This window comes from Cebidichthys violaceus, unplaced genomic scaffold (assembly GCF_023349555.1).
Source record: "Cebidichthys violaceus isolate CVI_PGR_0920_01 unplaced genomic scaffold, fCebVio1.0.p SCAF_28, whole genome shotgun sequence".
Taxonomy (NCBI): Eukaryota; Metazoa; Chordata; class Actinopteri; order Perciformes; family Stichaeidae; genus Cebidichthys; species Cebidichthys violaceus.
In genome coordinates this window covers 387,998-460,086 of record NW_027176461.1, presented here as the reverse complement: position 1 = coordinate 460,086, position 72,089 = coordinate 387,998, and the positions used below count along the sequence as shown (strand labels likewise).

At 42.1% G+C, this 72,089-nt stretch overlaps 2 protein-coding genes across 3 annotated transcripts; both read right to left on the bottom strand.

Moving 5' to 3' along the window:
- Window positions 1-12,965: 12,965 nt before the first annotated feature.
- tmem229b (transmembrane protein 229B) lies at window positions 12,966-24,580 on the bottom strand. The gene is made up of 2 exons (XM_068721713.1): window positions 24,493-24,580; window positions 12,966-15,963 (listed from the first exon to the last, which is right to left on the bottom strand). The coding sequence occupies exon 2, from the start codon at window positions 15,908-15,910 to the stop codon at window positions 15,353-15,355; it is 558 nt and encodes a 185-aa protein (XP_068577814.1). The 5' UTR covers window positions 15,911-15,963; window positions 24,493-24,580; the 3' UTR covers window positions 12,966-15,352.
- A 4,024-nt stretch (window positions 24,581-28,604) lies between these two features.
- On the bottom strand, window positions 28,605-66,151 carry mta1 (metastasis associated 1). Of its 2 annotated transcripts, none has more exons than XM_068721513.1 (18): window positions 66,016-66,151; window positions 56,667-56,734; window positions 54,256-54,349; window positions 43,147-43,273; window positions 41,473-41,536; window positions 40,975-41,092; window positions 39,595-39,697; window positions 38,053-38,152; window positions 37,431-37,619; window positions 36,211-36,285; window positions 35,661-35,719; window positions 35,082-35,350; window positions 34,056-34,207; window positions 33,136-33,325; window positions 32,949-33,038; window positions 31,665-31,820; window positions 29,396-29,545; window positions 28,605-29,239 (listed from the first exon to the last, which is right to left on the bottom strand). In XM_068721513.1, the coding sequence occupies exons 1-17, from the start codon at window positions 66,041-66,043 to the stop codon at window positions 29,436-29,438; spliced, it is 1,992 nt and encodes a 663-aa protein (XP_068577614.1). In that variant the 5' UTR covers window positions 66,044-66,151; the 3' UTR covers window positions 28,605-29,239; window positions 29,396-29,435. The 2 variants fall into 2 exon arrangements, with proteins under 2 accessions (XP_068577614.1, XP_068577615.1); XM_068721514.1 differs by having other exon boundaries at window positions 28,605-29,236.
- Window positions 66,152-72,089: the final 5,938 nt, after the last annotated feature.

The window sequence follows — 72,089 nt, the reverse complement described above, 5'->3', positions numbered from 1 at the left end:
TCTACGTGTTTAACAGCTCTTAACATTTCACATCTGCTCCGACAAACTCCCATAAATGCTATCAAATGCGTTCCATATCAAAGACAATCACCCGCCGTTAGTCTGAATAAACAACAGAGCAAGAAGACTTTGGTCTGAATGAGTAACGGTGAACTGAGGTTAAAGTACTCGAAACTAAGTCCCAGGAAAAATCCAGGGAAAGTACCTTTAACCTGCTGAAACTAATCTATCAACAACATATTCTTCTGTTGTGTGCCAAATATGAATCATGGGGGAAAAAATCTTTGATCTTATCGTAGTGAGCATGTATCTTGAGTTGCATGAATTCCTTGTCATACTAGACAAATGTAAATCAATCTCCGAAGCATTTATCGACTTCATAGTGAGCACATGTGAATTTATTTAGACGTTATTGAGACTTTGGAATTAGCTTACAGAGGCTCTCGAACTGTCCCCAATGACGGGGCCACACACCCAAAACGCATAGACTGCAATCATCGCAGGGTTTCCCAGGTTAGGAGGGGTCCAGATGGGCTGGGGGACGCTCAGATGGGCCGCATTCTTGAGAAAACCTAAACCTGGCGGAACATTTTTTCAGATATGGGTGGTCTGCCAGTGTATTGTGGGACCGGCGAGGATGTAGAAAGGCACCAACTGTCGGCGGGCAGCGATGAGCAGACATCAAAAGGTGTCAGGCGTGTGGTGGAAAGTGACCCGTGGTCCGGTCTGGCTCAGTCTGTCACCCTCAGTACCCCCCCGGCCTGCCGAGATCACAGCCGCGCTGTCACAGATCCGCCTCGCGTTGTCCCGGAGGACCAGTGCTCGTATACATTCACATTCCCAGCATCCCCAGTCAAGGCCACATTGTGGCACCTGCTGGATGGGACTGGGAGGGAGGGTGAGGAGTGTGTGTGAACCCCTGACCCCCTGACCCTTGTAGTTCCAGTCTGGCCCTGTCCCTCCACAGTTACAGGAGGGGGGGGGGGCAAGCAATGGAGACAGAGCACAATTCAGGGCCTACAAGCTGCTGTGTGGTGGGATGGTGAAGCTCCGGTCAGTCCTGCACTGAGATTATTAACTTCTCTATATATTTACCGTCGACCGATACGGAAAACAGAAACAATATCTACAAACTGTAATTGGTCGTTCCTCATCACATGACATGCAGCGTGCCACAGTTATCATTGTAAACTGCTTACTATATGTGCCACCAAATTACATTTTTGAAAAAATTTTTAGAAATGCAACTCCAAAAATCACCAAACACAAGTTAGTCACAAAAGTTCCAGCTTTCTCCTACTTTTTATTAAATCAATTAAATTGGAAATGTTTAAACATATTTCATTTCATTACATTTTAAGTTGTATCATGAAAACCACGGTAGATCTTACTTAACCTGCTGTGGACTTGCAGTGGAAGTTTGTATTCCACTACAGCTCCACTGATTTCCTTTAATTCTTTACAATAGAATAGAATAAACACTTTATGTAAATCAAAATTAGAGGCTGACACGAGAACAGGATTCTGTCCAATCAGCATTTCCACTCGGCCCTGCTGGTTTCACAGTCATTGTCTAGACCTGGTAATCTTGGTTCCATGTGAGCCATGTGACCAAGTTGTTTTTCAGGGAAATTAAAGAATGAGCTCACTGATGAACTCGCAGACAATGACACAAGCCTCCTTACTCATCGTCATCCAACCCTCGGACGGCCTTTCACACAACTCACTGCCGCTTTTGTTGAAAACCTGCAATTCCAGTTTGCTCAACCTCTTTTCCAACTCTGTCACTTGTCAAAGTCTATGCGCGTGTGTGTGTGTGTGTGTGTGTGTGTGTGTGTGTGTGTGTGTGTGTGTTTGTGTGTGTGTGTTGCTTGCGTGATTGGCATGTCAGAACAGCCAGAGCAAACTTTAAAGGAGACTTGAGAGCGCTAATGAAAGGTTTGAAGGGTGTGTGTTTGTGTGTGTGTGTGTGTGTGTGTGTGTGTGTGTGTGTGTGTGTGTGTGTGTGTGTGTGTGTGTGTGTGTGTGTGTGTGTGTGTGTGTACAGAAGAAATCAATCACTAAACGTAAAGCATGCTGACTAAGAGAGGTCAAAAGCAGCTCAGGAGAGACAAAAGGGAAGCCCTCAGGTAGCGTTTCCACTGTTACATCACAATGGCTGTGAACTCTGTGTGCTGTCTGGCCACTGGCTCTCAGCCAATCGGTGAGCAGGAGGGAAGGAAGGGCCTGCCAAGATGATGGATGAGCATTAAAGACTATTAGGAACTGGCACTGATTCAGAGAAAGAAAAAAAAAAAAAAACACACCACACACGCTCACCTAACAGGTTAGATCATGCCTTTGCTACTTCTGTCTCCTGTGAGCTTTGAGATTTCACGGCATTTTCCAGTCGTACTGCGCATCATGAGAGAATGTGACACAGATAAAATACAGGAATGAGTCATAAAGTTGTGAGTTTAAGTGTTGCCTTGCCTCGGTATCCCCGGTTCTGGACCACTAAATATATCAAACTTAAGTTTTCGAGTATTACGTTTGGAGCTACATTCAGGGTACAAAAGTTCAGGGAATTTTAACAGGATCTGTGGGTATCAAGTTAAAGCTATATCAAGCTATAGGCTTCATAAAGCTGATAATTCATATCAATCAATGAGTGTTTTACTGTTATGCTATTGGGATATTTGTGTTGATGCTATGGATGTATCATTTTTACACAAAATAATCAAGTCATGTGTATCTCGTATCATGACATTAGCAGAAATAAGAAACGACCAGGAGACAATACCATAATTATTATCATATTATCATTAAATCAGGGTACTAAAATACATCTATCCATTATCCAAACTGCAGCAGGGAGTCTTGACGAACTCTGCAAGCTTGATACTAACAAGCGCCGACACTGTGGGAATGGATATGAACAAATCTATTATCAGGGCTCAGCATAAAGGATTGCCCGATTATTTGGGGAAAGTAGAACGCCACGTCAGGATAGTTAATCTAGCACCTAATGAAGAAAACAACAAAAAATAATTGATTTTGTACGCCCCTTTTCGGGGCTTTTTTCAAGCACAGCTGATCTATGACACCGGCCGTTTGTCATAATTACACATGACGATGGAAACTTTTCCTGTCAAACTCAAAACTATCCAGCAACTCGTGCTGCAGTCACCTGCGAGCGATCACTCATTTCCCTTCCCCTGTTCCATGAAACACACACCTTTACGCACACTTCTGAACACACCGTAGCAAACTCCCCGTCCACAGAGGGGCCATTCTATCGCCAGACGCTGGCGTGCAAAGCTGCAGCAGAGCACTATTTTCATAATGACTAGAGAGATTTGTAGAAAGGGGGGAGGTTGTTGTGGGGAGCAGACATGATGTAAAATAACTTAACTGCTTCATAAAGTGCAACGGGGGAGGAGGGAGGCAGGCGAGGAAGGGGGTAAGAGGAAGGAGAAGCTCCCATGAGGACCACAGTCGGACTACACAAACCACGCTGAGCTCGGCGCCAAAAGCAACATGACACAACCGAGCAGATGTTGTTTGTGTTGCTGCCAAATTAAGTTTTTTTGTTTTGCTACTTGACCCTTTTTGTAAACGGGCAACCGTGTCCAACCATTTTTACCCTGAAATTGATGCTAATAGTAATACGTTAAACCCCCTATTTAGCATTTATAAGCAGTATAAAAATATTGAATAAATAGCTTGCTCAAGGAAACCTCGACAATCAGACTGGACGACCCCAATGAAGCCAGGAAGTATTGCTTAATTAATTATCAAGGCTGTCATCGATCAAAGAAATTCTTAGTCGGCTAACACTCATATGATTTTGTTAACTAATCGATCAGTTGATTTAATCGACGGATCTGTAAAAAAAAAAGAATCACAGAAGATCACCATTTTAAATCTTTTTTCTTGAAGTCATTCAGCATGAAAAAAGCATTAAAAAAAGCCTAATTGACTCAGAGGGGACATCCCTATTAATTATCGTATGAACAGTTAATAAATGACTAATGAAAGAATAACATGTCTGTAATCATATTTGATGATAATGATGACAAAGGTAATGAATATGATTTAAAAAAAATTAAAAGCTTGAGGAAAGATCCACTTTCTAGATTTCTGTGCAGCGAGAGGACAAACTACCAGGAACCTCTGTGTCCGTCAGCGTCTGTCTGAGGTAAACTGTTGTATAGCCTGTCAGCTATTTCATTGAGTTTCCTTTTAGCAATTGAATTTGAGTTCCTTCTGGTAAACAGTTACTTAAGAGTACATGTCTAGGGCTCTTATTGTGAAAGGTAAGAACTTGGTTGAAAGTAACAAAGTTTGCAGTCTTGGTTTGGACTACGAAGCCTCCGTGTACATTTGTACAACCTCAGTGTACATTTCAAATAGGTTTCTCACAACGTCATTGGTTGATGCATTTACTTTGTGGAAATTCCAGGAAAAAAAAAAATCACGCCGGATTTCTTCCACGTAATATTTGCATTCTGTGTGAACCTTCTCATGACAAAAGCAAAAGAAAAAATTAATTCACATGCGAATTTATGAGAAAACGCCCCCGGTGTGTAAAGGCCTTAACGGCTCACCACAGGCTGTATGAAAGGGGTTACACAAAGCATTATACCCCACAGCGTTACATGTCAAACAAAGACGTCTCCCTCTATGACGAACATGAAGAGTGACAGCTCAGTACTGGCCTGGTGCCAGCTACAGTACAAGCTGAGAGAGCAGGAATAACCAGGCAGAGCTCACAGGTGGCTCACTGCAGAGTTCAGAGGTGGCCCACAGCTTAATGTTGTAAATATCAGCTGTCAGTCCACACATCAAAGTAGCCTCTCTATAAATAAACGCTGAGTGTGCCCCTTATGCTTTCTGCTTCACCAGCTTGAGAGGCTGAGGGAGGCGGAGTGGTCAGGGGGGCTAAACCACAGCCGGAAATCACACTGTTTTTCTTGACTCTCAAATGGGGGCATTTTTTTTTTTAACACACCAAATGGTTGGAAAAACAAAGGCTACGAAGGTCCAGCATATTTCATAATAAGACGTCATACTGCAGCCCACCTGCACAAACAGCAGCCGCACTGTAGCCTCCTGTACAGCGGCCCGCCATGCACACGGCAACGAGCCCCTCGGCGGTTCGTGCAGCGGGCCGCACCGTGTTTGGGCTAACGCACGGTTCGCATATAAAACTGAAGTTTAAACACTGAAAACTAAAAGAAGCAGTTGGCCCGGCTACGAGGTGCAACGCTCACCCACCGAGTTAAAGGTATGGGCTGAAAAGGCTGGAGTGGTGTGGTTGAGATGTTGATGTAAAGTCTCAGACATAAGACTACACGTGTGCTCAGTGGTGAAAAACACATTCAGACCGGTTGCTTAAGTCAAAAGTACCAATACCACAAGACTACTTAGGGCAATGAATTTTACTTTTGATACTTTAAAGCTATAACCAATATTTTTTTCTGTCCAGCCCAAAACTTGAATGTTTTGGTTCACTCTTATAGTATCGTTTTGGGCTACAGCAGGCAGCTGACTTCAGAAAAAATTATATAAAAAAACCAACTGTACGCCACCTGCTGAGTGCCAAACAGCAGACAGAAACAATTGTAGACTAGCTGGTGAACAAAGTGAAGCATTTAGCCGCTAAAGAGACAGATATATCCCACAGGAGGTGGTGGAGACCAAAAACAGAGCTAAAAGAGAGTGCATATTGGACATCAATTTATCAGGTGACTAGAAACTGGACAATATATCAAATATCGTATCAATATTGTGATATGAGACTAGATATCGTCTTAGATTTTGGATATGTAATATCATAACATGGTATTAAGTGTTGTCTTTTCCTGGTTTTAAAGGCGGTATTACAGTACTGTGATGTCATTTTCCAAATTACTACATTATTTTAGTCATTATTAGTTCCATTATTTGCCTTTACCCACAATATCCACATTCTGATGACAAAAATGTCATTGTGTTAATATTTTGTAAAAGCACCAATTGTCAACCCGACAATATTTTCACAACATCGATAACGAGGTATTTGGTCGTAAATATTGTGATATTTGATTTTCTCCATATCGCCCAGCTCTAATAGAAACGCGACTCCAAATGAATGAGAATGTTGCTCTGTGTCTGCTTGATGAGTACAGTAACAAGTTTGCCATATAAACTTAAAGGGTGGTATCATGTCTTTGTTGTCACTGCCCCCAAGTAGTCAATAAAATCACTAAGAGCAGGTTTTAAATACCTTACTCGAGGAAATGTACTTAGGTACCCTCCACCACTGTGCCCATATTGTATCCACAGCTGAAGTAACAGAGCTGTAAGTCTATTTCTATATCAAAAGTGCCATCAGGTGTTGCTACACCTGGGTAACATAAAATTGGTAGGTACAGAGGCAATGAGCCAAGAAGAGCAAACAGAGACTCAGAGACTCAAACACACACACACACACACACACACACACACACACACACACACACACACACACACACACACACACACACACACACAGGGCCAGTCACTCAACCTAATAGCATCCTGAAGTTCCTCAGAAGGCCTGTGTCAGACTCGGTCACCGCCACCACCGCCGGCCACTTGGAAGCTTCACATGGAAAACACAAACACTTCCCTCTACAGGCGAGTCATTCTCCCACAGTCGGGAAAACATGACGAGCAGATGATGACTGGGGTTGGCTTATGCAACAAGAAATCCCTGTAGTTCGGCCCAAGGGGGTGAGTAGTGCTGTTAGATTCTTATCTGGGCTTGTTTGAATTCTGAAATACTGTGTGTGCATACATGCACGTGAGCGTTTGCACACCTGCAGCTGTCATCAGTGTAAACAGAGAGACAATGTGACAGTAATACCGTTAACTACAGTTAGGCAATAACTTAAAGATGACAGTTTGCTTGTAGCTGAAGCTTATTTGTTCCCAGTGCTCCTGACAGACCTTAGTTACACACAGAGGCAGGAATGAGCGGGGAAAAAAACGCCCATTCTGGCTGCTATCAGTTGAACTCCATTCAGTCTAAAACATTGTTTACACATAACCGTGACAAACAGTCCACATCTACAACATGTGATTGATCACTTTACATTTCTTTTGTTCTTCATTTTCCAAAAGTAAAGGTTCTCTCACAGAGATAAACAAGTGTTTTCTTAATGTGGGCAGATTAAATAAGGCAACACATCCAATAGTTATCAAAAAGTGCCAACCTCATGGTGGTAAAAAATGAAATTGTATAATCACAAAAGTCAGTAGTTTTTTTTCATCTGGGAATAATTAATGTGGGCACCAAATTCTGTGCTAGATGTTAACTTAAAACTAACTTTTAAAACGTGCTGACATGAAATCACACACATACAACGTGGAGTTTGAGTTTGAGTTACATACTGTTAAATGTTCACATCACACCTCAGCCAGCAGATAATTAAATAGGACTAATTGCTGTTAATGCGAATAGACATAAAGACACATTGGTAGCATCACAAGCCAGTCACTGCAGCGTAGGTGGTCAAATGAACGTCCACGGTCATGTTTACTGGGGAGAAACAGCAGGAATAAAATGTGTAGTTCAGAAGGAGCCAGTTTAACAGAGGCAGCTTCGGCATTTGGATCCCATCAAAACCGAACTATGATGACGTTAGAATGTGTTGAGAGCAAGGATTCCGACTTCAAAGTAGGGAACGGGGCTCCAGTACAGCGTGGCGTCTGTTTGAAGCCTAGCGGACCATGTTAAGACACAACGCAGACTGGGGCCCTTGGGCCTGATGGACTGAGGGGAAGCTGGCATCAGCTACGCTGGATAAATAAGACACTCTGATCATTGCCCAAAAACTTGCATCTGAAAAGGCCAAATGGAAAGGAGGCTGGACTTGAGATTAAGTAGGGATGACACATGTGCACACACACACACACACACACACACACACACACACACACACACACTCACATACACACTGAAGCCCTCTGAAGGAGAGGAAGGAAAGAGGTTGAATGGGCCCAGGGCACAGAAAACCCAGTTCAAGCCCCTCCTGCATCCGTACCCCTGGACCGCAAGACGAGAAGCAGCACATTCATTTTAATAACTGCTCTTATTTTCTCCCCTGCCAGCAGCCATTACTGTAATTCACGCTCTACCGCGTACCTGGAGAGCAGAGCGGCTGTTAATAGTCCTGGACACCTCAGGCAGGAAACGACACAAGGAAGGGGACAGGAAGGATAATCAGTGGTGGAAAAAGTACCAGGATCCTTTACCTTTAAAGTATCATTACAATACATTACATTACATGTAAAAAAAAAAATACTCGGTTACTGGTAGAAGTCCCCCATTGTGTGCATGTAACGCCAATTTAAAAGTCCAGAAGAATTATCAACAAAATGTACAAAAAGTACCAGTTTTAACTACTTTATAATCAGTTTGGTAGCATGGGTGAGGTCCAGATTTTATTTTTTATTTTAATGGGTAATATTAAGTGGGGGGACAGGGGATCCTCCCTTTATGCACCAATGTATGGTGGAAATGTCTTTATTTATGTAAAAAATAAATCTGCAAAAGAAAAATTCAAACTAATTTGTTTTTCCATCCACTTTGGTGTCGTTGGGTGAGTTGATAAACAGCTGGCGACGCCAATTAAATACAAACGCAAAGCACCAGAAATATTTGCCTATTATCTGATAGGCTGAAATATACAGGATGTTATAACTTAATTATTTACAGTGCAAACAAAGAATATGGAAAACAGGGAGCACATAAATGGGCAGGGCGCTGGAACGTTTGTTTTCCTTGGCAGGTTCTACATTTTTACCTCAGGCCGCGATCTGTTGTGCTTGAATGCCGCATGATTAGGAAAACACTTTTTTACCAGAGCTCTCAACTGATATTGTAAAAAAAAAAGGGGGCTTTGAAGCTGTAATGTTGTTTGTGTTGCAGATCCCTGCACTATCCCTCCTAAGTCCTCTGAATCAGACTGAGACTTAATATTCAATAATACCTCAATCGAGGGATTGGTAACTCTTTATCTTAACTGATGCGTTAGAGGCAGCTGTGACAGCTCCTGCGTCAACACACTTCTATTTCAAACAATTACTCCTGAAACAAAATACACGTAGAGTAGCGTGGGAACGTGTCGCTCCTTCTCGTTATGCAAAGCCTCGCAGGAGATAAGCCGTGACCGTTTTCTGGAGCACCACAGCTGGCCACAGGTTCAAACTGTCAACATGAAAATGGGCACAAACCTGCTGCCTGTTGTTGTGTTGCTTTACATAAGAGCCCTGCCTGATAAGATGTGTAATTTTACTAACTGGCGGGTTGAAAGCCAGACTGAGAGGTATCCAAAATATGGACCTGGCCAGAAGAAAAGGTTGCTTTCTGAGTTTGTAAAAAAAGTCAGTTCTAATTTGTCGTAACACAAGCAATGCAGAGAGCCGTATACAATTATTTATGTAATAGATTTATTTTTATTTTCTCAAAAGACTTGAGTTTGTTTCTTTTGCTTGCTTTTACTTTGGTCATTTTCTACTTGTTTATTGTTTTTTTAATGAGCATTGTTGGAGAGACCTGACATCCAAGATTATCATTGTCAACGACTGCTTCTCTGTAATTGTTGTGCATTTGATAATAAAGAACTTGGAACTTGACTTTAGTCCTGTGTGTGTTTTTCCTGTTGAGTATCTTCAGGTACTGGCATGTATACTGTATAAATTATGTCAAGATACAATTAATGAGCGTCACATGAAAGGACTTACCAACAAATAAAAAGTGAAGCTCATCATGGGGCACCCTGCTGGGACGGGGAAGCTATCCCTCAAATGTCTTCCTGTGATTTCTGTTATTTCTCTAGGAGAACACAAGAGAAACTTTCCCTCTTCTGCAGTTAAATGTGGAAACCTTAGTGTCAAACTCTGCACATATACAATATTCTGCACAGTCAAACATCACAGTCACTAAAACAAAAATGCATTTTTGAGTGGAAGGAGATTTTAATTCAGCCCATGTAGAAACAAATTGTTTATATTATATCATTCTAACGCTGGCTACTTTGATGGGTAGGCCTGGTATGAATTTACGAAAAATAAGTGAGCTAACTCCATTCTGGAAAAATAGGTTGCCAAAAGGGGATTTAGGTGAGTTTAACTTTGTTCGTCATCCCTGGTACAAAGGGGGTATCAAACAACCTATTTGGCGCTTATTTGGCTATTTCAGAAGTTTTGTTGGGCCTCACCGGAGCCGTGTAAACACAAACAGTACAGTACGGTTAGGAGGAAGAACAGCGCGTGATCAACGAGCCACTCTCCCTCCGCTGCTGGTTCAAACCCTGACTGCCAAGCAGCCTACATGGGGGGAAAAAGTGACTAGAAAAAAGGCCCGTGTTTTCCAGCAAAAGACCCAGACTCTGTCCAAAGCTGAGAACGCATGAATGTGTTTCGGCAAAGGGCCTGACGCATTCGCTCATTCACACGTCAAGCAAGTTTCCCCTCAATGGAGGGCTCTCTCCTCGCTGGCTCCGATTCAGTGGAAATGCAAATGTTAAGGTCTTGCATTGATTTGATGGAACAACTCATTTTGTCAGCCCCCCCCCCCCCACCCACCCCGCACACACCTCACCAGCGCTCAACAAATGCACCATGACGCTGTCACTCGCCCCACCACTCTCCAATGCCAACCTGATATTCATCTGTCCGACAGACTTAAAAAAACACATACATCGTTCCCTTACACCTGCACACTCAGACTTCAGTATCACAATACAAACATCAAATTTTACTAGAGTTTAACGACATAATATTACGTCTTTCATTCTGTATGCCAGTGCCACACATGTGCAGGCGTCGTTCGGGTGGTGTACAACTCCTCCTTCCTGCAGTGGTTCAATATGCAACCTTTGCTGCCATTGTTTTTTTATCTTTTAACCCACGGACGGCTATACATTAGTACTTCCTGTTAAGGATACTGTAAACCTGACACTGAAAACAATGGGGTCAAACAAGAAAGGCCTGGTGAAACTTAAGCTTAACACACATTTCCCCCACACCCAGAAGATAGCTTAACACACACGACACTTGCAGAACAGGCCCTAAAATTGGCCTCGGGGAGGACATTTGTCGTCTCCACGGCCCAGATTACTGGTTGCGAGTCTCCATACAAGTGACTTGATTGGAGGAGGCGCGACGGAGACACCATGCCAAATGAGGCAGGGCCACAGCAGGTCCATGTCATTAGTGCAGCTGAGTGTGTTGAGTGGCCACACCCTTACACAGGTAGGTAGGCAACGCTTCTGAGAATCGTCCCGGGGCTGCAGGGAACTCACAGCCAATTAAAAGATTTGCAGAGACACGTAAATGACCGAGATTCTCCCTACCTGACGAAAGGTGCAGCAGCAAGACAGGGAGGTGGTGGAAAGTTTTGCTTGAGGCCTCTGCTGAAAACAAATGGAAATCTGTCGTCAAAGCATATTCAAAATAAATGTGTTGCTTTTTTTTATTATGCTTAGGCTGTATAATGCTGTCATAATTGCATGACAAAACTTTAAATATTGACTAAAATGAGAGGGCATGTTGGTTCACATAAAACCATACAACTGGCCAGCATAACGTTATACTTATGTCCAATCTTTGTCCCACCTTAGAAAGCCTAGTCATAAAAACAGCTTACTTAACAAATAAATCTGTAAATGTAGACTGATGACTCAGGATCAACTCGTGTCCTCGTGTTGTATAAACACAGCTGGTTTGTCTTTTCTGGTGAAAAGGAGCCATCATGTGGCCAAATTAAAGTCCTGCAGCTTGAGATATTACTGCCCATGTGTTTGTCTGCAGGAGCAGTATATAATTATGAATTAATTATGCATGAATGCTAGCCAAACGCTATCGAAATATGTTTGCTCAGAATAACAAGTGCGAGGGCACACCAGCAGTATAGTAGTTAGTTTTCAGTGTGCATTTGTAATTTTCATCAACTTAGCGAGTAATGTCTAACACCTGAGGGAACCATCTGTTTCTCTAAAAGATAAAAATAGAAGGTTGTTTAAAACACTTACCTCTGTTCTGACTGTATCTTCAGAATCATTGAAGACTTTTCGAACCATTTGGATGAAAATATTTATATTTTTTTTACCAGTTTCCAAATTGCAACTCTGTTTCTAAGCAAGTTAGCCGACGGGCCGCCATCTTTGTTTTGATGAGGAAATAAAGGTACACTTGGGAAACTCATTAAAACCAAAAAAAACAACACGTATTTTTAGAATTAAATGTCTTCTAGAAAAACTGCTGGTTACCCCTGAAACTAAAAATGTTTGCTATTACCGAAGATAATTCATAATTTATTAATAATAATTTCTTTATAAAATAAGATAGACATAATAGGTGTAAGTATAAAGCCATCAATTCAGTGATGTTAATTTGTCTGAGGTAACATATACATATATATACAGTATATATACACATATGTTTACATGTACATATATATACATATATATATATATATATATATATATACATATGTATATGTATACAGTTTATATATAGGTTTACAGTGAAAAGTTGTAAAGGTGTAGTGAAAAACGTTCTAAAAGCTGTGTAAAATGTTAATAACTAATAAACATTAACGGTCACGGCCAATCAAATTAATGCAAAAACCATGAATGTCGCGCAGCATTTAGGTAGTATTTTGTCATTATATAGACTGACCAGTGATCAGCACCCTGCTTAGTAATGCAAGTGGCTCTGTAGTTTTCATAGGACACTAATAAATGGGGAGAAACTGGCTGAAATGTGTCTGTAAAACACACTATACACACTCACCTAAAACTCCTCATTGACCCGAACACTTACCAAACTTATTTTGCATGTTCGTTGTTTGATTTGTCTCATCAGAGTAGTAGGATGAATTAAAGACATCGGCTGCATACCAGTTCTCATAATATAGTTTATTAGATTTTTAAAGAGAAAAGTTAACGGCCTTGAGCTTGATAATCATTGCTGGGTCAGAAGCCTCTATTGCTTTTAAGCCTGTTGATTCATGTGTGAAATCAAAACACAATAATTATAAAAAATACAAACACATCCTGCTGATTTTGATCCTGAAAAGGATTCTTGACCTTTGTGCATCTTGTTTGTTGTCCAAGCTCAATAAAACCTGTTTTCTAGCTGCAGTTTTCAATGTATCCACTGGGTGGCAGCAATTCATCTGTCATATGAAACAGCTTTCTGCCATCCACCCTCTGGACCTGCAGGGGAGGCAGTGAGGTGGAAACACTGCATGCCATCGCAGCAACAATGATGAAGATCACACCTTTATGTAGTCCAGTAGTATTGTTGAAACATGGATTAGGATGTGTCTGTTTTTTGGGGGGGTTTTGTTGCATAATTTCACTAAAAAATGGGGGAAAAGCTGAACAATTGTCAGCACAAAAAGTTGTGATCGAGTCAACAACATAAACGGTCATCCTGAGGAATCAGTCCATGTTTCCATTGCATGTATTAAGTCAATCCTCTGGTACCTTGGAATCACTGCAAAGAGGGATGTCTCCGGCCTGTTTTATGCTTGATCCAGTAGCACCAGCGATATATCTGAAAACATTAATCAGACCCTGTATGCATGAAGGTGAGCGAACAGTCCATGATCGTTCTACTCACGCAGCAAAGGAAGTCTCAGGATCAACATTAAGGAAATGAGCATTATTTGCATTACAACATGTTTTCACCTGCTTGGAGTACCAGATGTCTGAAGTTAAGACAATTCAAAAATACAGTTACAGTTTATCCAATACTACCTGAACTGTTACACTTGTGGATTGTGTCAGATGTCAGTCAAATATCACGGAGGTCATTATTCACCAAGGAAACGAAAAAAAATCATCGAAGGGGGGGAAAGAAATGAGCAGCAAAGTCTGATACTTGTGTCACGACAAATGTTAGGGTTTCCTTTCATTAAATAATCACAATATGCTGCATATTTCCTTCACACACTTGCTAAACTAACTGTGATGCTAATAAAGAGAAGGGTCATGAAAATTCTGCTGAAAACCTGATGGCCAACAACACTTTCTTCACAATGTGACGTTTGTTCTTAAAATGTATTTTTAATTCAAGAAACCTCAAATCAAGAAACCTGACCATTCTGTGTCACTCAAAATTCAGTATTGCTACTTCATGAATGTAAAAACACATTTTTGATTGTGTGGCAGTCGGCATGAGGAGAAAAAAAGCCATTGTCTCACAGGAAAATTGTATGATTTGACTGATTGATGAGGCTTATAACCCCGGCAGATCTGACACGACATTACAGCACAGACGTGAAAAGCTTTTCTAAATTATTATTTTTTTAAATCTGAGATTTTTGGTGCTTCATGCTGATGCTCACCACTCATAATTATTGCCTTTGCCAACAGAGAAGTGCCCCTGCTATTATGGCAAATGGACCGCATCTATTTAGCGCCTTAAAAATCTCTCACATTAGACTACATACACACACACACACATTCATACACGGATGGTGGAGAAGCTGCCATGCAGTTTGGAGTTCGGTGTCTTGCTCAAGGACACTTCAACATGCTGTCAGGAGGAGTCGACTGGGAATCGACCGTGATAACTGGCGGACCGGCTCTGCTGCCTGAGCTACTGTCATTTGTAAAAAAATTATATTATATTGGAAGACAACTTTATTTCATGCATTTTTTTACCAGGCATTGTGGGTATTCACTAAAAACATTCTTCATAATGAAAGCTGACCCGCAAAGCCCCAGGGTGGATGGTATGTTCTTAAAGAGCTTTTAGTGGCTACATTACTACAGTACTTTGAATAATACTAAAGGACAATATGTTAATTTTTAAAAAGAACGTGTAACAGCTACTTTTTTTCTCAGGATTTCTATGCAGCAAGCATTCTGCTTTCAGATGTGCCCTTGAAAAAACAGACATATTGTTCTTGAACTTGTTCCTTCACAGGATGATAACACTAATTTTTGCAACACTATTTTTTATGTTCGGAGGTCTTTGCAGTCCTGGGGAGAGGAGATACTGAGTCTGGGTCATTCAAGACCTGGATCTCCTTAAGGTGAACCCCACATGGAAATGGGTGGGTGCGTTATGAGATCCATAATGTGCCTCTGTCGACAGCCGGGAGCACAGTGAGTGATTTGGGGGTTTGAAGCCTCCGTTAAGTTTGGTTTTCTGGCTGTTCTGATATTCAGTACACCTCTGCACACCAGCCCAGTGTACATAGCTGTCCATTTGTCTTCACCCCGTACGGTTAATGGGGAAGGACTGTTCATGAAAAGTGGCTGAGGAGGGTGTAGGTGGTGTAGCAGGGTGCCTGGGCTGGTTTCAGATTGTGTTCTTCCTTCCTTCATTCTCCTTTAAGGCAGCCGTTAGCATCATTTCTGGTCCTCCCTCCTCCCACAGTTCCTCCCGTATCCAACCGATGGTTTGACCAACCGTCCTCGGGTCCCTTGTGGAATCGAAGCCGCAGCGTTTTGCGGATGACCAATCGCTCCACGATGAAGGAGGCGCAGAACCAGGGCACGGCGTACTCGGCCGTGATCAGTCCCATGAAGTTGTAGCGGAACTCGGAGTAGTCCCAGGGGCAGGCGTTGAACTGGCGCAGCAGCAGCCCTGTGCCGAACTCCCACAGGTACGTCCATAAAGTGTATATGATGCAACGCGGCAGCACGCGACAGCGGCCACGCAGCTTCAGGTACATCTGCTCCACGATGAGGATGCAGGTGCCGTAGATGAAGAGCGCCCACACGCTGGTCACGCCGGGGAATTTCCAGTTGCAGTTAACCACGAACTCCCAGGCGGCTGTGAACATGACCTCGCAGAAGTAGCCGTGGATGGCGTAGAGGTACCAGCGGGACAGCGCTGTCAGAGGTACAGGAGCCTCTGGGGTTTCCATGGTCACCATCCTTCCTCTTACTTTCACACAGATGTTTCCGTCTCCGATTATGCGATGCAGGTCTGAGGAGAAAGGTGCAAAAGAAAGGTGTAAGAAGGTGACAAAAAGGCAACACGGTACAATATGTCAACTCCATCCAACTTCATTTTTTTAATTGTATGCATGTCTGCAAGAGACATTTAAGGTGTTTACTCTTAGTAATGTCTCGTCTCTTCAATAGTTTTTATTTTAAGTGGCGGAGTCCGCCATTTCCGCGTGAGGCAATGTTTTTGTTAGTGTAAACCATGATTGTTCATCAAAACTGCGACCATAAAAGTAATTTTATGTATTTTTGACAGCAGCTCGGTTTTGAATATTGCAATTAAAAAAAAATCGGCTGCACTGTTAACAGACATATCAGTTGCTCTTCGGTTAAAAGTAGATGTTCAACAAGTTTTTGTTTGCTGCAGTATTAAACCGCACTTGGCCAGTGACCCCCAAATCAACCAGTCCTAAAATCTTAAGGATTACAACTTGAATTGCAAATGATGCTATAGTTCAGCTTTGACCATAGTCAAAGTTCAATTAAGGACAAGGCAATAAAACACTTGATTATGAGAGAAGATGAAATTAGAGACGGCGGAGCTTCAGAGCACTTTCCTACGTCTTCCCTCACTTGATGCTATATACTGACTGACTGAGGTGGTCTCTTATGTAACGTATAGCTTTATCATCTGACTGCCTACATCATGTGCTCTTTTTCCAAAGCCGCACACAGGCTTGGGTGTCAGGTGTCAGGAGGCCCACGCAGGGTTGGATTCTTTCTCTACTCTATTTATCATTTCGCAGGTCTAATAAAAAACACTGAATGCAAATCATACCGAGGAGTTCAAAGACCACATTGGTTGAGAAGGCCGCTGAGTGTATATCTTCTACTATACAATGCCTCCAGAGGAAACCATGTCATAACAGCAACCATTATACAATGGCTCATAACCGCTCTGTAAAATACATCTCAGAGAGAGGTTAGGAGTACAAAAGCCTGTTTGAAGAACAAAACCCGATTCTTTTTGTCTTGAAAGGCTGGCTGAGGCCCAGAGTGGTTCCATGGGGGATTAGCACATTTCTCCCAAAACAAGGAACAAGGGTTTCATGTGAGGGGACTGGGCCACAGCGACGGACCAACTGACCTCCTTAAACCCCTCATACCATCTTTTCACTGCCTGCCTGAGAAACTCTCCCACTCCTCTCATCTATCAAAGAACGCCTGGGTCAAACACTTATTTGCAAAAAAATATTTTGAGCACAATGCTTTATCCTGCGAAGAGAACTGGATGCAATAAAATAGGTTTGCTTCATTAGAACATCTAAGATTAGTTGCCTGTTATAGTAAATAATGCTAAACTGACGTTTCCCTTTTAAAAGGAATAGTTCACCATTTTCAGAAATGCACTTTTGTCCTGAATTAGAAGAGAAGATTGATAGCCGTTAGATTAGCTTAGCAGAAAGACTGGAAACAGCTAGCCTAGCTCTGTCAGAAGGGGTCAAAATCCACCGAGCAGTGCCTCTAAAGCTCACTAATTAACATGCTATATGTGACATTTGTTTGGTGTTTTGTTCATTCGTCCCACATCTCCCCTGAGGATCACATGCCTTCTTTTCTCCCTTTCTTTTTTACAATTCAATTCCCCATCGGCTCTCTTTTTCCAGACACATTTGTTCAGCACTCACATCCTCGCTAAGACTTGTTGGTTAAATTGTTCTTTAAAAATGTTCAATTTCCATAACTCAGTAACTTGTGTCATCTGCTTCTGCTTCTTGTCTGTATGTCAGATCCATTCTAACGGAATATCGTGTTGACTTCTTAAGGCCTCTCAGCCTTTGCACTGCCTTTGACATTGTCAACACAACCGGTCAGATTACATTAAAAATCCCTCGCATTGTTTAGTGTGCAAAGGCAGATTTGTTTGGGTCTTGAAACAGAAAGCGAGCATGTTGTAACCGAGCAAACAGGTTCTGGTGAACACAGATGAAAAGAGTGACTGAATGGTCACTCTTTCAACACATTTATACTTTAGTGAAGCGACACCTGAAACCAGTGCTACGTGTCCCTTGATGGAGACATGAATGAGGTTTGAAATGTGATCCTAAAGCCCAGGAACAAACAATGAAATTAGCGTTTTAATAATCTCAAACCATTTACTGACGCATTCATATGTCCATCCTAAAGTGATGTAATCTAATTTGGTGTTCGGACATGATGTTTTTATTTTTTTTATTTCATTTATTTGGACAGTCCAATGTTTATCAGGGATGAGATACAACAAAAGGCCGGACTCAAACCCACGTTGCTGTTATTACACGGTCAGCGTCTTAAAACCACCTGTGCTTTCTGTGTGTGTAATCAGGCATATCGATCGACTTGCTGCCTCAGCATGACACTGTTCACACACTGGGTGCTATTTGATTCTGTTGTTGTTGTTGCTGTTGTGGGATACCGCCCACTAGCCTGCCACCCCACCAGCTCATCGGCCCAGTGTATTGATCGGCAAGGTTCCTGCCAGGAACGCACTCTATTGAAAATCCCTCTACGGGACATCCCAGTGTGTGATGGTCATCAGAATGGCGACCGTGACAGAGCCGCCTGCTTTGTAAACCACAGGGAGACGGAGCGCAGGCAGGGTGCTGTCTGAACTGAAAAGGGAGGGAAGTCGAACCGCGGAGCGCCAAGGGTTTGTCTGAGGACACAGAGGGAAGACACCAGCTGAGTGTGTGTTTTTGAACGAAACATAAAGGGAGAGAGCGACATAGAGAAAGGGTGTGTGCAACAACAGTTGAGCTGAGGTTCAAAAGAAGGCTGACAGGTCTGTCAGTTAGACACTCCTCTGACAGCAGGTACGCAAACGCGAGCAAAGGAAACACACCGATATGAGAGTCAGCCAAGGTTGAATTAAAACAACAACAACAACATAGAGGGGCTTTTACTGTGCCGACAGCACGCTGACAGCTGTGAACTGTGACTCCTTGATTAAATCGGAAACCTGACCCACTGCTGACCTCACATTACGCCATAATCCCTGTTCATGTACTGCAGCTCTCTGGCGCTGGCGCAGATCTGAGGCCTACGCAGACTTTTGGAAGGTCACTTTGGTTGGATGGGGCGTGACGTATAGAAACCAGCAGCATCCAATGCGGTTAAGTGCCAGTGACCAAGGTGACATGATGATGGAAACAGCAGCCGCCCTTGTAGTCGCTAGTCTTTGTGAAAATACTGCAGATTTGAGTGTTTTTGTACCTTGTTTTCCTGAGTTATCAAGTAAAAATGCTTAATATTTTAAGGTTCCAGCTTCCAAAATATGGAGGATTTACTGCTTTTCTCAATCTTTATAATTTGATACCTTTATTGAAAAAAAACCCAATGAATTATCAATCAATGTAGTATTAAACTAACCTGAAAGCTGATGACCCGATCCTGAGACAATTTGCTTCCTTGTGTGCGTGGTGAGCAATTGATTGAGTGATTGACGAGAAGTGCGCGTCAAGTGAGTGCAGAAGAATTCTCTGAGGCGGCACAAAATAAACTGATCCCGATAAATTGCAAAGACAGATCAATCACCCCTGAAACAGCAAGCTGGCTCTAATCCTAAACAGCATCACACGTCTGCTCTATCTAGAGCAAGTCTTTGGCAAATAAAGATGTAATACCCTTCATGGCCCAAATATCCTTGATTTGTTTTTCAATATTATAGTAGGAGGTTTGTGTTTGAACATTACTTTGTTTACATTTTTGAGGAATGTGAATAAGGTCTAATGATTAAGTTAAACTCTATCCAACCTGTTAATGATCTAACTACGTTTTCGCAATCCAATACAATTTTTCCTTTCCGAACTAAACCTGACGATTATCTCAGAGTTCATCAATAGTAAAAAAATAGCTGTCACATGTAAGTGGTGGTATGATGCCATAATAATGCCATAATAATGCCGAAAACGACAACCTCTGTGTTTAGATTGTAAAAACATATGTGTGCTAGACAAAGGATAAAGAAATTATGAAGAAGTACTTATTTTATTCCCCTGCACTTTGAATCCAGATATTCCCCCAGAGACACAGAAAGTACTTTGAGTATTACAAACAAGTACGGCTTTTGATAGAGCTGGAGAGACGCCATGAGGGCTACGACTAAAAGCCTGGGCGCAGCACAGCCAACAGAGCCTCATATAGCTTCATAACTTAAGCATCCTTTCTATATGCGCAAGGTGAAAGCCTGAACAAAACAAGCTGTGGTGGGGGAGGAGGGCTCTGTGTGCACAGAGCGGTGCTGCACTCTGAAGGCTTCAGATCCAAAAGGTTCTATTGATCCGTTACCTGAGACTTACAACTCGTTGTCCTTAACATCGTATAGCAGATGTAAAAGTTATTATACGACGTGATGACCTTTAAAAAGAGCTGTCTTGTTGCTGATTCAAGATAGCGGGTTAGCATCGGGTAGCCAACTTTATCAAATAAACCAGGTACCTGCCAGACGATGTAGTCGCTGTATAAAATAAAGAGCTGGGTTTTAAATCAATAATACAGGCAGCACTTTCGCAAAAGAATTCAACAAAAAAAGTGTAAAAGCACTGATAGCACATCATCAATTTACAATATTAATAATGTTGTGTGCTGAAATGTGTTTGTTATTAAGATGTCACAATGTTTGACAGTCCCGCCCAGTGCTAATTACCGGCTGGTTATTCATCTATAAATAGTTTCTAAATTGAATTGTATCAAGATATATACCTCTATGTGATATACACTAAAATATACCATGATAGGAGATTTTATGACTGCTGAATCTGTTTAAATTGTTTCTCTTTGGCCCAAGGTATAAACACCATAAATAAAAGAGTGTATAGGTTTGGTGGTACATGACCAACAATAATCTGTGTTTGGTTTCACATGCCCTGACTATTAGGCTGTTGGGATGAAGAGGGAAAAGTGTGTTTGTAGCAACTCTAATTCTTGTGTAAACATATACTACAAAATATACTAGAAAACAAGTATGATGTGTGGGGGGAGGAGGCTTACAAAACCACCCAACATGCAGTTCTGATGAAGCATACTGGCAGTTTGTCCTTTCTGCTGATGTTGGAACTAAAGCTAAACTCTGTTATTTCGACCTTCACATCGACTGAGCCGTCCACATGGTGCTTTATCTCTGGGGCCGGTTGAACACTGTGTTGCAATCAACTCTGACTTTTAATCTTTTCTTTCTAGTTATCGAAGCTGTTGGGGGGGGGGGGGTCTTCTGCCGTACCATTTCTTCTTTGTAACTCTCAGTTTTCCTGTCCGTCTGTCTCTTTATCACCCAATAAATACCCACAAAATTACCTTTAAACAAACTGACCTTTAAAGTTCAAATCTTTTCTGAAAGAGTCCTCTCTTTCCCTCTCTCTCCTCCCTGTTTTTTACTCCCCCACACATTCATTACAGCTCTTGATCTCCTTGCAGTTTAATGAAAGACCCTAAAACAGGGGCGCTAAGCCCTCTGTCCTGAATAGCATGTGGATCATGCCCCATAGATTAGAAATCTTGGAGCAGCTACAGAGAAAACAGGAGATTTTGGTCATCGCGTTGCAGTGGAGATCTATGCCTCTAATGGAGGATGCATGCGCATGTTAATCTGTTATCAGACAAAGAAGCTTATAATCAATCGTTGACGATGAATAATTGATGGTGGCTGCTCTGCGAAGGTTTTAGGAACAAAGACATTTCAAAAACAAAAGGGGTTTGTCACCTGCTTTTAACAAAGTGAAATATTTAGCATGCTGTTACTGTTTTGTGTGCGTCCAAAGCTTAAAAGTGCAGAGACCTCTTCTAAAGCAACGACATATATATTTTTTGATAAATAAAGAACTCCATTTGGTTATTAAAGAGCTGTGATCAATATATGTAATCAGAAGAAATATTTTTCTGTTTAAAAATAAACTTGTCAGTCCTCTCTTGAAAAAAATGTAATGTCAGTATGGTTTGAGGTTAATTTCTATGCCTTATAACTCATTTCTATACTGCAATTTCCTGCCAATTATTAGCTAATTCGCATGCCAAAAAAGTGAGCAAACTACTTTGAACTGTTCGGATCAGCACAGTGATTTGTGATTACCACATATTCTCACTCACACACAGGAGGATTTGGGTTTGGAAACTTTCCTCTGCTTCAACAATTACCTTTTATGTGCCTTTAACCTGCTGTACAAATGTGCATTCCCATCATACCCTATACGGCCTGTTATTATAAGAAGCAGGAACTGAAAAACCTGCATGAGTGCATTAATACTATAATAACTTAGACCAAGTGTCCACACAGCTGAGGTGGGTTGACTGTTGTTTTTTTTACACCAGTGCTTCTGTCATGGGGTCATTTTGGGATTCCTTGCTGTGAAGGCTGGTGCTTGAGTTATAAATAGGTCTATAATACAGTCGGTGTAAAACTGAGAGGGAATAAAGGCAGCAAGCAGCAGCAGGGATTATCTCACCACAAATGATAGTGAACTGCAGGCCTTATATGGAATAAATCAAAGAGGTACTTTGGAAACCCATAGCACAGTTTTTTTTGCATCCATAAATGTGATAAAGAAATGTAATCACAATGGAAATGCTCTGTAGATAAAACTCCATGGGCTGCAGTTACGCAAGATAGCCAAAGTCATCATATTTTGTCCCTGGAAACTACGGGCCAATGCGCAGGCTGCTGGGACTCCGCTGCAGCGTCACGCCTCCTTCCCACTGAGCAGTGCAGTACAAATCAAGGCCGGTTCTGAGCATGGGCACGAGGGCATGACACCCGGCTGCTACAGTATATATATATATATATATATATATATATATATATATATATAAAACCATACAGACCTCTACACACGTCGGACTGGTCAAGTGGAACTCAAACTCAATATTCTGCGTTTTATGAAGAAGACATCAGTTACCAGGGCTCATCATAGCCTCTATTCCAACTTTCTTTTTTAGCAAAAGTAGAGCATCATGTTTTATTCTTGAAAAGTAAAGCTTTGAGTGTGCCGAGCTCTCGTCATCACATTTAACTGTTGTTGGCACAGATGTTCCAGAGGTATATGACCAGCGATGTGACCGAGTGATAATTTAATAATCACCACAACCACTGATCTATATTCTCCTTCACTTGACTCTCTTGCATGTCGTACGCTAATATGTTCATTGTTAAATCACACAGGTCTGCTTACTGCCCACAGCAGCAGGAAGGAGTCCTAAAACTAGGAAATGAGTTGACTGCACTTCCGGTTCACTCGTATCGAAGTCAATGTTTTTTTTTAATGGTTTTGGTTAGATATCTGAAATAAGGTCTGTGGTTAACATAAGCTTAAGAGATTTTAGCGTTTTGTTCTACGATTTAAAATACGCCAGAAAATACTGGCTTCGTAAATTTGATAACTTTTACATGTTAGACTTAAAAGTGAGCCAAGCAGCTAAATGAGGCTACAAAACGTCATCTCGCTGACTAGTCCGCATTTACAACCTTGTTGTGTGTACTCCACTCGTCTGTAGCCAAACGTTAGCTTTGTATTTCTGCCAAACGCATTCACACTTCAAAAATCCCAAAAAGTAATGTTCATCTTACTGAACAAAACGTGTAAGTATCATAACGTTTGTTTGCTGCAGAGCTTATTTTCTGCAGCAAACCAAGATTTAATGGAGAATTTTTTTTGTGCGATGCTAACTTCCGGGTTTGGCCTACAAAAATACATCATCCCTGTAGCACTCTACAGAGTAGAAAAGCGAGAGGGAAGATGGCACCCAAAATTATTATTAATTAAATAGCTACTGACTGTACGGTCTAAAACATCCAAGAAGCCTAATTCTCCTTGACAATAATTCATTAAAACTCACTAAATAATAATATTGATAATAATGCAATAATTGAGATCAGTTTATATGATGGAACAGTGGCATTAGATGTAGAAAGCCACTTGATTACTGTAGTACCCCCCCCCCCCCCCCAACACACACACACACACACACACACACACACACATTCAAAAGCACTGTAGTAGACCCGGGCCTGGTAGACTCCTCGCCTCTGAAATTTGACGCAGGGGACTTGGAAACCCGTTTATCCCTTACAAAGCATCTTTGAAATATAGGAGGCACAATTACACACACACACAGGTTACTGCTAGTCACTCCTCTTTCTGAGTTTATATCACCTGTCCTATCCATATTTGAACAGGAGTAACAGCACAACTGTGCATTAAAAACATGACAAAATGAAGAGGAATGCATCCTTTATTCTAACACTAATGTGCAGCTATTTACTTTGCATTCATTCAAATTAATTTAATTTTGGACACAGTTCAAATAAAATAAAAATAAAGCACGCTCGTAAAGCTGCCAACTTGCAAGCAAACACTCATTAATGATAACCGAACGCTATTATTAATCTATGGCTGGGTAAATTAAGAGAACAAACATTTGAATCACAAAAGCTTCATAGATACGTTATCATAAAAAGCCATGCTAACATGTTGTCTTATATGTCGGCTCCAGCAGATGGACATGAATCATCCTCAGTGCAGGTTATATTTTATTTTTTTACCTTCAGATTGAGCTCTGCGGTGTCTCCCTCAGCATGCAGGCCGGCGGATCAAACGCCTCACCCGGGGAAATTGTCCTGGATGTCACGGTGGCGGTCTGCAGCTCGTCTCTTTCCTCCACCGTGTTTCTGCTGTCCGGTGGAAATTGACACATTTTACTTCACTGCCGCAGCAGCAGCAGCAGCAGCAGCTCACGCTCAGACGGACTCACGCACGTCTTGCATCTTTGGTTAACCCTTTCATCACCGACCTCCACGCGGGTAGTTCCCTGTGCTGGAAGTCCCCTCAGTCGGTCCATGTGGTCCAAAAGTAACTAAATCCCTCCAGCAGCCCCTCTAAAGCTTATTAGCACATTATCCCCTCTTTGGGGTTTCCTGTAATTAAAATATATCAATGATAATGAACAAACATCTTTGTAATTTAGTATGGTATCCCACTAAATAAGGTAGCAAAAGCCAGTAAACCATGAGGAAAACAGCCAAACCAGAAGCTATCCTAGCATCTCAGCTTTAGCCATGTAGAATTCATGATAAGCGGTTAAGCTGCTTTTAGCGAATGTGTTAAATATATAATTGTATCATATTGTAAAATTATATAAATGTTTTAATGGGAACTATTAACAAATTGTAGTTTAAAAAATAACCTATTTTGTTAGTTGATAGTGTATTTTCCCCTTATATTCTGCATTATAAACCAACCAGCATGGTGCACTCACACATAGTTAAAGTTGATGGACAACGTTTCAGCTAATGGTAATATCAGTAAACTTGATGGACAATGTTTCCCTCCTAATAGAAATTTTAAAAATGCACTAGAGGAATTTTGTTTTGAAAATCCCCTTTGAAACTTTAGAACAGGTGAGGAGATAATTACTGCCCTCATTAACATAATTTGTTAGGCGCAAGCTCCAGTCAAGCTGTATACTTACAGTGTGCCTCACTGTCAAGGACGCCGATACTGACTTGAAATTCCAGCTAAAATATGTTAAATTCACAGAAAACTCACACAATCAAATCATTTTTGACTATTGTTCTTACACTTTCAAAGACTTCCTGTTGTTTCCCCACAGTTCCAGACCTTTGAAGTAATCCTGTTTATGCTCACTGGGCTTCTTCCAGTGGGATGAATATTTTAAGAGTTTGAAGAAGAGGTGTGAACCCTCACACATATCCAGTCACACAAGAAGAGGTGACACCTGCGCCAAAAATACTGTCTCCTTCGCTTTGTATAGAAAGAGCTAGGAGTGGTGTAGCAGCCTGAAACCCATTTGTCATTATCAGTGTCATTAAAGTCAGTGACATAATGTACTCTCAAACTACTTCCGTCAACAAATCAAGGACAGGTGCTTTAGTTGTGTGGTGTGTTACAAACAAATGCTGAGGTAAGGACTCGCCCTAACTCCTTCCTGTTAATTCTTTCTTGAGTGGTGGACAGTCAGACTCCTTTCAATCCACCGCATCTCGACGCTGATGTTGTTTTCACCTTCTGAGTCTGTGTGTATGAGTCATCATGGCTAAATGTGGTTCTGTAGACACCTACTGTAGTGGAAACTATGTCAGGAGCAGGGGTTGACTTCTTTGCCAGGTGCTCATACGTTTGCCTGTGGACAGATTTTGTCACCGCAAGAGTGTCACAACCACGCAAGATGCAGTTATGATACTTTCCAGGTGTGTAGTTGAGATCAAAATGAAGGACAAGTTCAAAAATTGGTGTGGTCCGAGCAAAAGCGTCAGATTCACCCTGCTAGAGTGATCCTATCACAAGATGGTCTCTAGTTCCATTTTATAATCCGCCAAAAACATTTTCATGATTTGTGTTATAAAGGATGTCAATTATGTCCAAAAAATTTTAAGGCGTTGATGAGTTATTCAGTTAATAATCTAAGAGACAAAACTGTACTCAGATATGTAGTGTTGGTGATCTAAACATTGGTTTACATTTATTTTTAGATGATTCCTTGTAATCACTTGTACATCTATCTATACTTTAAGTACCAAAAGTAAAAGTACTCATTACGCAGAATGGCCCAGTTCATAATATTGTGTATTATATCATTGTATTATAATTATTGATGCATTAATGTGTTCATCACTTTGATGTTGCAGCTGGCAGAGGTGGAGCCAATTTGAATTACTTTATATGCCACTGAGTAGTCTAGTGCAGTCTTAACCAATAATATATCATAATGTATTAGTTGCTTATATTTTGGATTATTAATCTGAGTCTGCAGAGTAACTAAAGTTGTGAGATAAAGGTAGTGGAGTAAAAAGTACAATATTTCCATATGATATGTAGTGGAATAGAAGTATAAAGTAGCAGGAAATGGAAATACTCAAGTAAAGTAAAAGTATCTCAGAATTGTACTTAGTTACTTTCCACCACTTTACTGCAGGGATTGACTCATAGTCGCTCCATGGAGGGATTTACATTAACGGCCCATTCTGATGATGTAAGCAGTAGTCAAAAGTACATTGGATGAAAGGATTAAACCGGATGACGTATGTGATACAGGATGTAACGGAAATATCGACCCCGATGACGCTCCATTAATTCCAGTTTTAAGCGGTCTTCAAAAGGGAAATGTCCCTTTCAACAAGACATGAGTGATCGCTCAGATTATTTTCTTAAGGACACTGTAATGACATTATCTCTATACTCACTCACCACATCGGACGGTAGAGGTAGATACTAAAACAAATACCTTACAGATGCCATTTTCCACAGAGCCTCATAAAGACAGGAGGGGAGCTCCCTCACAATCACTAGCTTAGCTATCGGCATCGCCCTACGGATAAGTGGACCGAAACAGAAAATAACAGCAGAGAGCATTTATCGATGAAGGACCAATGGATACGATAAATAGAGTTTCTGCAGAGCACAAACAATCTTAAGCAGAGATGAACTAAGCCTGGACTAGAAAATATTCAGATAGAAGCAGAAGGCAGATTATTTGCATACAATGTGACAGTTTTAGACAATTAGAGAGTAACTGAGAGAATCCACCAAAAGACATGTGTGCAGGATTGGATTGATGAATTGATTTGGATTTTATATACATGAGTTTACAGGTAGTGGAGACAGGTGTTTGGGGAACTTTGTTGATCCCTTTTCACTTCCCCTTGTTATCCAGTATTTACGCACGAATAATAGCAAGTAGTAGAAATACCACAGTGTAAAAAATACATTAAAAGCCTTGCATTGGAAATGTTACTTGAGTAAAAGAACACAAGTATTAGTATGAAAATATAAAAAGTACCCAGGTCTGAATAATATATGCTATTGTACTATTACCATCATTGATGCATTGTGTAAATCACTGTAATGTTGCAGCTGTTAAACGTGGGGCTAATTTGAACTAATTAAAATACGTTTAACTGCTGGGTAGCTTGTGAATATTATTATCTTGATCTATAACATGACATCACATGTATTTGTTGATATTTTGTAACTAAAAGCAGCACACTGTCCTCTGGATTTTAATCCATTCAAAAACATATCTAAGCGGGTAAATATCTTCAATATTACTTCTTAAAAACTTCTCTTCTTAAAAATCTTTCAAGTAGTAATACGTTTTATCTGTTCCGTCTTATCTTATGGTTGATATCTTATTATACTTAATATAAAGTGCTGCATTGTTTTATCTTGATTTTCACAGGTAAAAGGACATTTTAAATAAAGTTTGACTGTTTCCCAGGTCAAGAATGAACAGTCAAACTATATCTAAATGAGTGGAGATGGATACAACAAAAATAACTGTCAGCAGATGTTTTTTTTCGATATTTGTATATTTTCTTGTATTGACCTATGACTGATGTTTATATCAAGACAAGCTACTACTGAACATAAAATAAAGATAAACACATTGACAAAATGACTGGACATGAAAGCAGAACACATTCTTGATTTTTGGTTGGGGTTTTTTTAGGGTTGCTTACAAAACATGGCTGTGTTTGTCCATTTTCAAATACTGATCTGTCTTTTTTTTTTTTTTTTTTTAAAAGGTTCAAAACATAAAGCAACGTGGGATGGGATTTTGCATAATACCCTGCATACCTGTGTGAGTAAGAAAGCACCTCTCACCTCTGTGCACAGACACCAACAGAAGAGGGGGAAATCAATTATCTTTTTTTAATTACATTATCTAAGCATTGATGCATTACTTGTGAAAAAGGTAGAAAAAACAGCAAGTCTTTCTCAATAAGTTAAACCTCTCTGGCCGAAGAGCTGGGCCGGCTCACAAAACAGAAGATTTCCCGTAAAGCATTCAAATTCATCGAAAACAAAAAGACAAGGAGTTAACTTGTGGCGCTGAAATAAAAGTCTGTCTCCTTGTTGAATTTAATTTGTTAAAAAAAACAAAAACAAAAACATAGAAGATGCAAGTGGCTTATGTTACAGTCCTTCCACCCTTCTCCACAGGGCTCTGCAAGCAGTTTTCATGAAACTTCACGAGTTCCATCGTTTGATCGACAAACAATAAGCGGAGTTATAGTTGGTAAAAAAAATTATAATAACAATAACAATAATTACAATGACAGTAATAACGAGAAATGTAAGTAATAAACACAGTCCTGTACAGTCAGGCTCATCTTCTCGTCGACCACAGCCAAAGTGATCGACTACCGGTTGGTCTTCAGCAGCGTGACAGACCCACGCTGACTCCACAAAGGTGAGCAACGCCGTCGTCTCCTCAGCTGCACTCGCCGATGGTTTGTTGGAAAGTGCCTTTCCATTTCATGTCACCCTCTGCTGCCAAAAAAAGACACAGAGGGACGCGATAATGAGCCGGCAATGTAGTCAGTTTGAGTACAGTTAAAATATGAAACTATGTCTTATGTAATTAAATGTTCTAGAGACCACGGGGCAAACGTAAGACAACTACAGAGCTGACAGAAGAAGACTCACCTCACTGGGGTTTGTAGTAGAGGTCCTTCCCACGGAGCGCTCAGTCGAGTTCATGTACCTCGTCCTGCATGGAGACTGAGGGCCGCCCGGCTTCGCTCAGACGCTTGGCCATGATGTCCCACTGTGGAGCCAGGATTTTGGATTTAGAGCCTGCAGAGGATGGAGAGAACCGGAGATGAAATGACACACAAATCCACCGACTACCGAGTTCACTACAGGATCAACTCTTCTGCCCCCTGGTGGCTCCATAGAGTACTCATTTATGTATTTATGTATTTGTGTCTGCCTTATTCTTTGAGGAGTCTAACCATATCCAATGAACAGTGAGTAAAGAGACACTTTATCAACAGCAGGAAGAGTAACTATACTCTCAGTTTCACTTGTTTTATACAGAAACAACCATATTTAACATCGACCAGTTCACAATCCATTCAGCAAATTATCTTTATAAATATTAATTTTCACGTTATTGACAATCTGACTCTGTAAACGCTATATTAAGAAAAAGAAATGAAAATGGCATTCAGCCAACAACAATCATTGAACATTAAAGCAGCATTCCTCATTATTTTACCCCATGTGCTTTGCTGCACCTGAGAGGCCTAACGGGGCTTATAATGAAATAAAATGCAGACGAAGCTCCAAAACAAAGCACAGCAGGTGAGAGCAGCTTGTTTATAGACTTATGCTTGTGTACAGATAATATACAAGAAACTAATTAGAGTTACTAGTGGGTAGATTTCTGAACAGAGAGAGGCTAGCAGTTTCCTCCTGCTTCCAGTCTTTATGCTAAGCTACACTAAGCGCCTCCTGGTGTCTAGCTCCATACTGAGGCACAAACGATGTCTCCACCCTCTGTCAGCAAGAAAGTCTGTCTGTCTGTCTGTCTGTCTCTTATCATCGTGAGCCCTCATCCTGCTACTTCACACTTAGCGGGTGTTTTGCTGTGGACCCCAGGACGTGCAGCGTCGAAGTTGGTGCAATTTGGATGCCGACCCTTTCGATATCAATAAACGAGCGCTCTGTGCAGCAACGTGGGCGGGGCTTCAGCGGGCCTTTACACACCGTGGCTCGTTGACTGCAGTACCCTTTTTGCTGCAGGAAGCTGGATAAACCTAAGTTACAACCAAACTCTTCTTCAATAAACCCGACCTAAACAGGCACCGTGCTCGTTTCCCAAAAATGTTGAACTAGTCCTTTATTTTTCAGTTAAAAAGGAGATCAATTTGCTTCGTATGGAAACAACAACGTCTGGATTAAACTAATGCGACAAACTAAATAACGCGAAACATGTTAATGTCATGTAGAGGCTTCTCCTCTACATGAAGAACGATGAATGTGATGAATTTGTGGGTAAAAACAAATAAATAAATTAAATTAAACCTAATCCCTAATACTTGATCCTGGCTGCCTTCCAACCGTAATCTCCCCCTGGTGAGCTATCCCAGCCTGGGCCTGAGGTGGGCTCACAGACCAGTGGAGATGCTCTCCCTCAGGATACACTTACCAAGCCCTCCTCCTCCTCCTCCTCTTCTCTTGTTACCATGACAACATAAGACTGTAGCCTCCAGCTGAAGCAGCAAGGCCGATCCGATCCTCCCGCAATCTCCCTCTCTCTCTGTCTGTCTGTCTGTCTCTGGCATACTCTCCCTCTCTTGATCTCTGAGTCTGTCTCTTCCCCTCTCTCATTCCACAGGGGAGAGGGAAAAGTGGGACATAACCCAAAAAAATAAGAACCCCACTCAAACTCTTTTTCACCCTCCGGCGGAGAATCTCAGCGGTGTGTTGTAGCCATTGAGTGAGCCGGTGGAGCTCAGCTTACGTTCTCTTTAAATGTTCCAATAATCCATTTAAAAGCTTTAACATGTATGTGTAATGTGATGCATTTTAGTTTGTCGTAATACCGTTAAAATAATTAAAATTAGACTGAAATGATAAAAAAGCCATCAAAAAAAATAGCATCATTCCACTTCAGTAATTTCATACATATGACCGACTGCCTAAAGTCGAGTAGAGTCAAATTCGCACATAAATCAACATAGAAAAACTTCAGCTTCAAGTCATTTCCGTCATAGAATATACATTATAGCAACCAAGAAATAGATTTAAGAAAATAAAAAAAAAATATTATTTATCAAGCTCATTTTCCACTACAGCAGAGATTTAAATCAAATGAGACATTTTAAAGTTTACAAATATTCTATAATACCTAGAACTAGAAAACAACAACAACAACAACAACAACAACGTAGTCTCTGCTCTCACTGACCATCCAGCCCGTTGTGCTGTTCGTAGCTGCGTTTGCCCAGTATGGTGGGGGAGCCGTTGTTGAGGATGGGGGAGGACTTAATGGGCGTCAGGCTGCCCGTGGAGATGGACGCTCCACGAGGCGGAGGGTCGGGTTTGGCTGGACGGGGGTGTGCTTCTGCAGGGGAGAGAGAGCGAGAGAAGAGGGGCCGTGAAGAGAGGTGAAGGAACAGGACAACACGGAGCAGCTAGCATACGTGGTTGGTATTATATTTGAGGTACCAAAAATAATTCAAAGTAAGATGTTTGCACTTTCATACATATTTACGAAGATACTTTCAGAAAATACATTACAGTTCTCACAAACACAAACAGGTACATACATGAAATTTGACCCATTCTAAGCATCTTAGGAGAAGTGGGCTGCTGCTGCTAAGCACCCAAGGACCAACTTGGAGTTCAGTGTCTCGCTAAAAACACTCGGACGTGCTGACAATGAGGCGACCGTGGCTTTAATCCTTGTAGAAGAGCAAAATGATATTCTTTTCTAAGAATGAATGTGTGTTCATCTCAGGGTTAATCACATTGTTTTTCCCTCTAGTGCCGTTTATCACTCAGGATTGTTTTGGTGCGCGTTTTGCAGAGTGCTGGAGATATCCGCCCAATATAACTGGACTACATGGCACTCAGCTCGCGGAGCTCAAAGGGCCACAAGCCAAAATATGTATTGTTGAATTTGGGGTGAACTGTCCCTTTAACAATACCAAGCAACCACCGTTTAATAATACGTAATAATACGTAATACGTAAGAGTCTACTGCCATGCTAGCAGCTCTGAGGCTGAGCTAAATGCTAACACTGGCATGCTAACATGGTCAAAATAACAATAGTATTATAGCTGAGGCAGATGGGAATGTCGTTAGTTTTGCAGGTATTTGGTCATAAACCAAAGAATTGGTCAAATCAGCATTTTGACCCGATGGCGCTAGAGGAACCGTTAAGGAATCAACAAAGTTATTCAAATTCTGCCTGAGGAGAACGTGAATGAGTGTACCAAATACACAAAGCTGTCCATCCAATAGCTGTTGAGCCATCTAACCGCAAAAGGAAAAGTCAGAGGATCACCAAAGTCAGTAGGCTTCATCCTCTGTGGACCATTACTGTCTGTATAAAATGTCATGACACTCCAGACCAATTGTTGTTGAGATATATTAGTCTATCTATTTACAACAGCGCACCTATTTAAAAACAGACTGAACACGGAAACTGAATGTCAGAGACGCAGCAGGTGAGCGGCTTCTTCTTACCTAAATACCGAACCACGGACTCCAGAGGTTTACGTTCCACAGCTTTCAGTGGCGACTGCTTTTTTGCCACATCTGGCAACCGCAGGGCACCTGCAGAAATCCATTGCAAAAAAAAATATGTGGTGACTAAAAAAAAAGAAAGAAATGGATTACACGGTCCACCTGAGAGGACGAAGAGGGCCCTTACACTCTGCCTTTATGGCGGCTGTGTTGACGGGGAGGTAGGGGTGCCTGGCTAGATACCGCGGCCTGATGATGTCGTGGCAGAGGCGACGTGCCATCTGCGTCAGGCCGGTGCTCTGCAGGAAGAAAGCCTGTCTCGTCTTCACTGCAAATTTGGGGCTGCCGCTGTGCCGCAGGGGCAGGCCGTGGGGGCTCTGTGGGTACAAACAGATCCACAACAGTGAGACGTCATTCATGTAGAGCAACGATCTAATGGACGCTGCTGGACTGGGGACAGGTCACATCATCACCCGATGGCAAAGAAAACATTTGGAGTAAATTGTCATTGGAAAGGGATTCAATCACTTGGATTTATTGACACCAGTTGGCACAGTGGAGCCGACTGGAATGCTTCCCAAAAAAAAGCAGCATCAATTCAGCGCACTGGCAACAGACCAGCTAGTGCAAAGTCACGTAGTAGCTAATCATTTACTGGAGTTCACTGCTCAACAATATGTATACCCATTCAGAGTATATGTGGTACTTCCTCTGGCTTATTGACACAGTACACACAAATGGGTACGCACACATCAACAGTATTTACACAGTAACATGTCTTCATGGTTACTTGTGAGGACTGTGATCTGAGAGTCTGTATTAACTGTTAACACTGGAAACTAATTTAAGGTTAAGCATTAAAAAAAAATGTTGAAAGTATTACAGTCGAGGGTTAATAATCCAACGTTAACCTCCAACAAATACTGTATTTATAGACCCAAAAACGACTGCATTTGGTAATGACGTTGGTGATTCCAGCTTCTTTAATGTCAGAATTATACGCTTTTCTTTGTCATGTATGATGGTAAACTGAACGTCTTTGAGTTTTGGAGGTGTCGGATAAAAAAGTGTGTGTGTGTGTGTGTGTGTGTGTGTGTGTGTGTGTACCATGCTGCTGCGGTTGGGTCCAGGCCGCTCTCCATCCAATCTTGTGGGCATCTTCAGCCCTCCGTACTTCTTCCAGTAGGTCCAGCATGAAGCGCACAGGCGACATTGCATGTTTGGAGGTCCCCATGAGTACCACTGGTAGGAGCTGCTGGCTACGCGCACACACACAAAACACACACACACACACACACACACACACACACACACACACACACACACACACACACACACACACACACACACACACACACACACACACACACAGTCACGCATAGACAGGAGAAAGTGAGTGCAAGGTGAGAGAGCAACATAAAACATGCCCACGATGGCTGATAATCCACACATAATCATGAACACGTGTTCTTTTTCATGCGGGTGAGAGCACAACCTTTAATCATTCATCATTGAATTAACTACAACCATTAAAATAACCCAAATAATACTCTGCTGCAGGGCAGATAACGCTGTTCTCTCTCTCCTCACCATTTTCTAAATCCAATATCAAATTTGTGCCACATAGAAGGCAGCACGGCGTCAGTCTGTGCTCCTGAAATTAATAATTTTAAAATGAACTTGTAAATGAATGCTATGGTTTAAGTTAGTGGTTAACAAAGAGAACATGGGCTTGGATGTTAAATTAAAAGGACAGCTTGGTGTTTCAACTTTCTCTGACATTTTAAATGTCAGAAGAACAAGTCATTGACCTGTATTTATGTTGTTTTGTCGCGTGTATTTAAAAGGACTTAGATCTTAAATAGCACCTTTGAGCAAAAAGGAAACAAGCTTGTGAATTAGTATGAAGGCATTTCAATTATATAACCTCTTAAAGGTTCCGTTTTTCACTCGATACAGACCCTTTTAAATACGATTGCAACTGTGAAAGGCCAAAGCAATTATCCGAAGTTCATCATGTACAATTTAGCAACACGTACTGGAATCAAAGAAATCTTTTTTTTTTTTTCTCAATAAGCAAAAGAAACAGCAGCTGTTGCGGTTACACAATGACAGCGGTGCTGAGCGACTTACTGTAGCAGCTTTCGCAGGCTCTTCCGAGGCCAGGGACCTGCGCCGAGCCCGGGGCACCTGGAACGCCTGGGGCTCCTGGGACACCTGGGGCACCTGGGATGCCTGGGGCTCCTGGAGGTCCTGGGACTCCTGGGACCCCTGGGACCCCTGGGACCCCCGGGGCCCCTAGGACCCCTGGCCCTGGGGCCCCCGGGACCCCTGCAACTGCCGCTCCATTCACCAGAGCTGGTTTTACATTGTTACTCAGCTGGTTGGGGTTCGGCTTGTTACTGGAGGGGCGCCACAGAAACAGGGAGAGGGGTCAGACCATCAAAAACAACACCGGTCAAAGAGAATAGATAACAATCACCAGCAGCAGTTATACTGATACTGCACGGAGAGCTGGCGTGAATACTAACAAATTGAATGAAGCGTTTGTGCTTCTCACAACAGTGGCAGATGTCCAACTGTTAAAACGCAACAGATGTTGCTGCTCAAAATTTCCCCTGATATCTCCATGTATTCAGATGACAAAAGGCGCACACATGCACTCATGATAAATATAATTATTTGAGACACACAGAAACTTGAGATACTCACTAGTTCGGGATGTAGACCTGCTTCAACTTGCTTTCTGCCTCGGCTGCTTTTAATCGTTTCTGGAGCAGAGACAGAGGGTGAGGAGGATGAAGAGAGCAGAGGAAGAATAGTAGGATCAGAGAGGTGTGCTCCAAAAACACCCCCTACGGATTGAATCGATTTTAAGACAGAGAATGGAATATTTTTGAATGAAACTGACTCATTTCTAATAACAACAGTGAGGTTATGATTATTTTTGTTGTGCGTTTTAATTTGGAGCTTCCCTGACGACAGAATACAGCCAAACTGTGAGAAAAAGGAGTATAAAAAGAAAACAAAAGGGAATTGTTCACCAGAAAAGAGGGAGAAACACTAAAATCAAATGTAAAAGAACTCACGTGGATAAACAATATTCCTTTTCCTTTTACTAGGAATGTAAATCGGATGCAAACAAAAAGGTTGTAACAGTTATAGAGCTATAGAGGAAAAAAATACAGCCTGGCATAAATGACTAAATGCCAAAGAAGAGTTTTCTTGAAACTTTGATGTGATGTGAATGAATGTGTTTTACCTGCTGTACATATCTGTCTGTGGTCTTCCACATGTAGTAATACTCAATAATACTCGTCAGGGACTTCCATGGCAGCTGGAGGAGAGAGGCCACAAAAAGAAAATCATTATTTCAGTGTAGACGCTCGTAAAATGGTGAGAGTAGACCAATAAAGAAATATGTGATCTCTTCTACGCACACCCGACTGTCGAGATGCTTTTTAGCAGTGGATTTAGCCCTCCCGCATGAATATACCAACGTCTTTATTATTAGGAGATTCTTTATCTAAATGACCTAAAACAACTTAACTGGCCACAAAAGCTGCTGAGGTTGAAGCAGCGCCGTTAAGTTGCCCCCGAGAAGTTTGAGAGTGAAAAATGAGCCGTAAAGTCGAGGCCCCACCCATAATGGTGGCGTCGTCCTGTTGTTTGAGAGGAGGCCTGGGTGGAAACCTGAGTGAGCGGCACTGACGGCAGACCGCCACCAGGTGGTGGAGTGATGCACACGGTGAGAAGCTCAGCACAGTGTGCATCAGTAACGTCCTCTCAGGCTGAAAGGCAGCCTTCTGCTCCCGCTCGCACGTCCCCAAAAGATATTCCGGTGGAATGTTTCTCTGTATAAATGTTCATTGTGCTCAGCTTTACCGTGTTCGCTCTTTAGTAAAGAGGCTGGCTGCAATGTTAGCCTGCAAGACCACTATTGTGCTTGAAAGTTGCTCCATCTAACGTCAGCTAAATAACTTAAATAAGCCCAAATGACTGCGACATAAGTTCAACTCTAATTCTGTGGTTACGGGTGCATTGAATACCTAATCCACACATCTTTAAATTAGACAATGGGCATCCCATAGACAGGCTGAGGAGCAGTGCTCAATACCACTTCCTCACATATTTCCACACTATTTAATGAAGATGAAATGCTTTTTATTTAAAAAAAAAAAAGATAATGAGAATAATTTGATGACTTGTAACCGTTTCCACAATTAACATAGTTATAAGAGAATATCCTCAAAACAAAAGGCTGATAATCATGACTTGACAGTGAATAGTCCTGATGTTTTCTTCATAAAGGAAATTCCTTAAATTGACCCCCGCTGTAGGATGTAGTATTGGAAATACACCTACCAGCATCTCTAAAGCTCTAAATCGTTATGACACGCTAACCGTCCACTGGCTACAGCTTTCCCAAAATACCACACACAATACTTTTAGTTCCTTTTATTTACTGCTTCTGCTACTCACAAAATCCTGTTGGATGTCGGTGAAGTCTTTGCCGTATTTCTCGAGCGCCTCCTCGAACAGGTTGGCCTCCGAGGCGCTCCACTCCTCCATTTCATCCCTGCAGAGGACGGGCCCACCCTGAGGTACCAGCGCTGCGATGGCTCGGGTCATGTCGTAGCCCGTGGCATGGAGGGTGTCCATAGCGTGAAACTAAAACGCGCGATAGAAAACACGTCATTTGAAGCGCTCGTGCAATGAATATTCTGCCGACTTGTTGGGCGGAGAATAACTTGTATGATCTGTTCAGTCCATGGAGCTTCTATGCAGCGCCTTGTTCAAGGCTTACGTGTGTGTGTGTGTGTGTGTGTGTGTGTGTGTGTGTGGCTAGCTAGAAGGCCTCTCATCTATGTTTTATATATGAGGATAAGATCTAGGGCAGAATAGACCCACTAGGCTTTTGGGGGCCCAGTGCTTGTTAAGGATAACCACAGACAAGTCTCAACAATCACAAACAGAACCACAAACACACATTAACACACATGTGCGCTACAAGCACAACTGCTACACTCTCCACCTACGGCGGTGCGATGCTGATTTAACCCCCGAGGCCGCTTTCATGCGTGTGGATGTGCGAGTATCTCACCAAGGTGATGTCTCTGGAGGCTGCAGCAGCACTCATGTGCAGACTGGGCTGCCGGACAGAACTACTGCAGTCCAAGGCTCTGGCGAATGTACCTACAGACCTACAGGACACAGACATGACGCAAAACATGAAGAAAATACACAAAGAGAGAGACATATATATATATTATTTCTATAGATAAATAAGCTTTCAGTTTTACTTTCACCGTCTACATTCAGTGATTGATATAGTTCCATCTGAAGGTCTTTTTCTGAACCACTTATGCACAAAAAAAAAATCCAGTGCTTCCTGATAAAATATTCAGTGTTGTAGTGTCGCAGTCAGAGCAAATTATACAACTCCAAACAATTTGCATGGAGATAAAACCCCTAGCTCTAACAAAGAGAAATGAGGAAGACCAAATGTTCAGAAGAGTTTGTGAAACTTTAATGGAATAGTCAGACCAACACGTCTACCAGTAGCTCGCTAACCAGTTTCTGAGTGGTTAAAAGAATGTGTATGGAAATCAATAAATCTGGTTTGATTTCTATCCAAACCAAATTCACAGACATCCCGCCCCCTTCTGACATAAAATGATCACTTGTCAGTTGAACTGGTTACGCCGCTGTCAAGTTTGGTTATGTTAGTTACATTAGGCAATGTTAGCAGGCTAGAAAGCGCACACCAGATTTGACAATGACTGCCAGGCCAATAAAAGGCAGAAAATATCCTATTTTCACACTTAAGTGCACGTTTGCCTCATTCGCGGTTCGAGCATCTGTTGGTGAAAAGATGTAGCGCCACTTCACCAAAGTCCACAGCAACTTTTCACTGGACTGCCTACTGTCCAGAGAACTGCACTGGTTGATAGCAGTCTATGAACAGGGGAAGCAAAAAGAGATCAAAACAACGCTTTACTAAACCGACAAAGAAGGCCAAAGCAGCAGCAGAGGCTTCCTTTTGAGAGGCGCAAATCCTAACGAAGCAGACAAAAGCCCTTCACCGATGGTGGGATGGGACAAGGACCATAAAAATAAGACATAAACTACAACTTCTTAGCCACTTTCGTTTCGTCAAATTAGCGCTCAGAGGAAAAAGGTTGGAGTTGGGGGAATGTGCTTATTTGCTTTAATGCGGCGACATCGCTCTTAAATATGAAGCCGGAGCCATGAGACGATTGGCTTAGCTTAGAATAAAGACTGGAGCTGTCCGAAGGAAACAAATCTGCCTACCAGCACCTCGAAAGCGCACCTATCGCACACGTTGTATCTCGTTGTTTTCAGCTGTTTTCAGGTTTGAAATGACTGTTTTTTAGCTAGAGAGGGAGTCACTGCCCCTGAATTATGCTGATAAAAATTCACAAGATACAACATGATAATTAATGTGCTTTAGAGCAGAGTGTTAGAGCCAGGATAGCACGTTTTCCCTTATATCCAGTCGTTCTGCTACGCTAAGCTAACCATCTCTTGGCTAAGGCTTCACACTTAGCATATAGAAATGTTGTATGTATTTTTTTTTTCTTTTTTCATCATTTGTATGCTTGAGCACTTTGTGTTGACTTACCGAGCAACTACTAAGAACTGGTCAATCTGTTTCTCGGTCAGTGAGCTGTTGGGGTCAAAGACCTTCTCCTCTAGTTTCTCCAAGTCTCTGCCATCGTCCTCGTCTACACAGACACACAGACACACACAGACACAGACACACACACACACACACACACACACACACACACACACACACACACACACACACACACACACACACACACAGTTAGTTATTTCTCCTATAGGCCTCTATGGTTCCTTATTGGCCACATGTGTACAACAAGAGTTTGTAAGTTCCACGATCAAAATCAGACTTTCTTCCTGGTTTTGCCTTTTATTTTTTTCCTTACTAGCTTGTGCAAAGCTTGAATGAATCCATTGTTAAATAGGTGGAGTCTGTCAAGCTGCCAGCCTGTAAACAAACCAGCCGACCTGCCTGAGCTTCAACACATGTAACAGAATGTCATTAACATGGCTTTAATTAGAGCGCTCTGTGTCCCTATGGTGCCTAATTGCAATTTTCAAAAATTGAGGTTTTCCCACCTGCTAAGAATAAAATTCTGGAAAATAGTCACATTAAAAAATGCTGAATATCTGCACACAGGAAAATGGAAAATACCCTTCAGACTGCTAGAATCAAAGTTGTATTGGACATGTTGAAAAGATTAAAAATTAGTGCGCAAGGTATAACAAACAGACATTAGTAGAGATTAAAATGAGGGCCACATTTGCTTTATGCATACCGGTATCAGCTTAAATGTCCGATTATCTGGGACAGTAAACAACATTTATGACACTAGTTAGCTAAACTTGTTTGGCCAGGAACTAAGAACTGTTGAGTGTTAAGTTCCAGGTGCTCCTGTGCTTTCATTCATACATACACACGTGTGTCGCATTGTAGTTAGTTGTTCAAATTACTGCCTGATGCAAGTGTACACGTTATCTTGTATTAGGAGGAAAAGGGCGCTCTTAGCAGTCGTTAAAGTAACAGTAAACACTCCAACAGTAAGCTCTCCATCCTTTCCATACCCTCAGGTGACTGTAAAATCATCACTTATACAGCAAAACAACAATAGTTTGTTATTCTTAATGCTTTGATTATGTATAATAATGCTGCCACACTGTGATTGCTATTGAAACCCAGGTTAATTGTTTTTCTTTTTTATAACTTAAATTAAATAAAATTATTTAGTGAATGGTGGCTTGGGGCAGAAAAGGCCACTTAAAGTTCATAAAATGTTCCTGTGAATTGCTAAAAAAAAAAAAAAAAAGAGAGAAGAAATCTAATAAAGAGCCCTGCAGGAAAACGTTAATGTGCTACGCTGTGAATAAGCTTCTCTCGAAAAACTGTGTCAATTAAAAAAAAAACGCCCCAGATTTAAGTTTAAGTATGATGTACCTTCTTTCAGGAGGTCGGTGATGTCGGCCTGGTACTTGTTCCCGACGCGGATCTCCCCCTTATCTGCCAGCAGAGTCTTTTGCTGAGGGTCGTATACCAGCGAGTAGAAAAAGGCATCCTGGGAAATACAGATGGCAGAAAGGCGTGAGGGTGGTATGAAAGGAACAGGAAGCGAGACGGGCAAACGGAGAGGCGAAAGAGAAGAGTGTATCCGTGTCTGTGTGTGTGTGTGTGTGTGTGTGTGTGTGTGTGTGTGTGTGTGTGTGTGTGTGTGTGTGTGTGTGTGTGTGTGTGTGTGTGTGTGTGTGTCTGCTAGTCTCTCGTCTCCTCATTACTGTATGTGAAAAGAACATTCTGGGTCAACATGTTGAATAATTCATCTGGAAACAAGAATCTCTTAACTCATAAGTCTCTCTCTCTCTCTCTCTCTAACACACCTAACCACGGTTTAGAAGGCCGCATCCTGTTATTTTAGCATGAAGAGCTGGTGGTACGCACCTCTCTCTCCAGGTAAGACTTCAGGGCTTCCGTCTCGTTCAGCAAAGTCACACAGCACTTCCCCCTGGAATCCAGAAAGGATGTAAGGGAAGGAGGTGAGGAAGGAGAGGGGGGAAAAAAGGAGAGGGTTTAGACACGGAGGAGGGAAGACAGAGTGAACAACATGTGAAACACAGAATAACAGACTTAAAGTCTCTGGGGAGAACACGTTGCATAAGTGCTACCTTGGTCTAACTGTTTAAGAGGATACTTTGATGTAGGATGAATCTCAGAAACTGCAACGATGATGTCTGAATCCAAATTATTTACCAGCCGAGTAGTCACACCTCTTCTAGCCCGAGGCAAGTGTGATTTGAGGGTGATGAACTCGAAACACCTCGTGCAACCTCGTCGCAGCAGCAAAGTTAGAAAATCAGGTTTGAAACCTCACTAAAACAAAAAAACGGCTCATCAGAGTATTTTTTTTTTATATATATATATATATATATATATATATATATATATATATATATATATATATATATATATATATATATATATATATTCCAGCAGATGTCAGTTTGCTCTTCCTGCCACTGTTCACAAATGTCAAGTAATACGGTTGTAATGATTGGGTGGGTTTGCCGGGAGGCTACTGACGAGCAAAGGCGGTTCTATATGTAGAAACAGCTTACCGTTGACATTTAGTGCTCAATGTGCACGCTTATAATAATTATTTATTTATTATTTTATGTCTGGGGTTTGTTAGACTGAAAGCTGACTGGCTCCCAAACATCTTTCAGCCGTCATAGAACCTCATGTGTGGCAGATAATGATAAGGAATCTATAAATAATCACATCATCATCATCGGTCTCCTCCAAGTGAGTCGGGGAACTGAAGTTTTTACATCCACACGCACAGAATCCAGGATTCTGTTTTATGTGTTATGACCATGAAAATAGAACAGAAAGTAGAAGGTAAAAACAAACCTGTATTAAAACTGAAATAACTCTGAAGTAGTTATTAAGTAGAAGGTTAAGTAGTCAAACTGTTTAATTCATTCTCAAGGTTCATGAAAAGAAAAAAAACGATGCACTGATCGGCCCCCATTGTAAGACATTGAATAGTCCAAGTTTTATTTTCAACATTCAGCTGAATTGGATTTCAATTTTCCATGAAAGTAAAGTTCCAAAAACGTTTGTGTGAGCTTTCAAGTGTAGTTCTCAGAAGTCTAGACTTAAAGTCTACGGGGAAAACACGTTGCATAAGTATCGGCTATCTTGGTCGAACTGTCTGAGAGGATACTTTGATGAAGGATGAATCTCAGAAAGAAAGACAAAAATAAATCTAAATGGGCAGGTCAGACTTTTGAAGAATCGTGATCGGTGTCTCTCTGATTGGAGATGAAAGTAGCTGCTAGATCACCATATGAAATAAAATTGTACATAAATAAATTAGGATTTATTTTAAAACAAGTATAAAGAATACTTGACAATCAATTCCATGGGAAGTTTTGATTTGAAAAACTGTGATTTTTGGACTCAATAGTAGCCCAAAGGAATAGCTTCATTCACAGCCTGGGATTGGTATGTGCTATCAAAACTGTGCCCTGTGGGGGAGAAAAGACAAACTGAACCTAAATTGAAACGGATACTCTGGCGGTGTAACACCAGGGTGTTGTTACAGCAGCGTACCTGATGTGTGTGGCGGGTAAAGACTCCAGTTGGCGGGACAAGAAGAGCTCTCTGTGTCTGAGCTGGTGTTTCTGTTTCTCGGGGAGGTCCGCCATCTCTGGATTCTCCATCTCCTCCTCCAGCTCCCCTGGGTGGCAAAAAGGGTCAACGGTCAAACATATACCCATCGGAGGAGGAGGAACAATGACGTCCGCAGGGAGAACAGGGGGGGGGTGTAAATGTATCGGCCACAAACAGTCTGAGATGTACAACAAGCAGATATAAAAGGATGCACACTTGATGAGCCGGAACATCGAGTCCTCAGGGAGAAGGACGCTCACGTATACATTCAGATATTTTACATAACTTCTCACTAATTATGTCGACACGAGACCTTCAATATGAAAAACGACATCTGGCCACGGCTTTCTCATCCGATCCTGCAGTTCTACCTTATTACAAATAACGTGTTTCACACTGCTCGGGATTCTCCACCATTTTAATGCCCCCCAGCTGTGTTTTCATTATACGGTTACTTGGGTAATCGCCTGTTTTTCAAGCGTTAAAAACTACTAAAAAGAACCCGAATTGAATGTTAAAAAAAAAAAACACCAATCTAGCATCCCCTCTTGCATTTAGACCAGCAAAAAGACCCACAGCACACAAATTTAAAGCTTCCATTGAGAAAAGGTCAGTATTTGTTTCTTGAAGATTGAAGAGCTGAAATGCATTTTAATTTTTTAAATAGTAATTTAAAAAGGTGCTAAATACGAGATTTGGCACACACACACACACACACACACACACACACACACACACACACACACACACACACACACACACACACACACACACACACACACACACACACACACACACACACACACACACAAAATCAGGTGGACATTGCTCCAATATATCTCAACATAGATAATAGTTGTTTTCTGCTATATTAACTATATTAATGCTCTGAATAACTGATTTAGCATCATAAAAGTCACATAGTCTCACTATCCACCTTTGAAAAAACAGCTATTTTTGATCTGGTGTGTGGACATTTTTTTATAAAAACTCTTTAGGATAGCCAATTCTAGATTTAGGCTGTAAGCAATTTTCTTCAAAAGTCTATTTCATGGTTAAGACTTAAGGGTAAAACCATTGGTTCAGCCAAATTACACCTCTCCCAAAAACAAACAAATTATCACACTCATGCAGATGGGTTCAGTTTTATAGCCCGCGGTTCGGAGATATTGGCTTCAAATATTTCTGCTGTCACCCCGAGATAATAGAACCGAGAGGATTTCCATTAGTGATTCTAAAAAGCACTTGTTTCTTTCCAGAGTCCCAGTTATTCGGGGTAATCCACAGACCTCACAGTCAAAAGGTTTTATTAGAACGAATTTCTACCTGTGGAAACAGGGACACTATTTCTGGAGATGTCCTCGCTAAATATCTGGGTTTTATTGTTGTTTTTGGTAGGCTAAGATCACAGTACAGGTTTAGGATGGGCAGTTGAAGAAGCTCCTCCAGATGGAGAAGGAACCATTATACTGTTTTCACAGGCTGAATAGGACACCACTTGACTAGTAAACAGACTTTTGTGTTGCTTGTGTTGTTGATTGAGCTAATTTCTCACAAGTCCGTCTCAGCACGTACGGCATTGTGTCTCGGAGTGCTACGACGTGGATCCTCCCAGGTTTTTCCTTTTATTCCAGGTGTAAACTTGGATTAACAGAATCGATGGAGAAAAACCAGTCCTTGATAATCGTCGGAAGAACGGATGGACAGAGCGACCGCTGAAGGGCTATCAGCCCGTTGGAGTAGGTCACGTGTCCCGAGTCGTCCTATGGGAATAGATCTAGCTGCTGCTGGTAGGCAACACCCCCCAACGCACACTCGCTTCCTCATTTGTGGATGAGGGGAGGGGAGGAAACGAAGCTGGGAGGGGAGGAGATAAGAGAAGGTGAGGCGGACAGGAAAACAGATAAAACAAAGACAAACAGAAGAGCAAAGAGCACAGAGGGAGGAAAGTGTGACTAAAGAGATGAAGACAGAGAGACGTAAAGACAATGTGGAGGAAGAGGAGCAATAGAGAAATCAGGAGGAAGAGAGCGAGCGAGAAACAGAGACGGCCAGCAAGAGAGTGAGTGCAACGGAGAGAAGGAAGAGCAGTCGGTACGTGCTCCAATTCATTTGGAGTTTCATTAAAGGAAGCGAGACAGAAAGAGGGAGACGGGGAGCAGAACAAAAGCAATCAAGGGATTTTCAGGAGAGGAGATGTGTGGCCAAAATCAATAAGTACTCCTTCACTCCCTCACTCACTCACTCTGCCCAGCAGCCGCACTATCAGTGCCCAGGCAGAGCGCACGCACGCACGCACACACACACACACACACACACACACACACACACACACACACACACACACACACACACACACACACACACACACACACACACACACACACACACACACACACACACACACACACACACCTCCATCTTCTGCCATGTAAAAGCAACAAAATATGGACTGAGATTATTAATAAAAAAGAAAACAAAACACAAGATTAAAAAGGGAAAAAGAAAGAAGTTGTAGGAAGGTGAGCGGGGAGGCAAACATCAACTGTGTGTGTGTTAGAGAGGCCTCTATGCGTGTGCGACATGGCTCAAACATTGGTGCTTTCACAAAATAATTTACAATGAGATTTTTGATAAATAATCATCAGTAATGTAGATATAATGATTAAGTGCGTAAAAGCAAATAAATAGATATATATATATATATATTTACATGTTCAGGTTGGTGTTCCAGCTCAGCGACTCATAATGAGCTCTTAACTGGTAGTGATTGTGGCATTGACATTACAAAAGAACTGCATTAGCATGAAAATACACAATACGATACACAATAATCAATTATTGGCCAAACAGGCGTCCACTGTGAAGAGAGAGTAGGTGTGAGCCTCACACAAGACTCGCTGCTGAATAAAAATGAGATGTGTATATTTTTGTCCACTTTTTTTTCCGACAGCAGATCAGTTAAAAGAAACGTTGGAGGAAATGAATGACAGCAACTCTTAAGTTATGCAGGAACTGCGTTAGAAGAATAATGGCACAGAGGCTTGTTTGTGTCATAGCGACAAAAGCAAAAAAGATGGCGACCAGGCAAACGTACAACCGTAGAGCAAACACTTTAAATTCATAAATAAGGGTTTCCTCCAGCTGCCCAGCTGACTGCAACAGACTGGGTTGTTCGTCTCCACTTCTAACTTAAAAAAAAAAAATAAAAATTAAAAATGAAATCGTCCAAACTGGGAACGTTTTGCTTCATAGTCGGCACCTCAACCACCCCTAAATACGAGGCATTTGCTGCTCGTTACACCTGAAGCTTAATAAGCCTAAAATCAGATTTTATAAAAAGGCAATAAGGTGTACATTGTTCAGGCACCGCAGGGTGCCTCCACTATAAAACACTGCGGGAGACCCAGTCACCTGTGCGACAGTCAGAGCAAGCCCAGAATATATACATGAAGGAAGCATTCATGTGTGAAATAAGACAAACTCAGACATAAGATATTATTTTCACTTAAATAAAATACTTAATTGGAGCAAGGAGGGGAGTGTACCAGCTGCTGTGATGTCTTTATTTTTTGGTTGCAACAAAAAAACATGAGGAGGAACTGTTCTTTTGTTACTTCCGTCTGTGTTTTTACAAAATCTAAAATGTGTTCGTCCTGGAAAAGGGTGTCCTCCTCCGCAGCTCTTTATGAGGTTCCTCCCTTTATTATCCTTGTAAAGGGTTTTTGTTGTTGAGTTTTTCTTAAACCAAAATGAGGCTCTACATCTGTATGCACAAACCCATGAATTTCCACCCACAGAGTATCCTATCCAGGTTATTATGCAGTGGGACATCAGCTGGATGGCCCTTCCAACTGGCCCATGGCTGAGCGTCCTTGACTAGCAACTCAACTCCCCAACCTCAGTCCTCCTCCTCCAAGCCAATCTCTTGGCAGCGCACCCACACCATACTCTCCACAAATTGCCTCTCCATCTCACCTGTCCCAGCCAATTATCAATTATTGATGAATGGGTCGCCTTACGGGGCCGAGGGACCGCGAGGGGGGGAGCAGGCCTGAGGGCGAGGAGAGCGTGAGCAGACCGTTATTACCTTAACGAACTGACTGCACCTCTGTGATGCGCTGTGTGTCCGTGTGGTAATGAAAGGTCTGCAGACAGAAGCAGACGGCTACATGCTTCTGCTCGAACATCATCCATCACAAGGAAAACCACAGATCCCAGTACAGCGGAGAGATCTATCAAGTCAGATATCGTCTTAACGTGGTCCTGAAAGGTGCATTACGGTATGTATGTACACAGTAATGTATCTATATAAAAATTAAATCCATAAAAGGTACCAATCGTTTTACTCAAAACATTGTCACATAATCGGTGTCGAGATATCGGTTTGTCGACGCTGCCCAGTCGAGGACGTGCGTTTAGTAGATACACCTTAAACAAGTTCATTTGTTTCTCCATTCACAGCACATTCCACACAAGAGTAAGAACAAGAGCAGCACAGTCAGTAGAAAACTAAAACGGGACAACAAGTGCTGATCATTTCTCATGTCCGTTGTATTTCGGTTACAATGGGAGTTCTAGTCTAGCTGACAATGTGTCCTCTCTGGGGGTACAGCTCTGTAAGGAAACGATGACAACAAGAGAGGCAGTAATTAAAACGGCTTTTATAGAGTGAACAATTTGAACTCTTAAAAAATGTTTTGGATTATGAGGTTAATGTGAGAAGCGGACTACAGTTTGAATTAATGCATCATGTTTGGACGACCTCTCCTGAACATGAAACTCTCCTTCTGGTTATTAGACGTACATATGTCAATTGGTGTGTTTACATGCACTCACAGGAGTATTGCAGATATTTCGTATTGCAGAAAAATGGTCAGACTTGATGCAGCAGAGGGCGAGGTATCCTCACTTGTTGTTGGATCCTGTACACCTCATGTTGCAAAGGAAATGTGTCTTTTCGTTTGACCCTCTTGTAAATACCATCATTCAAACTCCACATTTGTAAAAATTCCAAATTTCCAAGACCAGATAGTATTCGTTGACATCTCAAAGGATCATTTCCCCAGACAAAACAACGCTTCCTCCAGAGAACCAGAAGACATCAAACAGCTGTTTTCACAGGCTGAAGAGCTCATCTCATGAGCTGGGATTCTCCTTAAAGTAACCACAGTCAAATATTCTTAAACGTCATGTAAACAAGAAACAAAACGTCTGTAATTGCGGTGAAGTGGTAGGCAGTGTATGTATGTAAACAAAGTTTAACAGTAATCAGATTGTTGTAAACCTGTTCTCCTATTTCCTAAGCGAACCTCATTTCCATCAGTAACCTGTAAGCTGGTAAATCATTAAAACAGCCAAAATCTATATAGTTGCAAACAATAAAGGCAGCACATTGAGGTGTCACTTAGCATAATTCCCCCTTTTCTTCCCTGACAAACGGAACAAGTAATTACATTTTTACAAAATTCAAACAAAAAAAGACCAATAAACTGAAACAACAACATGAAACATCCGTTTGTATGATAACAAGGCACAACTGTGTCGACAGGAGGCGAGGATGTTGCCTTCACTTTGTAATCATTACAGCTGATCGGGACAGTTCATAAAGCTCAGCGGCCAGGGATGCAAATGAGAAACTCATCCTCTCTTTGTAGGACGCACTTCCATTACGACATTTCATCGCCTCATGATAAATATAGAGCGCTTGTGAAGCTGCTGCCGGAGTAGAGACAGGCAGAATGATTTCACTTTAAAACAGTAATAAAAGCATCCAGATAAGGAGGGATGCAACTTGTGACATAGGTGTGTGTGTGACCCACTTTGGAGTCCGAGCAGAAATAAACCTGTAGCTGGGATATACTACACTCATCCCATGGCCAGCTCGACTCCACCGGCTCTACTTTTGTGCGTCAGCTCGCTGGCAACATTGTCGTCTATTGTTTATGGGAGCTAGGAGCCACATTTCAAAAATAGAAGGAAAAAAAAAATAAAAAGCTTTGAGTCACGGCAAATTCAAACTGTCTGAAGGGAGGGGCCGGGGAGGTAAAAAGCCAAGTCCGCCACAGAGGGCCGACCACTCAGGAGGCTGCTTCGCTCACAGGGGGAGGGGCTGAAGCCGGAGTCAGAGGCCCCATGTGCCCCAGTGCTCAGAATCTCTGCAAGCAAAATATCTGATCAATGACTCACAGCAGACACACATGAAGACACGCAGCCCTACACACACACACACACACACACACACACACACACACACACACACACACACACACACACACACACACACACACACACACACACACACACACACACACACACACACACACACACACACGACTGCCGTTCTCCACTGATCCATAAGGAAACTGAATTAAATGTACCCCTTCAGCGATTCCTGTGACAGGGCCCAGAGCTAAAACCTCAAGTCCATCATGCATTTAAGAACACGAACACGCACACGCACACGCACACGCACACACACACACACACACACACACACACACACACATTCCTGCCATGCATTTTTTACATGTTGCAAATGTCTGAAAGCCCCTTACCGAACTGCAGCTGGCAGAGCTCAGCCCAAAAAACTATGAGGGCTTTATAGGACCTGCTCATACAAACGTTACTCCACTCCTGCCGTATCAAATCAATAATATTATAATTTGATGCTGGGTTTCTTTTACCTGCATGGGATTAACCAAAAGGTGCAACAAAATCAGAGATATGGGTTAAGCCACGTTGATTATAAGTTACATTTTCACGTTTACTGAACACTCAAAAGATGCACATACACACTGTTTTCTTCCTGCATGAAAAGTGATAAAGCAACACACACACACACACACACACACACACACACACACACACACACACACACACACACACACACACACACACACACACACAGAGAGAGAGAGAAAAGAATTACCAGGGTTTTTCTTGCATAGAAAAGGCTGACGCCTCCGTCACATTTTGCCGCGCCTCCAACCGTCAACAAAACTCTGACGAGTCTTCAACGGCATTTTCTAAAAAAAAGTGTTGCACTCTTTGGATTTCTGTCATTTGTAACCAAAATTGTGGCATTGTGCCGATGTGGTGGAGCTGTACTGTAATTAGCACAGTGAACCGGAAAAGGAGACGCCAACACCGCCAAAGGAGGAAGAATAAAGAAGTCCGTTTTTTCATTGACTGGTGAAATTACACCGTCAGTCATTGCACTCTTTGCCCCCCCAGCAAAAACAAATTGCAAAAGAAAATAAAAACACTCTGCGACCAATCATATGGAACATAGCAAGCCAATGAGGTCGTTATTAGTCTCCTGTTCTTCGCTGTTTTAATCTAGTTTTTTTTAAATCGCCAGCTGGCGTTCATGAACATGTGAGCCTTAACGTCATCCTGTACTGTGACTACAATGCCAACGTTTACGCCGCTCAAATGAAAGAAAAAGTTAAGTTTCCCTCTAAATTGAACAGAAAAGTTCAAACAGTAGATAACAATATTAGTTCATTACAGAACATCTGGGAACAAATACTGACACAATCAAATAGGGTGAATTTAAATTAGGCCGTAAAGTGATCCAAATAAAAAGGGCCGTCTGTTTTACACAATGTGTGAGAGGGGATTACTGAAAATGCAATTATCATAAAAAATTTATTTTTAAAATGCTTCAAAAACAGGAGGATATCTACTAATGTGTAAATAATAGTTTTAGATATTCAGTATATTAGTATTTGTGGTCATACTGATCATGAATTTAGTAACAAATATCACTGAGACCACTACAGAAACTTGCAGATGAACATTTAATATCCAGGGATTCCCATTTGAGACCCTACCACCGACTATCCCTGTAACAATTTGGCCACAATTTAGTAGCTTGACCAGTCGGTCCAATCTAGGTCTTACAGTGGTCTTGTTTCCCTTCAGCAGGCGGCGCCCTTATCCTTCGTGGCTGTTTAAAAACAGGTAAATACTGTTTATTTTTCCATTCATAGGGAAGGCTACTACAACACCCTCCCTGAAGACGCTCAGTGACACGAATCAACATCCTCACGTCCTACAACGGATATTGAGCCTTTCGACAAGTGCAGACCAGATTTTAATGTGCATGTGATATGACGCCATGTGAAGCCCTGACTTCTCCTCTTTTAACCCTCCTTGCTTTGAGCCAGGAAAAAAAAAAAAAAAAAAGTTGATTACAGACTTTCTTAAAGGGACACACACTCACTGACAAACTGATGCTGTGTGGTCCAACAGAACAAACAATCCCCCTCCTGCCATCGACCCACCCATCCCCAGGTCTCTCTCTCTCTCTCTCTCTCTCTCTCTCTCTCTCTCTCTCTCTCTCTCTCTCTCTCTCTCTCTCTCTCTCTCTCTCTCTCTCTCTCTCTCCAAGAGCAAACATTCATCCTGCCACACCCAAAGTCTAGTGGGTGGTTAAGCTAGTCAGGACTACAGGGTGGCAGCGTCTCCACTGGTAGTGTGACAGCACTACTGGCATGAATGGTGGAGTGAGTCAAATCAAACGCTGCTTAGATTAACAAACTTTTTTAACATCGATTTGATTAGCCTGATCCATTTTTGTTTGCTTTGAAGTTTGTTGGTATGTTTACCAACACGTAATGTTAATGTAAAGTTTTAAGTCAGATTTGGGGTACTTGAGGCCAGACTGGACACCAGCAGACCTACTCGATGCACACTTTTAAAACTCCCCATGTATCAATGTAGAAAAGTCACAGGTTTGTACTGCATTGTGCAGTATATTCAAAGTGAATCATGTGGCCTGTTAAAGATAAGGCACTGTACGGCCTCTTTTTGTGTGAACAACTGAGTGCTGCACCATACAGACCAGACACTGTCCCCGTTATCCTCATTTGCACGACTCATTGCGTCTCGTCCTTCACTATGAGGACACCCATCTCGCTCCACCACCTAATAACACTTTTGCCATTATAAAAACGTGGTCAGACGACACTTAATATGAAATGCTTAAAATGTCAAGCACAACCTGGCCTTTACGCACGTTAGACGCACGATTTTGATGTTAGCAAGTCTGCAAAAGACAATTTTAAAAAAGGAGACGTCAGCCACCGTCTAACATCATGAAAGCATCATGAAAAACTCAAGAATTGTTATCTCTGCTTATCTTTTGCATTTCAAGATCATCTAATATTGTTTTTTGTCTAAATGTGGCTCGAGAGGATGACAGATACAGGATGGTTGGTGGTATTTTACCATCAAGATTATATTGAAGACGTATAACCAGTGAAGCTGCCCTCAGTCAGGTCTTCTTCCAAAAGACAGATCAATTCAACGTTCCTGAGCGCAGATGAGTAGAAAAAGATAAGGAGCAAATATAACTTTTGGAGATGCCCTGATCGTTTTTTTTTTTACAGCAGATACCAATTTCTGTGTTGTTTTCATATTGACAATCACTTGTAAAGCTGTCCAGAAAAATCATTTCAACTGCTCTGAAGTCAGCGTAAACCACCATAAATGTTAAACGTTAGAATCTGGCAGGAGCGGCTTTGGTTATTAGCAAGTATAAAAGTAATTATTGATATCAATTAAATGATTGACAATCAAAATGTCAATAGTTTAAGTACTATTCCACATTTATAGAGTGAACAGTGAGGGGTTGAATCTGACCATGAAAACCAGCTATCATCACAACACATGTGCACAAAATAATCACAGAAACTGCTCTTTAAGACTATAACAAAAGCATACTAAACCTCCAAGCAACAAACAAGCATGTGGAGAGAAGTGTGTGTGTGTGTGTGTGTGTGTGTGTGTGTGTGTGTGTGTGTGCGCGCGCATGCAGAAGAGACAGAGAGAGCAAGATGGTGGACGTATTCACGTGAGTGGTTACGCCACACAAGGCTCCAAAATGGCAGGGTTACCGCGATTATTTAAAGACACAGAGTGTCTTGCGTATGAGACACACAATGCTAACGTTAGCAGTTAGCTCCCATAATGCCATAATGCCAACGTTACCATCTCTCCTCCTGATGATTCCAACACAGATTTGTTGTCCACTATGTAGCACCATCAGGCATCGGTGACGATCTCTCGGTCGCATATTTTCACTGAATATCGGCCGATAACGATGGGCAGTGATACTTTACTTCACATTAAATGGTTATTATTATTGTGCAATTAGTCTGTGGTTGACAGGACACACACACACACACACACACACACACACACACACACACACTCTCTGAGGTGAGCAGTGCCTTGAAGGCATCACTTGGGAGGCAACCTGGACATTTAAGAATGGCTCTGGCCTTTAAGAGGTTCACTTTTGTCACCTGTGACTTCTAACACGCTCTCATTTACCACTAACCATCTTAAACTCACCATCTCCATCCTTCTGGACTTGTGTATTACCCCCCCCCGTCATTGTTTATTTCTTAAATCAATCGTGTCTCGCTCTGAAAAACATCCTGGTGCTCGTAACATTAAAAGGCTGCTTGAGGTAGAGGAGCCCGGTCCAAGTGTGCCTGCTGCTCCAGATACTGCAGTATGTGCTCCGAGCTCTGGAGAACGGCACCACATTCAAGCACGCGCTACACACCCACGCTTAAGAACACACACACACACACACACACACACACACACACACACACACACACACACACACACACACACACACACACACACACACACACACACACACACACACACACACACACACACACACACACACACACCAGATCGAACACCGTCTGCAATCAGGCCTGTCAGAGGAGGGGCTGCTGCAGTCTGGACTGATTCTTTCAGCTCAGTAACCGTGCACAAAAAAACCCCTCAATTTTGTGCCCCCCCCCCCCCCCAATGTGCAAACAGGCCGTACAGTCCCACCAAATCCCCAAATAAGAGTTGTACTTTCCGGTTCAGGTTAACCTTCTTGACTAGAAGGCACCGCAACTTTGCAGTGTGGAAAATCACTGAAGGAGGGCCGCCCGAAAAGAGACGTTTTTTAAACCCCCCTCCGGTTTTGCGTGTTTTTCTAGACTGGCTGGGTTACGGTCGGTCACTCACTTGCGTGTTTGTCTGCCAGGGCGATGAGTGTGCCGGAGATGTCCCTGCGCCGGTAAAAACACACCACTTTGGCCTCCACGTTCCCATTGGCTGTCTGCGAACCAGAGACAATCGACGTTACCACGGCAACAAGTGGTGCGCGCGCACACACACACACACACACACACACACACACACACACACACACACACACACACACACACACACACACACACACACACACACACACACACACACACACGAAAAACCCCATAGATGAGGCTAGTTCTTAACTATGGCTGAAAACACAGTGTGAGACAACAGCAAGTCTCCAAAATCACAGAGTGTTGCAGTTATCAGGACGGTGTCTGTGCAGCACTAACATTCATTTATTCCTCGTGATGCTACATTCATATGTGGATATCACGTGTTTAATTAGGAGCTGATTGACTATTTTTAATCAAACGAAAACGGGGTAAAATAATTGCTTTTTTTTTTTTTATTAGAATAAAAGCAATAAAGCTCATTAAGAAGATGATTTGTAGCTTCTTTTTTTTTGTTACTCCATGCACATAAAAGACTGAATAAGAGAGTATTGACTAACTGTGGTTCTGTAAAGCGTTATCATATTTAGATCTTGTTATAGGTCGAGCATATTGGATTAGGATCTCTCTCGTGACTCCTACCAGAGAGGAGGCTGGATGAAGAGAAACACAGCCAACATGCCGGATTTCTGTAGCACTGCAGTTTTTCTACTTTTCCAAATCAGCGAATAATTAAAAATCCAATTTCCACATTTCTATGTTTGACAAATGGTGCAGGAACGAGCAAAACATAATATCCTCATTTAGGATTTTATTGTATGACAGCAAACTTAATTTCTAAATAAATGAAGGACGTTTAAAATTATTTTTTTTGTTTCGATTTTGCTCTTTTGTTGAGTGTCGGATTGACATTTTTACAAAAGTCAAATGAAGAAATATTCTCTTTGTGCATGAAAGTTAAAACTGCAAACCTCACTACAGACAAAGAATGAAGCAGAACACAATGAAGGATAACAAATAAAGAAGCGACGAAGGTGTATAGATATATATTATAGTCAGCACTATGACGGGAGTAAAAGGTGTGAAAAGAAAAAGCAGGTCTATGATCATGAAATGTATAATAAGCAGCACAAAGCAAAACTTTACAAAAATGTAAATCGTTTCAAATCACTACAGTACATCGGTGGATTGGATTTAGTAAGTCAATGTCTTTTTGGTGATTCTTTGACATTTCAGTAAAATCACAAAGTAAAGCACAATTAAGAGTGTGATTCCCATTTAGCATTGACATTATAAATTCATGAATATGTATATGTGCAAGTTAAAACTGTAACCCTTCTGCCCAATTAAAGGAGAACATAAGAGAAGACGACAGGAGAGGAACTGGGGGCGTCACGAGTACACGAGAAAATGCTAAATATTCACCTGCGAATATGAAGCGCCTTGGGCTTTTATTGTGAAAGGAGGAAGGGAAGGAGTGAATCTGGTGTGCACTTCCTTTATCAAGGCTGGGAGGACTAATACATTTCGCCATCTTGTTTCGGACTACGGAGCCGTGTTTCATACATAACGTTTCACACAACGTGATCGGTTGATGCCTTTATTAATTACCATTTACCTTTATTTAATCAGTTATGTCAAGTGAGAACCAGTTGTCATTTACATTAACGATCAGTAACAGGAGGAAAGACAAAATAAAACGCAGATCATTTGAAAGCTCAGAAAAATCAACCCTTATTTTATAATTTATAAGACATCTTAAAGTTAAAGACATTTAAGTGTACATCAGCAACGTACAGATCAGACTACTGGCCTTCAGTTCATTGCTTTTCCATAGTTTTGAGCAGCTGGCAGTCGTTAAGACTTTCCTCTAAACTGTTCTACGCTTTCTAAACGTGCATCTCGAGACCTTATGGAAGAGAAACTCAGAGATCCCAGAGGAGCAGAGCGACTGACAGTGACAGGCAGAATAGAGGGCTCACTCCGAGCTCTGCGTCAATCACACTAAACAGCCTCCGTATTATCCGGCACAGGGCGGAGACAGCGGGCACCTGTAACTAGTCCACAGAGACGGGCCTCTTTTTCTGCTCCTTTGACTGAACAATGAACAACATGGCAGGCTGGGACCTAGCAGACAGCATCCAGGGCAACATCATCAGCATACTTGCGCCGACGTATCAATACAGAAAATGAAAGATTTCTTTAACACTACAAGACAAATGTAATTTTGTTATGCTTTAGGGATGCAGTTAACATCATGTAAAGGCATTTCAAATATATAAGATCACTAACTTAAGTCAGTATCCTGTCAATCTAACAAATCAGTGGTACGGTTGAGACAGACGTGATGTACGGCCGTTAGATCTGTGCTGCGTTCAAGTAACTCACCTTGTTCAACTCCTCTATCCTCCTGATCAGCAGTGGGTTACTGGACGAGTTCTCAAAATAAACGTAATCTGCAGAGGAACAGCACGAAGGAGAAGGAGGGAGGAGGAGAAGAAGAAGGAGGGAGAGGGGAAAAGAGAAAAGAAAAGAGCAAAGAGAAACGTCAGTCAGCATTTCGAGGTCATCCAAACGCTCAGGGTGACTTCCAGTTGGACCGCACTATGACAGCTTAATAAGTCAACACAGACATCCCCCCCAAATGTTGCTTTAACTCAATCAGGTTCATTTCATACACAGGAGATCCAGTTGAAGTTGGGAGGTCTGACTGAAAGAGACGTTGACGCACCGACACACAATAAATCGGGCTCTGCTTGGAGCTTTCCATTCAGACTGCAGCCTTGTACCTCCTCGTTCTTTCTTTGCCTTATTACCGCCGTTTGCATTCATGGTGTGCCTGCATTTTGTGCGGGTGCGTATGAGAGACTGCACAAGCTTTACCACGCATGTGTGACTTGACTATGCATTCAAGTGTGTGTGTGTGTGTGTGTGTGTGTGTGTGTGTGTGTGTGTGTGTGTGTGTGTGTGTGTGTGTGTGTGTGTGTGTGTGTGTGTGTGTGTGTGTGTGTGTGTGTGTGTGTGTGTGTGTGTGTGTGTGTGTGTCCTGGCACCGCTCCAGGCCCGTTGGAGGCTTAGCTCTCACCAGGATGTCCCCACAGGCCCCGGTCTTGGTAGGGTGCCTGGTCTTAGCCCTGCATGTGTCTTGGCTGAGTGCTGTCAGATTATACCCCACACTTGGTTGGCTGCCTGGAGCTGGAACTATCCTCCCTTCACCCTGAACCTCACCCGCCCATACCCCATCCCCCACGCCTCCCCCAGGGCCCCCCCGTTTTCTTGACGGAGGAGGACAGAGATCGCCCCGAAATTCCACTAGCGATACCGCGATACACATCGAACTGCTTTTATTCCCCGCACCTCCTGTGTCGAAAACTGACACAGTCATCATGTTTTCACCGACGTGCAGATCTAACTTGCATCCACTTAGCCAGAGTTGGAGCAAAGAATCCACCTACAAACACCTGAACACTGTAGAAACAACTATCTGCAGCGTATCTTGTATTGTGGACCACATCTTTTTGGTAGAATATAGACTTGTACTTTGGTTGAGTAAGAACACAGTGAACAGACACACACACTATACGTGTTACAGATTCTCAACTGTAAGAACTTGCTTGATTTTCTAGTGAATATTCTTGGATGTAGTACTCAAGGCTGGTATCAATGTCAAGTACAGTGTCTTGTGTAAATGGTAAAATAAATATATATTATAATTTCCCAGAGCCAAAGGGGACATCTTCTGGTTTTGTCCACCCAACGGTCCAAACCCTTTGACCCTGTATTTAACCCATCCAAAGCAGTGTTAACAAAATTGAAGATCAGCGTCTTAGACAGTAAGAGCCGGGGATCGAACCTCGTGGTTAAAGGACGACCCGCTCTACCCGCCGAGCCACAGCCGTCTCTTAACAACCATCTACTTTCCCTTCGCATCTCTACTCGGTCTTGACTCGAACGCAGTACTGCTCAGACTCATCTCAGGAGTTTCTCTCGACTACAGGACTGATTTTCTTGACGGTTAGTCAGACAAAACAAGCAAACAAGTCGCTCTGGGAGACTCATGGGCATTTTTGTTATCACTTCCTGACAATTTAAAAAGACTTAAGAATTAGTTTCACATTCAAACATGATCACATTAAACATGTTGGCTGATCTCATATCCCTCCACCCACATGCATCTCTAACAGACCACAATGCAAAGCAGCCACTGATTCTGGGTTCACACCTTTGACTGGAGAAACCTTTGGCTCCACTCTCCCTATTGGCATTCCTCTCTCCACCCACACATACACCACTGAACACAACAGATTCACACCAATTTGCAAATGTAATTTATCTCCAATTACCGTAGCTAAAAGCAGGGACACTGAAGTGAATTCAATAAAATACTTCCTAACGTGATCCTTTGAATAAAGATAGAAGAGTGTAACACTTCCTCTCAAGGGTTAACTAAAAAGCAGCAGCAGAAAGCATGTCGAGTGTAATTTCAATAACACAATCTCCTGGCAACTGCATCCTCGCCGACTGCTCGACATCGCTACGAGACGAGGAACGTCACTCTGCGTCCACCCTTCACCCCCAAACAGCTTGTTACCAGACTCCGCTGCCACCGGGACATCTTCGTCCCGCTGGTGAATATCAAATAGAGCCAACGAGACGCAAAATGAAGATATTGTGCCATCGCTTTCTAAAAACACGCAAGGGGAGAGGCAGGCGGCCCCGGAGGCCAGAGGTCAGAGAAACCGGCTTCTGACTGGCTGTGATGATGATCAGAATCCGGCTGTGAAACCGAGGACTGGGAAAAGAGAGTGAGAAAAGGAACCGTTGATGATCAAATATATATTTTCAAGCAAGAATTACAAGCACAGGATGCTTCTCGCTTTTCAGATGTGAGGTTAGGCTGCTCTAATCCAAGGAAACAAGAGGATCTTTTAGTGTTCTTGCAACAAAAATTGCAATTTGTAGACGTCACATTCAGCAATATTTTCTTCTATTTCACAGATCAAAAGAATAAACTGGGATGACTGAGAAAAAAGCTGGTAGATAAAGTCGAGACGCCCTGAGAGTAACTCCGACTTTACGACTTACATGTCAATTCATTTTAGATTAATCTGGGAGAAGTCTTGAAATTTCCTTGAGTCAAACTCAGAAAATGGCTGCGGTAAGTTGGCAGAGATCAATGTGAACAACCTTAAATTAACAAAGATGTGAAACCGGGAAAAAAAAAAGAAAAGAAAAAAAGACACAAATCATCTCATTTTAGAAGCTGTAACCAGTAAGTTTGGCCTTTTAGCTTGCTAAATTAATCAAACAATACATCATATAAAAATAGTTAATTCTCTGTCAATCAACTAGTTGACTAATCACCTCATGGTTTCAGCTCTAATGTGAATGTACGTATCGTAACTGGACACGCTGGTAATAAAGGGAAGTATGCCTGCTAAGAGAGAAAACACATCCTGGTCACATGCAAGGTAAAGTAAGAGTGTCGAAGAGAACCCTGATCAAAAAGTAGTTTCACGCTCAAATGCAGGGACGGGTCTCATGACAAACCGCAGAGAGAGAAAATGTTTTTTTTCTCTTTCTTTTTTTGCGGCCTTCAACGCTCGCCCGCTCTGAGGGACCAATTAATCCAGAGCCAGAATGCGTCATGACCATTTCAAACTGAAGCAGAACCACATGTCAAACATTCACTTTTGCTGTGGGGTTGGGTGTGATTCCCCTCCGCCACACAGTGAGTTTTGTTTTTACGTGACGAGAGCCCGTCTTCCCGGTGCATTTTGGCGCCACTGTGAAGGTGGGGATACTGGGTGCAGCTCGCCGACTTCCTTTTTTCCTGGCTCAGACTTAAAGTTACCAAAAGACGGAGTTCAAGCTGCGTCCCCTCCTTGCCGCCTACGGCAAGAAAAACACAAATACGGTTAAGTGACAGTCAAGAGTGGGCTGTTTGGAGTGTTTGGAGTTTCCACCATGTGAGGAGCTGGAGCCTGGTGGAGAGCGAGCTGGAGAGGAACTCAAAATGAGAGCAACAGAGAGAGAGAGAGAGAGAGCCTGTAGGCACTGAGCAGCGTCACTCAGTCTCTCCATTTTCCCATCAGCCCTCCTGCCGCCTCAATCCGCGTATATAACCCCCCCACTACCCACTCTCCATCCCCCGCTCCCGGTCTGGCAGCCAATCCGCGAGCACCGGCGCCTTGTGACGTCGCGGTGCAGTCGAATTGTGCGCAAGCCAATCGAGGCACGTTACCGAGCCCCAAAAGAGAGAGTCTGCTGGGCAGACTCAAACCAGGCCAGAGAGAGAGAGAGAGAGAGAGAGAGAGAGAGAGAGAGAGAGAGAGAGAGAGAGAGAGAGAGAGAGAGAGAGAGAGAGAGAGAGAGAGACAGACAGACAGACAGACAGACAGACGCAGTGACGAGAGAGAGGGGGGGAAAACATGAGATAACTGATGGGCCGAGAGAAGTACAAAGCCGAGCAGAAATGTAGAGTGGGCGAATGAGTTAGTAACAAAGTTAAATTAGGATCAAACGCCTGAGACGATAAGACGAATAAAAAAGGAATGTTGGTTTACATTGAAGGTGGAGGACTAAACATACGACCACACACACACACACACACACACACACACACACACACACACACACACACACACACACACACACACACACACACACACACACACACACACACACACAAAAGAGACTTTGGCACAGTGCACCCTACTTATGGATCGCCATCCAAACTACGCACTTATATGTTAAAACAGATCCAGTTTCTATAATCGGTCAGTTTCTCACGAGGTTATCGGGCTTAATTGTTCATTTGGGACGTTATAGAGGGTGCTTTCCAAAAACCTGCCCGGCAGAATTCCAGTATGTCACCTGTACCTATTAGAGAAAACAAAAGTACCACATGTGCGAGATGCATGACGGACAGTGAAGGCCGTAAAAACATCTCTGTATGGTTTGGCATCTTAAATGGAAGAAGTATTACACCGTTTTGTCTATTCCAACACGTGTAAAATGTCTGAAGATACAACTAAAGTTTTGCAAAGACTGTTAGTCAGTTGCTTAACAAGTTAGCAAGTCATGATTGACTGACAAGTCAGATTGTCACATTTGAAATTTCAACTTTTTTTAACCGCACCCGATTGCACATAGGTCAGGAACCCTGTAAGGTTTCGCAACAGAGAAATGAAGCTCTGATAACGGCATCAACCACGTCACCTCTCAACATTTGGTGATCGCCCGATGTTGAGAATCAAGACTTAAGCAATACCCCCCCCCCCCTCGCTGCTACGCAACACACAGGAAGCAAACAGCCAAACCTAATGGGTGCACCAGTTCAAGCAGGCATGGGCACAAACTGGAGGCATCGCTGGGAGAGTCGGGCCAACTCACAAAGTACTAGAAAGGTGCAGCATGGTCTGGGTGCCAATATCAGAGCTGAGGTTGTTTTTTTTATCAATACAAAAAAACTTAACAAAAGAAACCAAACATCTCAGATGCAACACTTCTAAAAGTCAAGACTCAGACCGTCGTGGGAAGGATGGGGTTTCTGGTAATGACAGCTAGCTTTTAAACACGTTTGATAGCACTCTAATACGGTCAACCCATCCATCTCACCGAGTCCCACTCGTCATTCTTGCTTTCAGATTTCAGATAAACGTCTTTCACTGAACATTCTGCAACTCTGCACTGGCCTTGAAAATAATCCACATTGGACCCCATTTCATGCAAAACAGAAAATATGCCTTTATCATAAATGTCGGAGTTAATTAGTGATGTTTAAAGCAGAGAGGGATTATTTTTTTCTATCTCTTAAACAGCGACTGCTACTTCACTCCCATCATGCATCTGTCTTGCTCTAATTCAAAATGGGATTGTTCAGCGAATGTCCGTAGGTTTTTACACAAAACCTCTCCCTCCAACAACTATTTTAGGGCGGGAACTACTTCTTGAAATCTAAATATCCGAGGCGCCGCGAAGACGCCACGAGGCCAGATAGCCTGCAGCGAATGCCATTAATTGTGATGGGTGTATGTGCAGTAATGAGGCGATGGGGACACTTGTCATGCATCTGGCTAAATGATCATCCTGAATTTGGCAGGATGGCAAGTCTTTAAAAACTTAACTCTGCGAGTCCACCCACCAGACCTGCAAGAGAGAGAGAGCGAGGCGACTGCCAGCGTGGGAAAAATTAACACCAGCCACCAGCCAAACAAAGTGTGGGCACTGTCAGAGTTTGTAAGTTAGTCAGTTTGTATATCAGTAAACATTACAACACCTTTAAGCGGGGTCTGAATCATAACTGGCAGTACGGAGAAAGTCCTCACCGGCCCAACGGCCAAAAGCAATGTGAGCATGCACGACAAAGTTTGTCACTTTTTAAGTTGGTGAACACATTCAGCACATTCTGTGCAAGAGTTGTCACACTCCAACAGCTGCAGTTACAGTATTTATTCAAAAAGGATGGCTTCACAAATCAAGATTGTCTTAAAACAATAGCCGGGTGCTCGTATGAAACAGGCTTTGCTTGCTGTGATCATTCCTTCTGTTTATACCGGCTATCAAGATTCTCTATTAAAACAAACAGTCCTTGTCCTGTGCAAAAATACATGAGGTTTATCTGAAGCTAATATCAGGCTTTAGCAGTCCTAGTGTGCATCTTCTAAAGTTAGTCTTTTTAGTACTTCCCTCATTGTGTTATCATCCCAGAAAAACTGAGGAAACACTGAGGTGGGTCCGTTACTGTGGAAGATACCCACTTGATTCGTCTAACTAAGGCTGCGGTCAGAGAGACACAAGACACCCCCCTCAGTCATTTGTATAGGAGCAGTCCGGCGATGCAACGTACAGAGCTAAAGCAAGAAAAAACACACAAAAACCACATGGTTGTCTGGCAAAAATAGTTAAACCTGGCTTAACTTTTGTCACAACGTCCCGTCATCCAGCAAGGCACCGCGTTAGCCAATCAAATATGTCCACTCTCCCCCATCACTTACACTGGAAGTACATTAAAGGATCTTTTAATGGCTAGTATGAACAGGAGGACCGATTAAAGCAGTTTTTAAATGTTCATACGGGCACATTACTATTGTTTTAACACAGACTTGAAGAGAGTAATTTTTGTGTGAACACGTTTTTTCACGACACTTGTTTGGAGCTTTTTACCACTTCTGTGGTCTAGTGCACATTATCTTTGTTCTAGCCTCTCTTCCCTTCGCACCATTTCAATAAGACTTAGAACATAGCCTATACTTAGTCACCAACACTTTCCTGCAGTAGCGCTGCCGGCGCAGGAAGAGCGGCGTGTGGCCTGCAGGATGAAAACAAAGACATTGGGGCCTACGGAGCGGAGCCAGCTTTTGTTCACAGTTCAATCACAAGAAGGGAAGTCATTGCTTTTCCAAGATGATCCTGCATTGTCTTACAAAGTGGCGGCCATCTTTCCAAGGGCCCTGCTTTGTTCTGATGTTGAGTTGAACTCGTCTCAAGAGAACAGCAAGTCAATTATGAGACTTATTTTTGGCCTAAATTCGGCTCATTTTCGATCTACATTATTATTGTGAGTGTGGAAAAAACAACATAATGGTTTGTTTATTCAGTAATGTGATTTGAATTCTTTGTAGTTTCAGATTAGTTTGGGTTATTACACAATTAGGCATATTCATAATGTTTGTATTTTGTCTACCGAGAACGGACAATAACTTGCAGGTTAATATGATCTAAAAGAACAACATGGTATGCGGTATCAGTTAGTTAATCTTAATTTATTCAAGAGCTCTAACTCAGAACAAGATCACTTTTCTCCAACATCACGCTCAAACACATACACACTAATTAAAACATGTTATTAGAAATATGAGCTAGTAAAGCATCTCAGAGGAATGAGTGTCTCCAACTTCAAGCTGTGCTGCAGCTCATTCCAGCAGAAAGGTGCCCACAAAAATGTGCATTACAACGTCGAGTTAGAAAATGATTATTATGCGTCTACAGAGTCAGTAGCAGTGGGCCTAATATCGATCCTTGAGGGATCCCTTCATCAATATCAACAGTGTGAACTTGTGATCAACACGCTAAAAAGCCTCGGACAGAACTACAAAGAGTGCAGAGTGAAGCGAGTTCACAAACGTCATCAACAGTTGCAGGAGTTGTTTTGCTATGACCAGACCTAAAACCTGACTGCTGCCTCCAGGAGGCCACAAAGTCGTCAGCCGACCTGTGATTCTAGGATTTGGGAACGACCAGACAACTTGGCAATAGGTTGATAGTTGTTTACGGTATTAATGTAAATAGTTACTTCAGTACGGGGACCAAAACACACCACCGTAAAGCTACGAAGACGGCCGACAGACGGGGAAATCGCATCAATCACAAATTTGTACTGTTTTGCAAGAAAATTTGTTTTCTACAGATAACATATATAAGTTCAGTTATCGTCTCAGAGTGAAGAGATGTACCAAATTCAGCAACATTTGGCTGATGAAGTGTTAAATTTCTGCCTGGCTCAGGAGATAATCCTGTTCTCATGCAGGTATAGGCCTCGTTTAATTTGACTAAATACGAGGGCTATGACGTTCACTATGAGCTATTTTTGATACATGCCAAGAGAAGTCAGAGCATTCCTGATTCACGAGATAATGGTCGGTGATCGCATGTAAATACATCTGGAGAATGAAATCAGGCTCGCTTTACCTCCATCTCCTTCTGACGTGCACATGTGTGCATACAGTTAAAAGAAGTATACGATTTGGCTACCCAACTATGAACAAGGAGAACATCAGACCTATCCTATTAATAGTTACACCTTCATCTACTACAGTGGACACCTCTCATGGCACACCTTTATATGATTTTGGGACAATTTTTGAAAGTGAATTTTTAATAGAACATTTTACTAGTAGTCTAATACAACGTAACGTTCAGTCAAAATTCTGCAACACTTGTGTTTTTCTTTTTTCTAGTGTGTAAAGCATCTGATGGTCCCATGGTTATAGTTTCTTTTCTGCTGTTTAGTCCTTTCTCAAAGAACTATGGTGTGGCTGCAGTAACTATTTTCACTCAGTACCTACAGCATATGAATCAGAGCAACAGAAGAAGAAAATGAGTGGGAAGGGAAAACAGGAATCTTAATGAGGTATTAACTGTGCACAAAAAAAAAAAAAAAAAAAAAAAAAAAAAAAAACCCTGTTTAAAGATTTGAAATGCATCTAATTCATTTTTTTATTATCCCATCTTAAACTTTTTTATCTTCCTCTTTCTCTATAAAAGCATCTACTTGCTGCTTCCCTGCACATTTCCCTGTGTTCCTGCAGGCTAGTGGGTTACTAATAACGTTGCTTGTTGTGAAAGAGTATCCAGGTCAATAGTTGAATGGCACGCAAAAACTTTTACAATACGTTCACCCTGCTACCTTAAATATATAGAAACACAATGCATCACTTCAGATGCATCAGCATATCGAAGTAGTAGTTTGGGAATCATCGTTAAGTTACAACCAAAACACAAAAGAAACGAGGGGGGGAACCCAGCAGTGAGCGAACCAGTACTCTTCATCACCATCCTCCTCTTCACCACCATCATCATCATCTGTGAAGCACAAGGCTCTTTAGCTTTAGGGAAATAAAAGAAGGGAAGGAAAGACGGACCACGCTCTGTAAATACCAAAGACCCGCGGCGGACGAATCCGCCATAAAAACATTTTAAAATGTCCTCCCCACCACCTCCTCCACCACCTTACCTCCAACCCGGTACATGTTCGCTGCCATGACTGCCCCCGGTCCCTGGCTTCCTCTCCAGGTAGAGGGGTGGCTCTCTCTTCTCTCTCGCGCTGCCGGAGCTGTGTTAGCACTGCCGCCGCTGTGTGTTGGAAAATGGTGGATTGATCAATACGAAACAGACTAGCCGAGGGACCTTAAAGAGACAGTACACCTTATTTTATTTTTTTCTAAACCCCGAAGTTCGGCGGCAGTATTAGGTAAGGGGGGAAAGTAGTGTCACAAATAACTAATTGCATTACTAGTTTACTGTTTCAACCGTAAACTACTAGTATGTTTCAAAATGAAGCTCCGCCACGGGCTTTGTTGTAGTCCCACACGTGACGTCACGGACTTATCTTTCTATATCCCCGTTCACTTCACGTTAGTTACTTAGTTAACGTTACCTGCGTAATTAATTAGTATGCTACTCGTGTAGCTGCTAGTTTAGGTGATAGATGGGAGGAAAAGAATAATCTCAGTTTTCCCGTGGATGTTAAATGGAAACGGTTTTACTTTACTGCCATGATGGAGCACAGGAACTGGCTTAAAACTGAAGCAAATAACCCTGAACCCTGGTTCGACCTATACGATGTAAAAAGGTGGAAGCTGGTTGTACACCTGAAGATTTTGCTAATAAAACAAACACGCCCCAGAGATGTTAGATATTAAAAAATAAAATACTTACCTGTAACTTGGTGTATAACTAAGCATCCCTGTCCCACACTCAAACCAAATACTATGACCCCAAACCCTTTAGCTCAGGAGGTCCAGGACCCACCAGGGGAGATGGCCCCATGGGGTTGAGCGGAATAGGCTTACTTATATTTAATTAATGCAAGAGGGGTTACTAAACTCACAGGTTTATCACCAACCACCGAAACAACGACTATATAAATAAATGATTACTTTACAGATAATGCCTGGCCTAATTGTTTCGGGGGCACACACTTTTGTTTGTTTATAGTCGGTACAAAATGTATGTGAGCTGTCTTATGTCAGGGTATTTTGTATTTCATAGCAGACCCATTTGTTTTTAAGCTGTGTACAATTTAATTTGGGGTATTCATGTGACATTGGTACGATTACTCTTAATTTTTTTTTTTTCTCATGACAAGAGTCTTTAAATTTGCTCATTGATGAGGTCAAATCAATTTCTTGTTATTTTGTGCATTTTCCTGTAAAATAAAGTCATGTTGTCCACATGCACCGGTGTGGTATAACGAATCAAGCTGGGAAACTTTGCACACAACAATGCAGGTTTTATATATTAAAACAGTGTTCTATAACTCATATTCACACATATTCTAGCTCATCTTTTATAACTGTAAAGTAAATAGTTGCACTACATTATGTACTCAGATTGCAATGAGGGCAGCACAGTGACTGATGATATGATATTATGGGATGCACATGATTCTGGCAGCATCACAAGCAGGTGTAGGACTATCAAGCCTAATATAACCACCTACTTTGTTAAATGTATGAAGTAGGAAGGATTTTGTAGTTTGGCAAAATCTGACATAGAAACATTAGATTTTTTTTTGTACTGCAAAGACCAACACACTCTCCTCAGATATTATAAGATTATATTGCAGTATATAATAATACAAACAAATATTTGTTTAAACCCCCCCCCCACCCCCCCACAAGAAGCTTTTGTTTTCAGTAAAAGCTGTCTTATAACTGAGATGCAGTAAGACAAGAGAGAGAATATATTATATCGTCTTTTGGAGATAGTTGTTTGATTAGCTCAGTTTTCATTGTGGACACAAGCGTGGAGCCTCTGTGCTGGAGGAATGCTGTGGTGAAGGCTACATCTGATCTATACCATATGGAAGCCTCAATTACTGTTTCCTAACACAGGGGACTACAGTCTGCAGTCACATGACCGCCGTGAGCCAATGGCGTGTACTTACAGTACGCACTCCTGCTCAAGTGTGCAGTCTTAATGTTGGAACTGTGCTGCATAGGAGGGATCCTGTATTGTTGTCTCGGGGCTCTCTTATGAAGAAAGAAAGAATAGAGAGAAAATATAATGAATTTAAGGATATTTTTCAATGTCAATGTGCAGAGAGGGAACAAAACTAACTATGTTGTGTTGAAGAAATGAAAGAGCATAATTACCCGATGGGTATTTATGCATATAATATATATTTATTTCCCAATTTACAGTATGCTGCTCATTGCTATGTGCAACATACGGTGTATATCTGCATGAACACATCCATTATCTGTCTGAATATTGCTACATGCTGTTTAGAAAATTGCTCCCTGTTTTACACTTTATTTCATATGCATACCTTGCTAATTGACTTTTCTTTTGGAGCAATAAAAATGTATTGCAGTATATCAGAGTGAATCCCTGCACAGTGTGTGTGTTGCCATACAACGACACAAGTGAGCTGTCTTCGAAGCAGTTGCAATGTTCCTTAATAAACTGTGAGGACAACAGTGCCAATACTTAATATGGGATTAATGAAAAGCGGTCAACAATGTAGCCTTGTGTTTGGGAACTGTGACTACTTTCATCAGGAGTGTTTGTTTACTTGGCTGCTTGCTGCTGTGCAGATGTTCTTTTTTGAATCCATTTGCTCCTCTGCCAGATGTTTGCTGCAGTCAGGAACACAGGCAGGCGAGCATGCATGCAGAACAGCATACATTGCAGGTGTTCTCCCTGATGAATCTCAGACTGTGGAGATGGATCGAGACGCAGAGCTTCTGCAGTCCCGGAGGATGACCTCTGATGGCCTCTCTGTCTTTCTCCTACTTTCTCCCTCATCCTCTGTCAGTCCTCCACTCCTCCATGTTAAAGATACATGCACAGGAGAGACAAAGAGGAAATCAATTAGGCCCGTTTCCTGGCAGAAACCATTCCATATCTTTGATTGTGCTTCCTCGTTTGTTCTCTCACTGGGGGTTGTGCTTGGATCCAGAGACACTATGGGAGGTAGAGCAATAAAGGGACTATTGTTAGAGTGCTCTCTCCTCAACACACTAACTATACATCAGTGTATTTCTGTGTTAACAGTGGAATAAACACCGGATCACTTTTTATTACGGAACAACACCTGTGACAGCGCTCCCCACAGAGTCATTGTCAGCCAGGTTAGTCACAGTTATCTTTCATACTGTCTTTGTTTGGCAACGACAAGCTCTGACTCACGCTGAAGGTAAACGCTATGGTGAGATCTGCACCTCCAACTGAACAGGCATCGTTGCAGTTTAAAGAAAACACTCACACGAGCTGAAGTCTATAACATTTTTGGTTGTCTGTCTTGATTCTATAGAAGTCTAGAACGTGACAGCTCTCTGTTGCAGACGTCGTTAGCGACTAGCCATGTTTTTCACTGCTCTGAAGGCTTTGACACAAGGCAGCGACAACTCTTTTTAATTGGGAATCTCAGCTGCAGGGGATCTGTCAAACAGATTTCACAGCTAAAAATATCAGTAACTGAATAGAAGCTTTCGCAGGACATGCAGCTTGCATCTATCAACATCAGACTACAGGGGGAGCTATTGTTTTGCTTATGTCAAAATGGGCAGTTGAGACAAAGAAGTTGCTGCTGTAAGGCCTTGCGTAGATGGATGTGGTGCTATCCATAATCTGTAACTCATGAAAAACACACATTTGAGCTCCAAAATCAGTAAGGAACCATCAACATTTCTATGCGCCGGATGCCTAAATGGAAAAACAAGATGCTTTAAGTTGCACTTACCTCATCCCACCAGCAGGGGTCATCACTCACATGGCCTTGTCCATTGTCCTGAGTTGCTCCCCAACAGAGCAGTGATGTAGTGGGAGGGAGGAGGACACTTCAGTGAGTTATCATGAATTCTGGGACAATGCCAGTGAGTAGCATCCAATTATTGACTGTAGACCTCGAGGATAACATAAATCAAACGTTGTCACCGTGTCCTCATTATTGTCTCCCTGCCAGAGAAAGCTGCTCTACATGTTGCTTTTGGAGGTCATCTCTCCGTCTGTCATCTGGTACTGCAGCCATGGCTTGTCTGGAAACACCCAGTCACACTTTGAAGGCCTCACAAGAAACCTTGGCCCTAATCCAAAGGGATTAACCACACTGCAATTGCAGGTTATTGATACTGCGACCTTCACAAGAATGAAAAGCGGAAGACGCGCTGAGACGAAAAGACTGTGTCAGATATGGATGCAGGCGGTTGAATATGTGGCAGTCCACATACGGGCCTGGCCCCACCTTGCAAGGGAATCCCGTCGCCAAGTGTCCACCCTCCACCGCAGGATCATGTGCCAAAATGCAAGGAGCAGCCAGACGAGAGAGAGCTGCACATATTTTGTGAAACAGCTGGTGGAACGCCAAATGTGTCTCCATCTTCAGAGAGAGGAGAGGCCCTGGCATTCGGTGAGAGGACTGTGCCATGTAGGGGGGAAACCCACACAACACTGAGGCATGAAACCGGAATCACAGGAATGGCAAATGGCACCAGAAAGTCACGTCTTGAATTTCGTTTCCAGCAAGTGTTTGTTGTTTTATTGGGCGAGACAATCGGAGCTGCACCAGCTGATGTCAAGACGAAGATTCAGCAACTAGTGATACATATATGTCATGTCTGACCGCCGAAAATACACACATGCATGAACTTGCATGTACAAATATATTCAAACACAACCTATTAGATCACTGAATGATCAGTATTGGAGATAGAGGTGCTATGTTATATAACAAATAAGTCAAGATGCAACTAGATGCTGCAATGTATCGATTTGAAATGTAAAATGTGTTATCGTTGAAATGAATCATGAGTAAATAATTGTATGCTTTATGGTATTCAGCTGACACACAGGAGGAGCCAGGTATATATTGTTAAAGTCAAGGACACACTAAAGAGGGCTCTAAAATTATGATTTTGGAGGCTTTTTGGAGGCTTTTGGAGGGTTTTAAATCACGAGTGAGTCTGAGTGCTGCCAAACAAACGCTGCTGATTTCACTCTAGTGGTCTAATTAGAAATGTCACCTTGTTTCCTACTTGGGATGGAAACCTGCTCTCTCTGGGGCCTCCACAAACTTGATTAGAGCCTATAACGTGACACACCTTCAGGCAGTTATAGCGGATTAACTGAGTACACTTTTTGTTTACACTTCCAGTTGTCATGTCAGTTTGAACAATGCCGGACGGACGGGTGTAAATAAGTGCACAGTAATTAGCTTGAAGGCTGTTTAATGAAAGTATGGGCTGTTTACTACTAGTGTTTTGAGACATTTATTTCACAATAAGTACATTATTGGTATCTAATTGTTAGATCTAATGTTTTGCTAAATTAGATTCATCTTTATTCAGCGAACTAAAAAGTCTAACAGCACCTCTCTGAAAGCAGGATAAATATCTCTTCGTTTTTCCAGGTTGTTAAATAGCATTATCATTATTATTATATCATTATATTATTAGCATTTGTCACACCTGTATGTCAAGTTGGGTTTTTGTCCTGTCTCCACGTTTGTTTTGTGACTTCCTGTTTTATTTTGGAAATTAACTCTCCTCTCGTTTCAGGTTCCTTGCCCTTCCTCATGTGTCACCAGTCTGATTGTCTTCCCTGATTCCCGATTGTCTCCACCTGCTCCCCCACTCCCCTCATGTGTACTTATAGTCTGCGTCTCCCCTTGTCCTGTGCCAGTGTGTCATGTCCTTTTGCCTTGGACACCCGCCTCATGATATCAGCAAGTCCAAGCCTGAGTATTGTCTATCCCGTTCTTGTTTCTTGTTTCTTGTTTCTAGTTTCTTCTGTAAGAGCGACCTTGTTTTGCCTTTTGCCATTTTGATCATTCAGCTCTTTGAGTAGAATCAGAGCTTTTTTATTTGTAGCATTTTACCTTCCTTGCGAAGTGATTTTTGGTTTGGCTTTTGCCGTTTTTACGTTACTGCCCTTTGAGTTAAATCGGAGTTTTTTTAGTTCTGCTTTGTGAGTTTGTTTTCCTGCCTCGCTAAAAGAGGCTTTGTTTCCAGGGATTTTCCTGAGTCTTTTTGTTGTAATTAAAAGATCGTCAGTTGAACCCTAACATCTGCGTCCGAGTCCTCA

Coding starts and splice junctions, on each gene's coding strand:
- tmem229b (XM_068721713.1), bottom strand. CDS start 15,910: ATGGTGACCATGGAAACCCCAGAGGCTCCTGTACCTCTGACAGCGCTG.
- mta1 (XM_068721513.1), bottom strand. CDS start 66,043: ATGGCAGCGAACATGTACCGGGTTGGAG. Junction 41,093..41,472: donor AGTCTTACCTGGAGAGAGAG/GTGCGTACCACC, acceptor TGTATTTCCCAG/GATGCCTTTTTCTACTCGCT. Junction 35,720..36,210: donor CAGACAGATATGTACAGCAG/GTAAAACACATT, acceptor TCTCTGCTCCAG/AAACGATTAAAAGCAGCCGA.